At 37.5% G+C, this 72,089-nt stretch overlaps 1 protein-coding gene across 1 annotated transcript; it reads left to right on the plus strand.

Annotated features, from left to right (window-relative positions):
- Positions 1–15,774: 15,774 nt before the first annotated feature.
- Positions 15,775–46,595, plus strand: TRPA1 (transient receptor potential cation channel subfamily A member 1; the record flags this gene model as incomplete). The annotated part of the gene is made up of 27 exons (XM_084205083.1): positions 15,775–15,894; positions 18,306–18,468; positions 19,563–19,738; positions 21,430–21,537; positions 21,949–22,057; positions 22,388–22,533; positions 23,803–23,939; positions 26,190–26,238; positions 29,314–29,413; positions 30,349–30,449; positions 31,735–31,904; positions 31,993–32,157; positions 32,784–32,898; positions 34,098–34,264; positions 35,109–35,202; positions 36,146–36,205; positions 37,155–37,253; positions 38,040–38,110; positions 38,521–38,668; positions 39,255–39,344; positions 39,598–39,767; positions 41,872–42,001; positions 42,128–42,310; positions 43,213–43,281; positions 43,897–44,007; positions 44,466–44,563; positions 46,364–46,595. The coding sequence occupies 27 exons, from the start codon at positions 15,775–15,777 to the stop codon at positions 46,593–46,595; spliced, it is 3,381 nt and encodes a 1,126-aa protein (XP_084061209.1).
- Positions 46,596–72,089: the final 25,494 nt, after the last annotated feature.

Genomic DNA, 72,089 nt, shown 5'->3' on the forward strand with positions numbered 1-72,089 from the left:
TCTGGACATGTGAACAAACATGTGTGATGGGAAGATGGGAACATACATCAGATGAATAAGTCTCTTCACAGGTGCCATGGATTTTAATGAATACTTACATGGATTACATGAATCCTTACACTAATGCTTTCTCATGGAGGCAGTGGTAATTACTCTCAGGCCAGCATGGCACAGTTAAAAGAGTGGGGAATGAAAGAAAATGCTTGTGAAATCTTCTGAAACCACTTATTTTTGGTAAAACAGGCCCTCTGTCTATTTGACAGACTTACGTCCTCAAGGGAGATAATCTTCCTGATCCTAAGAGTTACCAACCAAAATCATTATGTATCCAAGAGTCTCAACATACCCTTGGAAGAAGTGTGAAGAAAGATCAGCCAGCTGGGAACCTCAAACACAGAAAAAAGATATTTATAACTCCCTCAGGGTTAAAGACTTCAGGTCCAGGTGTCTTGGTGGATCTGGGCATATGCCAATGTCACAGACAGAGAAAATATGGACAGTCTTAAAAGGCCTCATGGCTTGGATGCACTAATGACTTGTGTTTGTCTCCCTAGGGAGTCACTGGAAGAGTAGATGACTGAACTCAAATACTGTAAATGGTAGGCAGGTGTCCAAACCAACAGATTCATTTTGCTATCTTGGGTGTTTTTGTGTAAAGTTCTGATGTTTAGAAGAGTTTTAGTTTTAAGATATTAGCTGCACTGTCCAGGACATCCATGGAAAAGTTGGACACCTTTTGCTGGTTTGGGCTGGGGAAAAGTTGGACATAAAGAACTTTCAGTTTCCTCAACCTAAACCAACCATGGGTAAGCAATGCTCTGTGCAAAAATGTATTGTGGTTTTAGCTTGAAAACAAAAATATAACAGATTTATATAGAAAAAATGGTTCAGATAGAAAAGAAGGTGTAGATAGAAGAAAGGGTTTTAGATAGAACAAGCTAGTAAAACCTTGCCTATTTTCCATTGTTATAATGCACACTGGGTAAGGAATTTTCTGTCACTGCTGAGATCTGTAATTAATGACTTTAAAAAATTATATTAAGAAGCTATTATATTTTAAAAAATGTGGTTTTAGACTATAATCTGAAAATACTGCTATGGCAAAGGCCAGTAAAAATCACCAACCCACAAGGACTTGCATTAGCCATATTCTCTCTTTACTCCTAATACCTGTTATATCCTACTTTGACCTGGATTGTAAGGCAGGTGAAGTGAGATCTGTGGGTTTGCACAGTGCATAGGGCCAGGAAGCCATGATTATAACACCTGGATTCTGCCTCTGAACAAAGAGAAATTGCTTGTGGAATCTGCTTGCACTATAATTGAATATTGCCTATAATCGATTGTGCTGTACTTGAATTGTCTGGTTTCAGGTTCCCCTGTGCTCAAGCATCTGCTCTTCAGTAGCCTAATCCAATAAATTCACAATTCAGCATAGAATTACTGCATTTTTTTCTTGTTTTATTTCTCACATATTGTGCTACCATCTTCCCTAATGCACAGAAACAACACTGATGTGAAATTTATCAGTGCAGTCCTTTTAGTAGCCACAGGCCTTGGTCAGCTGTTGGGCTGTCAAGTCATAGCAACGTTTTAGCTGAAATTTTCTGCTGCTTTCCTTTTACAAAATTAAATACTTGTCCATCTGGGTCATATATTTGGCTTGTCTTACTAAGATTTTCTTCTGCCTTTCTGAAGAACATTAAGAATGGCCCTATTTTTCATGGAAGATTACATCACACAGTTTGGAGCGGATTACTTTCAGATATATACAGCTGTATAACATACTACACAACTTGGCCCCATTTAAAAGCAACATATGTAGCTAAATGTAAATTTGTAAATGCATATGTATAAATATTTTTCTTTTGATGATAAATCTCGGGACATTTTAATCTCTGGTCAAAACACATATGTAAATACATTTTTAAAAAATACAATGGTGAATATAGTTCACATTATCTGGTGAGAATTTCAGCCACTAATTGTGACAGATCCAGGCTTGTTTCTCTTCTGAACAAGTAACAGCCACAAAATTCAAGTATTGACTCCATATTGGAAAAAATCAAGATGTTTAAGATGGATTTAAAATGGAAACACTAAGCCCATTAGCTAGGGCAAACAGCACTGAGAGAGAATTTATTAGATCCACCTGGTAGTGGACTTATTTGTAAGGAATTCTAATGGACTGTCATGCTGTATTGGTCTTTCTAAGTGGATATTCCACAACAATCAAGGTTTTACTCTCAAAACTGGCCTGCATAACTGAGGTTATTTTCTTCTATTACTGCTATTACTTTCCAATTACATTGCTCTATTTCCTCTTTTTCCTTCAGTTTGTCGAATCCTGAAGCACAGTCTATAATGATTATGCTGCTTTCACTAAGACATTCCACTGAACTGAGGTTCGTCAGGTTTATTGCCCCAAAGTTGATAATTGTTTTACATCAGCTCAGTGTAAGTGGCTTAAGCAGACTGATGGCTTTGTGCAATTGCATGTCAGGTTTTCTTTTCTGTCATTAGGGAAGTACAGGCAGAAACTGTGTGTATGTACCGAACACTTCATCATCTGGGATTTGCTTCTTGTTGTATTGTTTCCAACAATACAATTTTTAATTTAGACTGAATCAGGAAGTAAATGAAGCCAGTTTACTGTGTTTGTAAGACTACTATTAATATCCCAGCTAATATTTACAGTCCTGACACAACCCACATCATAAAGTTTCTACTAACACTATAAACGTTAAAAGGGACCCAGTGTAAATATTTAAATCACACAGATCCTCATCCAGCTTCAGATAAGGTATATGGAAGTGACAGATGCAGACACTATTTCAAGGCTGATAGCCAGCTTCTGACAGAGGCAAGGCATGACATAAGGCTGATGGAGAAGTTGTAGAGCCCATTTTTCCATCATCTGATAACTTAGTTGTTATGAGCCAGTTGAAAGACATGCAGCATTTTCAGACTTTCAGCTTGCACGTCTGAAACTCTTTTAGACACAAATGTCTTAGTAATCTCTCTAAAATATTCTTATTTTTTCAGCAGCTCTCACTTGTGTTTTCATTTTTATGGCAAGACATTCTCAGCTGGAATGACCGATTATCTTTGTGTAGTTTTAACAATACTTTTAATTAAAAGAATATATTTCAAATGGCTTATGATCTTTAAACAGAATGAGTCACACTAACAGATGTGGTAATGCCTGTAACCAGATGTAAACATACGGGTGTCTTGTGACTTCCTGTGCAACACCATCGACTGGCATGCAGCTGTCATCCCATTTGTTGCTCTGTTTAAGTGATGCAATCACTGTGGGCTCTCCAAACATACGTCTGAAAGTTCAATGCAATGGGCAAAGCTGACAAGTAAAGCATTTCAGAGTGTCTAAGACAGTTACAAAGCTCTTTTTAATGAAGTATTTATGATGCTTTGAGCAGCCTGGTCTAGTGGAAGGTGTCCCTGTCCATGGCAGGGGAGTTGGAACTAGGTGATCTTTAAGGCCCCTTCAAACCCAAACCATTCTGCCACTTACTCATGTGGGGATCCATGGAATGTACCAATAGGAAATAAAGCAAATCAGCTCCTGTCATGGATACAAAAGTACCATAAAAGTCCAGATTGATGGGCTACTTTTAAAAACTGACGAGTATTTATAAACCAATTCATTCACCCTTGGCCCCTCAGCCCTTCTTCCCTCTCTTTTCTTCCTGTCTTCCCTGATATAAGGTTTGAAGTTTTTATTCTTATTTTAGAAATATCTGGTACTATACATATAACCTGAGGTCTCTGTGTACTTAGGACAGAAACTTAACACTCTACTAATTTTCTGTAATTCACATGTCATTCCATGGAGTTTCTGATAAAATGAGAGATTTTACAGTTACTTCATTACCTAAAAATCCAGTGTCATTTCAGTGAAAATTACTGCCAGAATGCACTATAACAGGATCTACTATTTTCCAGCAACTAAGGAGTGACTGTTTGCAAAATCTGCAGATTTACTACATCATTATTAAATAATTACTTAATGTTAATATAGGTTTTTAACTTCATAAATACTCCCATAAAATCTACAGGTTTTGAGAACAGCAAATACAATGGCTAATAATATTGGAAACAGTTAATTGACCTCCTTCTTGGTCCTGAGACAAAGTATAACTGAAGCTTTTCTGAAAGTCTGCTTTCACATCATATTTCATACAAATTAATGCAAACATATATTTTGACATATAAGTTTCTTACATGAAACTTATATGATCAAATTTGGAAAGAAGACAAATAAACTATGCTGATTTCTAATTTTAATTCCTGAATAAAAATACAGAATTTCTCTGAGGGTCAATATAATATGCTCAGGGAATTCATACAAGCTGATTAGACATAAGAGGAAAACAAATTCATAACAGCTCATCCTTTTTTAACAATGAATGTAGACTTTTAGAAAAAAACCCCAAATATTTGTCAAGTACTAAAAGCTACAGAATTGAAGAACGAGTCCTAGTTCCTTTAATCTCTGGAGTTTTGAAATCAAAGATATATTTTCCATTTCCATTTAAGGTATCCTTTCATGTTTTTCCAGGTTGGTGAAACTGCAAAAATACAGTGGACATAAGTTTTTTATACCCTGTATTTGAGAATTCGAGTATTTGAGAATCCTGTGCTAGGAAAGGAGTGGCTCGATGCCATCCTGCTTTCCCAGGGCGGTTGCAGAGCATGCTAATGTTCTTGGTGCTGAATCAGTAACTCCAACACTGGAACAGCCATTGTATTACTGGAACAATTTTGATGTTCTAATGAATGCCAGAAATCCCACTCAAGAAGAAACGAAGAATTTAGAATTTTTTTAAAGATATCTTTCGGTTTGGCAATAATAGATGGGGTGATTCACAATGATCTGTATTGAAGGAGTTCTGTCAAAATGTTAGAAGTCTTTAAAATACATACTAATGCCTTAAATACACTGGATAAAATATTTCACACTGTCATCCCATTGAAGTCACCTGCATTCATAGTTATTAAAATATTCGCTAAGTAAAAAAAAATATACATATCCAAGAAGCAAGGGTGCAACACCATTTGCAATGTGATGTTAACTATTATATTTTAATGAAATTAAGTGATAATTAAATGCTATATTAAAAAATCTGTCTTTTTATGAAAGTCACATATTCATTGAGATGACAGCACAGTTCAAACAATAAGCTTGAACTTAATACGGGTTTTATCTTCATATACATTCTATGTAATTTTAGTAATCATTATCTTGCTTCTTGCTTTGAAATCTAGCGCAGTATCTCCACTCCAGAGAGCAGAAAGGAAATCATTAGGAGAAGAAAAAATTGTAAAATAAATGAGGAAATTAGCTAGGGTGTATTCAACGAGATGTATTTAGACAGCATTTTTGATTAAAAATCTTCCAAATTGTTTACCCATTTACAGTGCTGAGTACCTGGTGTGTTTTGTCACTGAACATGACCTGTGCATAGGTTTTCTCGTCTTCAGTTTATAATTAATTTCATTAAAGTACAACTTGCCTTCAAGAAAGACAGCACTTGAATACTTTTAATTCTTTCTTAACTCCTCTTTTCTCTCCCTTCCTCACAGCACCACCATATCAAGATACCCTCATAATTTCCTTTATCCTTTCATTCATTTTTTTAATGTTCATTTTTTAAATGAACATTCATTTTTTAAAATGAAAATTCTTTTTTCTTTTTATATAGTGAATCTATGAATATCAACTCTGTACGTACTAGATGGCATTTGCTAAATTTTTCCTCTGACTTTGCCACTGCTAATCTGCTTTTGGTGCTGTAATAATATTTTATAGTTTTGTCTGATGCAGTGTATTTGGCTTTTCTGCTTCTCTCTGTATACATTATCCCTTAACTTGTGTCACTTCAGTGACAAGAAAATAAACTTTGCACAGGTACTTCTCCTAATCCATTTGCATCAGTTTTAAAAACTGAATTCTTAAAAGTGGGTAAAAAATATTTAAGCGCCTAATACACATTCATTTGAGCACGGCTTACCTTTAATGTAGCACTTATTGGCTTTTAAATTTGAAAGAATGCTTTTGATATTCATATGACAAACTATATAAAAGATGCTGCAATATTTAGTTCCATGTGTATGCAGCCTAGGTACTCCTGGAGGTTTTCCTTCATCATGCTATACTGTCTCTTCCTTATGAGTGGTATCTAGGAATTAGGGGCCTAAACACCCTTGGTGTATGGATCCCATAGCTCTCAGCCCTCAGACTTGATTTGTAAATCCCTGCCCCCAGGGGTATATGAGAACAGCTGATCATCAGTTTGACCATCAGGAAAAGAGAGAGAGAGACAAGGCAGACACCTTTGAAACACTCCTAGTCTATGTCTGAGTAGTCAAAAGCATGACTACAATCTCAGGACAACAGAAAGGGTGCAACAAGTCCATTAGTCCCATTAAATGTTCTGAAATTGTCCTCATGTACACTTGGAATTCTTGAATGTGCTGTTACTTGCATTGCTGCCTACTTTAATACTCACAGAAGATAAACCATACAAACTGCCAATTTGGAAACTGTAAGAACAAACAGGAGCAGGTCTTGAGAGGCTATTTGAATTTTTGAAAAGAAAATGAATGGTTTGGTTTGCTGAGTCTGATAAATCATGGCTGTAAGGGCTGTATTGTCCTCTTCCAAGTAAATCAGAACATAGAGAGAGATACCACAGTGAGGGAATGATAGCTTAAAACAGGACACAGTGTTGATCAAGAGGAAATTATCATCCCTAGATCATGAATAAATTTAATTTGGGAGTTACAGAAACATCCGTAACTATGAAAGCAGTAAGGTATTACAGAAAAAATAGAGGCAAGAAACTTAAGAGGTTTCAAGGTAGACACTGTTCACCTGGTGAATGATATGGTGGGAACACCTGGGCTGTCAGGTGACTGCATTTAGTGAAAATCCCTTCTTTAAAAATCGTTCATTTTGAAGCTTCCTCAAAGAAAATGTCATGGTGACTTGACTTTTTAATTTTGATAAAATTAGGTTTTCTAGCTGACAACTACTATTCTATATCCACAAAATTCCAACCATGTCCACATTAATAAAACAGAGCACTGTAATATTTAGTTATCTGCTGTAACAACAGCCCATGAACACAACAAATGTCATGTCTCAAGCACTGTACAGCAGCACTGGAAAACAATTCAAACTGCACTGGTAAGTTCACAAAGTCTGTCAAAACCATTCTTTCTTGGTTCCATATTTTTAAAGATAATCATGTGGTGCTGTAAAACTTCAACTAGCACTTAGACTATTTTTGTGCTCATATCTACTATTTACAAATATATAGACTTCATCTCCAAAGAGACAGATAAATAGAATTACACAGTGATGCTAGACAACTTTTGTAGAGAGAAATGTGCACATTTCTCGACTGCTGAGAAGTTAGGAAGCTTCATCTGTCTCCTCAAGTCACTAAGCAACCTGGTCGAAGCCAATACTAGCATGACTGAGTGACAGTGGTTGGTGGCTTTCAGCAGGCTGGGCAAAGATGAGCTGCAGAATGAAGAACCCCAGTCATCCTTAGCCAATGTCAATTTAGAAGACTTTTCTAAGTTTCTTTATCTAAAAATAAATTTAAATAATTTTTTATTTAAATTTAGAATAAGTATTTTATTCTGAAGATTTTATTTCTGTCCAGCTTCTATGTTATTGAAATGATAGAAAACTTGAAAATGTTACTCTCTGAACCACAACTCAATCCTTTGTTTGAGAATCAGCAAGGCTTATGGATTCTGAAAGAATATGAAATCGCACAGAACTTAAATTTGCAATACTGCTTGAAGTATATGAGATGTTCTCCCCAGACTGCACAATTATGTACTCTAGTATATGTGATAAGACAATGTAATTGATAGGTGCTAGTACAAGGAAACTTTGTTCTTTATCAACATGCTGACCACTGTAACTATTCCAGCTTCAGGAAGCTGTGTAATCTCGCTTTCAGTCTAATGCAGATGGGGCCAAGGAGTCCTCTGAGAATTAGTTCAAATGAACCGAGCAACATTGTGGTACTTTGAAAATCAAGTGCAGAAGACAAAGTAAGATTTATATTTCAAAGAGAAAGCATATGCAATTCTTACACTGCTCCATATTGCATTAGGAATTGATCACAGTCCACTACTTTTTATATGGTAATTCTAATTTTTGAAACATTTATTAGTAAAGTGAATTTCATAAGTAGGCAGTTTTCCTCTTCAGTGATGTTTAGATTTTCCATTAAAGGCAATTAGTTCACTGCAAATAGGTAAACAAGCACCCTCCAGTGACTACCTGACAAACTGAAACTACTCTAAGATATTGCATTAGAAAAAAAGCTTCTTGTATGGAAGGTACATTTGCAGCCAGAACTGAAATGAGGTTGGATTAGAGGTATTAAAAATAGAGAGCTTCAAGGATTCCTTGATGAGCACCAATGCTCCTCCCACACTGAGCAATGCATACCTGCCTCTTTTAAATAAGCATCTCCTAACACAAAGTGAGCCACCAGATGACACAACTGGTGGCTTCACCTGCCACAAGAACTTACTGATATAAACATCAGATAAGGATTCAAACAGTCATATCTTTGTGTTCTTTATATATGTGTTGCTTCAGAGAGAAATCATCTGCAAACTTCTTGAATGGTAAGCGTGATATAGTTTTCGCTCAAATTCTGTCACTCAAATTTTTGTTGGGCCTATTTTTCTTTTGCTTTTAGGGACATTTTTTTGTTAAAAATACAACATAGAATTTTTTGGATTCATATAGAAATGTAAATTTGGCATAATTTCGGCTAATTGGAAAAATGTATATACGTATTTTAGTTGATGTTCATAAAATCTATATTTTAAAAGCAGAAAAATTCAAGCGATATACAAATAATATTACATCCTTTCATGTTCAGTATGGACTTTACATTTCTTTTTATTGGCAGAAGTTTTTCACAATGTGTTATTTCTTTCTGGCCACCATTTATTTTCCCCAGTATAGCCATATTAAAAAAACCATTCTAAGTACTGTACCTACCTTAGTGGTAGATATTAACTATACTTCCAAGTGATGCTTGTGAAAAAGGAAATATTACATTAAATATTCTTTAAATAGAATAAAATAGACTATTACTGATGAGACTCTCGCCATAGTTTCATATCTACCTAAATATGAAATAGAAAATATATTTCAAACAAATACCCATATCTACTCCAACTAACAAGCCTACATAACTTAATCTTAGGCAGTGAGACACAATGTCTGACTGATTTTGACTTGGGTACCATCCTTCAGTTAGGACAGGAATGTCCAAGGCTTGTGGAAATCAAGTCAATAGTCAACAAGTCTTAAAGAAGAGCTGTACTTATAGTAGATTCATTGTTTTTTGCCTATTTCTTCTTTCCTGAATTATAGTTGTTTAAACTGACTAATTTAAAACAAGACTATGTATTTTCAAATTTTTTAGATTCAGGTATATGAGCATCATTTTTGCTTCAGTATAGATGTAACCATTTTCAAGTTCATGTTTTCTTTTATTATATAATAATAATATATATACATATATAGCTTATGTGCACCATATAAATTACCTTTTAATAAATTAATTTTTGATTAGTTTTTTTTTCTAACCTGATAGAAATATAGTTTAAAATACCAAAAGTTATCCTCCTGATTTCAGTGCAATTGCACGGATAATTCATGGAGAAGAAATAGAAGTGATACAGAAAACTTGCAAAACACATTGTTGATATTTCAAAGAAGTGAGGACCTGAGGTATAAACTGACAACAAGAATAGAAATTGCATTCTAATTTGAAGAATATGGTTCAGTCTGTGATGATCCATAGAAAGCATTTACTGAAGATTTCCAGTGTTGCCTGTTCCTGCAAAAGAGAGTCAGTTCATTATTCCCAGTTACTTTAACAAGAGAGTCAGGTTAACCATTGGAAAGTCATGATCCACATCTCTCTTTAGGTATCAGAAACCATGGAAGTGCTTTCAGAAAATGTGTGTCCCTAAGAAAGTTAGAGAGTTAAGTAAATCCTCTTTGTTTAAAAAAGAGAAACTAAAGTCAGCAGAAGTTAATAGGAAGACAGACTTTGGATGGATAATATGTACAGAAAGAAAGTAATGTCAGGGGAAGAGAAGAAAGAGGATTAAGCAGACTTGAAATATAGGGAAGCCAAGGGAGAAGAACAGAAAAGATAGATAGTAGGAAGGATACAGAAATGGTCATAAAAATTAGTTTGAAATGCCAGCATGAAGACACTGGAGATCATGTGTGCTGTTGCTTTACTAATGCTTTACTTTTCCATGTTTGAGATTGACACTCTTCATTTCCTATATTTGCAAACTGGTGGCAGGGCAAACATCCATGACTAGTTCCAACACTAGTTCCAACACTAGTTCCCAACAAGGATAAGCATGAAAAGGTTTGAGTGCTCTGGTTCAGCAGTGAAATGTACACTGCGCTCTGAGGAAATATATGACAAAATCGGGGAATTCCAAGATAGTGAGCGTAAAATTTACTGCATCTTTTCATTAGAAAATATTCATGGAAACATCTGACAGAATTATAAATATTGCAGTTTATATAATTGTGATAAGAAATTATTCCTACTTATTTTGTCCTTTTGTTACTGCATATGGTAAAGACAAGAACATCCCAATAGAGAGCTATGAATTACAAATTCTGGCAGGTTTTCCTTCATACAGTCATTTTTAAGAACTCCCACCTTTAAAGACATTTATCAATAACAGCTCAAAATCAGTTACCATCAAAGGCTATATCTTTGGAAGGACAAAAGTAACCTAAGGCTCTTTTCAGAGACAAAGAGAGAGAGTAGAAATTGTATGATTAAGATGCTTTTTTAGAGGACAGATTTGGCTGGATAGGATGTCCATAGGTGAAAAGGATTTCTAAAAGGACAAACTAATGAATGAAAAGCACTATTGCAATGAGGATGCTGTGTTCCCTGACAGGCAGCAAATATACTAAGGAGGAAAGTCCTGTGGATGCATATTAGTGATGCCTTGGTCATGTAAATCCCACAGCTGCTGAGGAAAGACCAAGCAGCACAAAGGAATAGTGTTTCTGAATGTATTACTGGTCATCAAGAAAGTGCTTGAATAAGTTTGAAGGTGAGATTTGAGCGTCTGAAAACTAGGACTGTCCTGCCCCAAACAAACCCTTGTCTAACTCTCACATGTATAAATATCCTGAGGCACCAGTATCTTCAATCTGATCTAGCTGAAGATGTCTCTGCTCGTTGCAGAAGGGTTGGATCCCTTCCAACAAAAAGTAATATTTAGATCTAGATATTTTATCAAGGTTCTCCCTTTTATTCCAGATATGGTACAACTGAAGGTATATCTCCACAATCTCCAGAACTAAAATAAGTTCATTCAAAATAAGCAGTGCAAAGCATATATTCAATGCCTTAGTCTCACTGGACTGAAGGATTAGAAATTTTCTGAAGCCTGATAATTCAGTTTTTCCTAAATTTCATGGTTAGGGAAAGCCCAGGATGGAGGCGATCCCACTGAATGTGACACCACAAACTGAATGTGAAATCACAAAACCAGTGCTGAAGGCAGGAACAAGAAGACGAGTTTTCCAGGGTGGTGGAGAATCAAACATCAGCACTTTGACCCAGTCTCTGGCTGTACATTGGCACAGCTCCAATAGGAGGAGGAGAGAGCATTGCTATCAGAAAGCAAGCTGCCATTTCGTGACCATGATTGTTTTAATTATGAAGTAGAGAGAATGTTTCAATCTCTTTAATTTGAGGGAGAAATACGATGCCTGCCATGTAAGAGGCCCTTCACTTGTTTAAAAGGCAGTTTGCAAGAGATAGATCAGCTCCCAGCTTCACAGGGGATTTCTGTTTGAAATGAGTACTTAAGTCACCCCTCACCTGTACACACTCCACTCTGAAGCATCCAACTCCCCAGGAACAAGGGCTTACATTCACTTTTGCTACCATACCCCTAAACTTCTTCTAGATCCAGCATAATGTTTTATTCTCTAGGAGCTAATCTGAAGCCAATACTTGGTTCAATTAATTGCTGGATACCTTAGAAGTATCCTTTCCAAGAATGTTCTCATGGAGCGACGCCTGCTTATTACAATAGATATTAACCATAAAATCAATGTATACTTCCTTTCAAATCATGGATTTACTCTGCAGGCCTCTACTTAAATTTCTTCTTGTCCAAAATAGTCAGAGTAGGACTCAAAATCTGTAAGATATTATTTCATACCATGTTTTATCATTAGAGAAAAAAAGGCTTTTCAGTGTAATAAAATGAATTATTGCTTTCTATATCCCCTTTTTTTTTTAAAGTTAGGCATGTAACAAACTGTCAAGAACTTAAATCCTTCTGCTGAGCATAGCAGCATATTCCTTACTATACCAAAATCTCAATAACAAAGAATGCAATGAAAAATCCATTAGGCATAAGTGTGAAGTGTTAGTCATGTTGACCTCACTTGTTTGACAATGAACGTAGCATTTTTTTTCTCCATGGTAAGTACAATTATGTTTCTGAAAATTTGCAGGAGACAATGCATTCTTGCTTGTTAAGGCAGTAACTCAGATTAATTTCTGAATGGCTGTAATCAATATCTAAAGTAGCACCATGACTTCATTTGGCTTATTGAATTAAGCTGATTCACTAAATCCTAACAATCATTTTACACGTCATAATTTATAGAATACTGGTGCCAAATAAATCACTCCCAAAGCAAAAAAACATACAGTGCATCCTTTTCATTACTGCCACTTGCTTGAATTTATGGTTCCTGGGTCTGGAAAATTAACAAAATTGCAATACTGTGTTACTCAGGCTCCAGTACTCTAATGGTGCATATTTACTGTATATACAATTTAATTATTAAACAATCATATTTTTAATGAAATGCTGTGGTATGATTACCCTTAGTGAATTTTGCTAGTACTAATGGATCCACTCCTTCCATTAGCAAGATCATGTTTGAAATAAAATGGTATAAATGTATTTTAATCCACTCTAGGGAAAAACAGCTGTAGGAAGGGTTACTCTTCGACTACTTCTGTGAATTAGTTCCTTATGTCAAATCATTATGCAGAAATAAAAGCTGTGGTCAGACCACTTAAAATTCCATTTGAATCCTACTGGGAATGGAAAACCTTTGTACTATTTTTCATACTCTGAACATTCTTCTGAACACTTACTAGAAGACTAAAATGTAGCAGTAATTTTTAAAGAAGGGAGCAGTATTATCAGATTCAAGCAAATTAGTAAAGCTATGGTTGGTTGAGGTTCATGACTTCTACTGTTTCACAGTATTTCTTGGGCTTCAATTTAGGGGATTTTAAGAAGAAATGGATTAGAGTTTTACTAATTTTTCCTGATGTTTCAGTGACACTTCTATTTCCAAGTAATGATTCCTACAGAAAATAGCATTTATTTTCTTTATACAATACCCAGATGTTGAGTTTAATTTCTCATAAAGAGGATTGTGAGCAACAGAAAAATCAAGGCCAGACAGGGAATTCAAAAAGATCTCACCACAGCAAGGTGAACATGCTCACCAACTGGGGATGCTTCCAATCAAGGCACCAGGAAAACAATGGGAAATAGAGAGATCTCCTCCAGTGTCTTAATCCCAGGTCACATAATTAGAATCTCTGCAGACACTAATTCCTGGTTTCCCTGAGTATAGCTGTCTTGCTATAGTATAAATATCCCTGTTCCTTTTGGTCCTAATTAATGGTGACGTAGCAACAAGAACATACCTTAATGCACTGCTGTTTGCAATACCTGTGGCTACAGCAGCTTCTGAGGGGAAGAGAGTTTTTGCCTCATTTTTAAATGTTGCCTGACAGGAATGAGGGTTTATACCACAAGCACTTAAACCCACCCATTTAGTCTTAGAACGATTTCAGTTTATGGTCTTAAGGCTACTTAGTTAAGGATTTGTAATTTCAGCAACTTACAACAAACAATTCTGGAGTTACAGGCTCAAAAAAAACAGGATCAAAATAACAAATGTAGCATTTGTAAGAAAAGTCTGGAGTTATGCACACCAGTGCACACCAGTGAAACTCTCTGAAGGAACCAAAAGGTACAAATGAGATAAGTGGATTTGGGAAAGTTCTTCAAAAAGGTCCCTCCTTGTAGTCTTTTAATGAAAATAAACTGTCATAGGACAGGCAAGAACGATTTTCTGAATTTGGTTAAGCATTCAAAAACATGCAGTAGGAATACAACTTTGTAAAGCAAGGAGGTCCCTTGGTACCCCTTAAAGTTAGTGATGATATAAAGGTGCAAAAAACATTCTGGTGACTTGGAAGGCACTACTGAATTCTCAGAATGACCAAAAATACAGATGACTGTGGCAGACCCCAAAAAATTCATGATTCAGTAATGAAATGTCAGATGAAATTCAATGTTGATAAATCCTAGGTAAGTACTCATAAACCCTAACTAGCTTTCTATGAGTGTGTACCTGAATGCTATTTATTGATACTATCACCAGCTAGAAAAAGGACTGTGGTGGAGAAAATTTCTATGGAAGCTTAGCTCAGTGGCATTCAAAAAAACCCAAATATATTTGTGAACATTTATGAGCGGAATGAAGAAAAAAAGTCAAACAAAAAATGAATGCTACAGCCTGAATATACCTTAACCATGTAAGTCTTCCCATTCCATTTCTAAAGGAATATGGAAAAGATTCAGAGTAGCAGGATGTGGCTATTCAGAGATAAACAGTGGCATCTGTAAGAAGGAAAACCACAAGTTCAAGGCCCCCATCAATGAGCAAAGTGCATCAATGACTTTTGAAATAATGAGCACTAACAGGGATGAAAAAAAAATGGGGGAAGAACGCTCCATTTTTCAAAATAAAAACACTAGGGACCACTAAGTGAAGCCAGTGGTAAAAGAAAACTTTTTTTTTCCCAAATGTGTAATGAAATTATGGCACTTAGTGCTACAGGATGTTGTGGCACAGGCAGTATAAAAAGGATTTTAAAAGGGAATGAGCGAAATAATGGAGACTTGCTTGTTGACAGCTATTAAATAGGCTATACGGGGTGTGACACTTGGTTTTGGCATTCCTTAAACTGCCGCTTGCCATAAACCATGAAAACACAGGCAAAAAAATCACCTCCTGTGGCTCCTACAGCTGTTCCTGACCCTCTGCCCCTTCCACTACCTGACCTTTAGCAGGGCTACTCATCTCGCGTTAAGTAAAATGTTTGTTCCCCGAGTTGCAAGTATTTCCGTAAAGATTGACTCAGTTACGGGCTCTTTAGGATTAACCCTTTGAATGACCTCGTGCTCCTTCTATCTCTACTCTTCCTACAGCCTTCCTACACCTCCCCAGACTGTCTGGTCAAACAAATTCTGCAAGAAAATGTTATGGCTACACGGAGAAGCTAGCAGTAGAAAACTCGACCCGCTTTTTTAGGGGCGGGGGGGCAGAGCAGGTGTAGGCAGCACCACTTCAGGCGATGGCTCCTGGCGGGCACGGGCGCTCCGCTCCCGCGGGGTCCGCCCGGAGCCGCCCGCCCGCCGTGGGAGCCGCCGCCCGGCGGGATGCCCGCCCCGGCGGGATCGCCCCCGCCTGCTTTCCCTGCTTTCCCCGCTTTCCCCGCCTCCCCCGCCGCGGCCCGGGCCCGGCCGTCACTCGCTGTGTCGCCTCGCAGGTCGGCGGAGCGGACGGGGCGGGCGCGGCGCGGAGCCGGGCGGGCGGGCGGCATGAAGCGCTCTCTGCTGCGGCTCTGCCGCTCCCGGGAGAAGGCGGCCGCCTCCAGCGCCTACCAGGGCGTCGTGTGCGAGGCGGATGCCGCCTCCGTCGCCTCGCAGGATGTCTTCAAGGTGCGTGCGGAGGGACGGGGGCCCGGGCTGGGAGAGAGGGATGGAGGTGGAGGGTGAGGTGGGCCGGGGGGCGGAGGGTCTCTGGAGCTCTGCGGGCTCGGCAGCGGTGATGTCCCGGGGACCCGTTCCTCCGGGGGACCCTGTCCCCTCGCTCAGAGCAGCCGGGAGGGAGGATCGGTGCGGGATGGGAGGCGGGCTGGGAGCTGCCCTGGCCGTGGGGTGTGAGGGCGCAGGACACTGATGCTGTGTGGCCCAGGATGAGCGGCTGGGTAGGGGAGAGGGCGCAGGAGGAGGATGCGGGTGGCAGGCTGCTGAGGCAAAACTCACATTTCCCCTGGGCACGGGAGGAGACCCCCTCTTAGAGGAAAGCCGAGGTCACAATGGAAATGAATAGATCACCTTAGCAAAAATGATGTGAAAGAGTTTAGAAGCCCTGGAACTGTTGCAAAGGGAAAGGGAACCATCAGTGCAACCTACACAAGTGATATTGCAGCCAGGGAGGACAGAATATCTTCCCCTTTTTAATAGAGATTAGGATGAAAAGTCATGTATTTGTATTGCTGCTAGGGAGACCTACACCAAACTTTAGTGGAGCCTTTGTAAGTATAAGAATAATTAAGCAAAGGAAGAGTTTGCTTATAGGATGGATGACTTTGGAGATTTTTAACAGCAGCCTAAACGAATTTGACAAAGTTTGTAGATGGGTTCACATACCTCCAGAGGTCATTTCCATTCACAGATGTTTTCTGTGTGCTAGCTGTAGACCTGAGCAGCACCTCTTTAACATAATACGGCTGCTCACTCTGGTGGGTGATCTGTCACTACAGAGCTGTTCAGGCACAGGGCAAAGGAGCTGCTGTTTAAAATAGCTTGCTTTGCTGTTTTTGGCTAACCCAAGTACTGAGAACACCTAATTGACTTCTTTCTTCCTTATTTGGTTAGTGAAACACTGCAGTATTGGCTGATAAATCTTACTTTGGTCGATAGAAATTATCATCATGCCACATTTTGTCTTACACTGAGAAATAAATCCAGTGTTAAAAGTAGAAAAATGTGGTCTTGATCAATGGAAATAATAAAGGTAGAATGTTAGAAGAAATAGAAAATACTGGGCTCTCTAATAAGGTTTTCTTAGACAGGTTTTTGGTGTGTTTAAAATGTATAGATACTGCATGTGTAATTGAGCTGTTATTTTTGTGACAGTGGATTCATCTTAAATATCTTTTCCACAATTATATCACATGTTTCCAATTTCCTTTTTCTGATTGCACTATTGAAGCTGATACCAGACCCCTATTTGGCCTCAGTCTTATAAATGTTTAAACACATTTGCAACATTATTGACATGAGTAACCTCACTGAGGTCAGTGGGGCTATTACGCTGAATGAAGCTAAACACGTGTTCAAGCACATGAATGGGCTGCCCTGTAATGTACATTTGCTTAAGGATGGCAAAAATTGTTGAGTCTTTGACACTCAGGGAATCCTGGAGAGTAAAGTTTTCTTTTTCAGGTGTGAAGAGAGCAGTGATTTTAGGGAATTCCCTTTTTTTATTCTTTGCTTGCTTACACACCATTTGAAGGTTTGCATTACTTTAGATAAACATTTTTCTCGTTTTTTTCCCCACCCAATGTAGTTGAATTGTTTTACTTTTTTTATTCTCTCTTAATTTTTAGTATCTGTTCTTAAATTTCTCCCCATTCTACTGCAATCATATTATTCTATCACTTTACATAGAAATATGGGATTTTAATAGCTTTAACAAAAATATTTGGAGAATATCATAAAATAATAAACAGCAGAGTTTCCATAGTGGGCTTTGGTTGTAAAGCATAGTACCTGGAATGTATCAAGCTGTCAGTGGGCTCACTGGGAAGATACGGAGTTGTTTCAGGCTGAGATAATAGTCTGATGTTCTAAGCATGCTGCTGAAATTAAAAAATATATTGGTTTCTCTGACACAAAGAACATCACACAAAGAAAATCACAAAAGATTTAAAGAAAGGAATTTATCAAGACTATTAATTTTCCCCTCTGCTGATTTCATTTTACATGGCCACTGCAAAAAAGAGAATAAAAACGTAAGTGATGAATTTGCTTGTTTGCGGTTTTCCATGGTAAAGGAAGGATCTTGATCTCACTACAGATGAGAGAACAGTGTATTCAAGATGATTTTCAGTTTTGTTCATTTTGCTCTGTTTCTCATCTAGATCTTATATTGCACTCAGTTAAACCAGTAACCAGTTTCACTGTTGGCTCAATCTGATCAGGATTTGTGAACTTCTGTATGAGCCCAAACAACTGGGCAGGAATTATTGACTGGCAGCATGCCCACAAAATCACATTACAGCATTGCTAACTTCCTACCTTTTAGGAGAATGAGAAAATGGGAATGTTTTTACCCAAAACAGGTTATTTCAGATGGAAGTGCCTGTAGGCTCCGGAGCTTCATTAAGAAGAATCGTTCTGGGCTTACCAAAGTGGATGAATTAAATGCCACCCCACTGCATCACGCTGCCGAAGGAGGACAAATAGAACTCATGCAGTTGATCATGGATGATTCTTCTTATGAAGGTAACATGCATTTCATGAACTACTTTATTTAGCACAATAAAAAAGTTCAGTAACCAAGATGTTAATTACCCAGCTGAAATAGGACTGATAAGTGTTATCTCCATTTATAGATTCAAATATATTTCCAACTATCTGCCGCAGTTTGCACTGTCTCAGGTGTGTTTTGGGTTGCTTTTGTTATGTAGGACTCTATGTAACAAAGCAACCCAAAGGATTCTATGTTTTCTCTCTGATGCAGTGAATCAATATGTCTTGCTTTGTTTGACACTCAGATATATAGACTTCAGATGTAGAAAAGTAAACTGCAATGATTGAACTGAGGACTTGACTTTCTGTCTTCCTTATTCATGCTATGTGTCTCTTATATAATAAGCATTGTGAATGACATGAGATTCCACTGATAGTCTCTATGCTACTGAGTAAACCTACAATGGCCCTGAAAAGCTTGGGGGTTTTTCACCTATTGATAGCCAATCTAATTTTAGATTATTCTGGCTGAAATTCATATTTTTTTTTATTTTTAGTCTCTATTTTTTGTCCTAATTTTTTAGGATATTGTAGAAGTTTATCTTCAGTTTTCAAGCTCAAAATGTGGGTTTAGGACAGACCATTTTTATAAGTGGTGTGAATAGATTTTCTTTTGTGTTCTGAAATAAAACAGAGTAGATATGGTCTCTTACAGTTTGCAAGAACTTATTTGTTACCTCTTATTTTGGTTATTTGGATTCATTTATTCTGTACAGCATCTAGAGAAATTGCTGTGAAGTCAAATAAAACAGGAAAAAGAATCAAGTAGAGAGGGAAATCGAGTAACTCTTGGGTGAGGAGAAACATGTATAATAGTGGGCAAGAAAGAGACAGGTGTTTCACCACTCCATTCCTCTCACCAATACTGTATATTCAATATTTAATCAATTTAACACAGTGCACTGCATCTCATGAAATCTTTTCCTTTCTTTTTCCAAAGAAATGCAGTAGCACAGACCTAAACCTGACACTGAAGACATCTTTTTTTTTTTTTGTTTCAGTGCAATCAGAACATTTGATGGTTTTGCTTTGTTTTGTTTTGTTTTGCTTTCTCTCCTTTGATCTAGTATTAAATGTGATGGATTCTTCTGGAAATACCCCGCTGCATTGGGCCACAAAGAAAAACCAGGTGGAAAGCGTTCGCTTGCTTCTCAGCAGAGGAGCCAATCCAAACATTCTCAACTCCAATATGATGGCACCTCTGCACATGGCTGTTCAGTCCCTGCACAATGAAATTGTGAAGGTAGGTCTGAAGTCTGCCTAAATGCACACCCTTGATGAGTAGTTCAGACAGCAAGCATGTGCAGAGCACCAAGGCTTTGTTGATAGATGCCATGTGCTTTCTTTAGCAAGCAGGGTATGTAACATGATGCCTACAAAAATGCTGGTGTCCTCTTAGCACTGCCAGTGAAAAGTGACTTACTGATTTATAGAAATACTGAAGTTCGTGCTATGATAAGTAGTGCTTGTGTTGCACAGAAAATGCTTTTTGGTTTTTCAGACACAAGGCATGTTTATTTCAAATTATAATATTCTGTTTCTTTTTTTTTTTACAACTGTATAGCGTGTCTTAGAAGTATAAACATTCTTGAAACTAGTGTATTTTAAAATAAACTGATTAAAACTAGTCAGAAAGTACAGTCTTTAGAACCAACATTCTATTAATCAATTGAATGGTAGCAGAACTAAATCTGCAATTAAAAATCACAAAAATATATTGAAATTACTAAAATATGAGGAAATTACTAAGGTGTTCATGCTGAACCTTGAAAAACAGTGATAGCTATGAGATTTTAAGCAGCACAATTTTTTAACCATTTGTCTAAGTGCAGTGAGATTATTTTTCATTTCATATGCAGCATAGGGTTAGAATTTTTAAATTTTTTAAGTTCTTTAATTTTTTAAATGAATACAACCTTAAAATTGCAACACTTCCTTTTTTCTTTAAATTTGTCTCTTTTTCTAGTTCATCCATGCAAAAGAAACACGTTATCTGTATTCAAGACAAATAAAGACTTCTTTGGAAATGTTTCAGTGTCCTCAAATCTTTTACAAAATCTGTATTTATTATGAATCAAGAACAATGAAATCAAGGACGTTTTTAAAATGGGGTTTTTATCAGCTTCACTGCTTTGGTTCTTGACTAAATCTGTGCTCTCATTTTTTTCTCCACTCTGTTGTTTATTCAAACTAATTCTCCCTTAGTTTTTATTGCCAAATTGCCTGAGAGTGATTAAATGTACCAGTTCCTCTAGTGCAGAAAAAATAAATAATTGAAATTACTGAAAGACAATTAAATAAATATGTAGCTAGGGGAATAAATAAGCCAGTATGATCATTATAATGTCCAGATCCTTTGCTTTTCAAAAAGTGCAGGAAGCAGCCATAGAGATAATTGATCATACTGATAGTTCAGTGTCAGCTGTTAGCATAGAGACTGGAGCAGGATTTCAGGACAGCAACATCCCAGTTTTCATCAAGACCCATCTCCCCTCATTTTACTGTTCAATTGAGCAGATTTCTAATCGGGCAGATTCTGAAATATTGGCACTTGCCAAGGAAATTTCTGTTGGAAACTTCAGTTAAAAATCCTTACCTGCAATGTGCTACAGAAAATACTTTCTCCCATTATTAAAACATTGTTAAATCAGACTTTAAAATACTTTGCACCTGTGTGCAGAGTTTAACTTTGTTACCTGGCTGCCCGCTGGAAAGAATTGTACTTCATATCTGTTCATATCTGCATTTTTCACCAGTGTATTTTCGTGTTCTCCTGCAATTTTCTCTCTCATGTGCCAATGCATTGTGGGCCTTTGGCATGCCAAACAAGGAGGCTGGAAGGGTTCTATGGGCTGTAAACAACAAAAAAAATGGAATAGGCATTTATTGTTGTGTTTGACTTATGATTGACTGAATGTTTTCTTAAACATTTAGGTTTTAGTCCAACATAGCAGTACAGATGTTAACTTGGAAGGTGAAGCAGGTAACACACCTATAATCGTAGCGTGTTACAAGGACAATCCTGAAGCACTGATACTCCTGGTAGGTATAATTATCCATCATCTTTTGAGATGATCCTCTCTACCTTCATGCAGAGTTATTCTGTTCCTGAGTTTGGTCTTTATACTGTGCAGAAAGGTTAATCATGGACCTAGTGTTCGACTGGCTTTGCATGGTTTACTAGGAAACTTTAATCTTTAAAGAGGGTATATTATATCTACAGCTATCTGCCTGGCTAGCTCAAGGGAAAAAACTGATTTTGAAGGTCATGAGAACACAAAGTAGCATATGCATTGTATGGCTATAACATGCAAAAGATACTTGTATAAAAAAGTTCATAATACATATGTAACATTGAAAAAAGGAGACAGCTACCCAAGAGACTATAATAGTATATTCATTTGTCTGATTTTTCTGTATGTCACTAAGCTGTATTGAGACATTATTTTACAGATTGAAAATGGAGGAAAAATATGTAAACCAAACAAAACAGGATGTATGCCCATCCATGCAGCAGCATTTTCAGGTGCAAAAACATGTCTGGAAATTCTTTTGAAAAAAGGTAAATACAATGTTCCCAAGTAGCAAGTAGCAATTTGCTGCTCTCAAATAACTGTGAAAACAAGCAATTATAACTGTGTTTGAACTTAAAATATGTTATTGCAGTATTCCTATGGATGATTTATGCTGACAATTTTTGTATGATTGTGGCAGCAAACTAGCTGCTTTCCTAAATGTATGTTCATCCATTGTTAAATGACAGATGTGACAGGTTCATATTTTGAGAGGGGAGAATATTATTGCACACTTAACATGCTTGTTTTGAAAGCCTTTATATCTTCTGTTATCTCATTCTCACTTTAAAAAAAATCCATTTATTTTCATCTCTCAGGTGAAGAATTGGGTCACTCTGCTAAAACCCACATCAATTTTACCAATAATGGAAAGTGCAGTCCACTTCATTTGGCAGTTCAGAGTGGTGACCTTGAAATGATTAAAATGTGTATTGAATTTGGAGCTCAAATTGATCTAAAACAGGTAAAACCCAGACTGGAGTGAAATGTATTTTTGATAAAACCTAGTTACCTCTAAATCTCTGAGTGGTATGAAAAAAAGATGAGCAGATAATCATTGTTCATTCTCTCTTCCAACGCAAAACAGAGGGAGCAACAAATGAAAGCAAGTCTTTGGTTCAAATCAGGCAGAATGTGAAGTTTCTTTACCCAAGTACATTGGGTCATCCCTTCCCAGAAGTGGAATCTTAAATCTGACACTTTCTGATCATTCTTCTCTATCATCAGCCTTGCCTTGGCCTTTACATTATATGCTTTGTAAGCAAACACAAATTTGTGATACTGCTGCTGCTTCCATTCCATTACTGCTGGTGTAAGGGTCTGTGTCCAGATGCATTCATGAATAAACATTTTTAAAAATATCTATTGCTAATCAAAATGTTTGCAAGGATGAAATCAACTCATGAGAGCAAAACTAAATACAGTTTTGCCTTCTTTTGCTGGTTTGATTCTTTGAACACACAGAATTTTCGAATGAGATGGTTTATGCTGCTAATTTTGTGATAGGCAAAACTATTTTGAGAATGCTCATGGCATTGTGGAAAAGCCCATTCCAATGCATTCAGCAAAATGGTTCTGCTCTAAAAATGAAATTTATATCAAAGCTGGTTATTCCCATCTTACTAAACAAAAATCCCATTTTGGCAAATGTTGTTTTATTCATCTGTATATTGCTTAATTATTTCATGAATCTCATTTATAATAGTTTTATAGCAAATTGGACAATGTTATTTTTTACCTGCAGAAAAGTTGATTTAAGAATTACTTCTAAGGAGGATTCAATTTTAGGAAGTAAATGAAGTTTTAAAATATTGCCTTGTCTGTATAATATAGGCCCATTTGTTTGCTTATTCATTTGGATTGGCCTAGATATGGTTTTCTGTATCTTTCATTTGCTTCATCTCCTGTATTAAAGGTGCTGCATCTGTCTGGTCTTTAATTAAACTACAAAAGGTTGTTAAGAGTATAATTATCTCAAATCTTAAGGACTTCATATTGAGTGATAATAAGCTTTGTAGCAGTCCTTTAAAACCATCTCTTTAATCTTTTTTGGTATTGTCAATCTCTTTAGAATTCTACTACAATTAAAGATTAAAGCTTTATTGCTTGCATGGAAATTTTGGGATTTGTGAATTACAAATCCTGGGCTGGTTCACTAGTGTGTTTAATAGATTGGAAGTTAGGTTTCTGAGGTTTAAATATTTGGTTTTTTTTCTTTTTTCCCCTTTTATAGAATGAAAAATGCACAGCACTTCATTTTGCTGCCACTCAAGGAGCAACAGAGATTGTAAAGCTAATGATGTCATCCTATGCTGGGGAGGAATCCATTATTGATGCTGTAGATGGGAATAAGGAAACATTGCTTCACAGGTAGGAAACTGCTCTGCCAGATTTTGCTATGAATTGTGAAGCATAATATTCCTAGTTATTCCCTGTGTTTGGAGCACCCTTCCACATAATTTGGAACTTCTCCATGGTATGGGAGATGGTTGTAGTGCAGTATAAATAGGAAAAAATTTGGTCAGAATGTTAAAAATCTTGGTGATGATACCAAAATGAAAAGAGATCTTGTTATCTTGGAACCATGTCAAGGAATGGTCACTGCAGTTTGCATTGAAAATTTATTCTAGTAAAGTTGTAAGGGAACAAGTTTGTGGAATTGTTAACATCTTCTGACAATGTGGAAGAAATGGTCTTATATAATTACATGATGTTCTCTAAAAAATGAGTGAAAAATCATATGAACTATTTAAAAGAATATTTTCCTTTATTTTCAAAAAACCCATATACCTGATCAGGTAAAAGAAAATGTTTGTACACTTCTCTTTGACTTCGAAGTTGCAGAGGTGGCGTTTGTGTATGTCATAATCCTTAAAACTTCTAGTCTTTCATACTCCATTGAAACCCAGAGCACTAGACTGTGGAGGTTTCCTAAATCCTTTGTATCCCAAAGGTGCTTAGTTAAACAAGCTAGCTCCCAACTCTATGGAATATATTTCCCTATCTATACATTTTTTGCAAGAAAGATATATTTTGCTGCATTTAACTGTAATTATTTGACAGTGCTATTCTACAAGTTATACAGTATGAAATAAGTGGTCAAAGCAGTGGAGATTATTTTTGTTTGGACACAGTATAAAGTGGAATGATTCAAAGATAATTGAAGACATTGAAAGAGTTTGTTGTAAAATTAGGGTAATGTTTGGGTACACTTGGAAATGTTACCATGGAAGAGCACGATTATAGACAAAGTGATGACAGAATGCCAAATCAAATTGTGCAGACATGTACTATTTAAGAGATAACTGGCTGCCTTATCTCTGAAAATGATTGTCCTCAAAAAGAGCTTGGCAAAAAGGACAACACTATTTTAGTCCCTGAGTCTGTGAAACAGTAAAAATTATATTATCAAGAATCACCAGGAAGGTAGAAAGTCACCCAAATATCTCAGAATATAAAAAAAAAGCTGAGTAGGAACATTAACTTGTTGAGAAACAAAGCAGCAATGAAGTATAGGTAACACTTGATGCTTTTGCATCCCAACTGTCATGTTTCCAACTAAATATTTCATATAATTTGCTTTCTCTTCAGTCACCTTGGAATTTATTTTAGCATTTGTGGAGCATTCAGGACTAGTGTGTGGCTGGAAAGGTCCACTATAGATAATTGAGGCATCTCTACATGTTTGGAACCATGACTTGATTTTTAAAATATGTCTTTTGAGCAATCAGTTCTAACTATAGCACACCCAATGTTTTATTACCTCTTATAATGCTAAGGCAACTGTTATCATCTGAGACAGAGTACAGCCTTGGAACTGTCCTTCTGTGTTGCTTATTGAGTCAGAATATTTTGCAGAGGTCTGACTTGTGGAAATGTTTTGTGTGTGTTTATTTACTGTGCTGTACTTTCATGCTTTTACCGGTTTTTTCCTGTAATACATAATTCAATGTCTTACTGTAGAATAAAACCTGAGAAGATTCCAAATGTATAGATAGCTTTAAAATATTTTTGGTAGATGGTATAAACTTTTTATCAGTATATTTAACTACTGCTACTGACTATGCTCCAAGTGCCCAATTTATACCAATTAGTTTGTTCATATTTTTTCAAGTAGACTTGCCTGCCACAGTCAGAGTGCACATTTAGACATTGCCATTTTAACCTCACACTGGCATTATTGCACAAAATACAACCAGATTATTTTTTAATAATGAAATTAATTTGATGCTCCAGGCATGCTTGGAAAAAACTGCCTATGAAATTTATGGAATTCTGTATTGACCTTGTGTGGCCCACTGAATGATCTGACATGTGAAATTACTGTTTCTCCTAAAACTCGGTGGTAAAGTACCTGTTTACCTACCAACAAGGTCTTTGTTTCCTGCAGTGAGTTTTGAATGTAATAACTGAACTGAACTTAGTTTGAAAAGATAACTCCATGCAAAAATATAAAACCAATTTATTAAGGTGAATTATGTAACAAGGGTATACCTCTGTGTCTTTATTTTAAAATTTATTTACTTGAAAATATTAGAAAATGGAGAAGAATGCTATTCTTTGGCTTGAAACATCTTTGTCCTTTCTAATATTACTGTATTTTTGCATTTTTCTCCACAGAACAGCGCTGTTTGATCATTATGAACTGGCGGAGTATTTGATTTCAATGGTAAATATTTAATCAAGCAACATGTTTAGAGAGATTATTACTATCTATTGCTGCAGGTCTGCATAAAGAAAATCATAAAGTAGAATGTGTTCTCAGGTAAAGGCTAATTAGGTAGATATATACATTTCAAAATGTATAATTGAGAGTTACAGTACAACAGTAGTTGTTGATGCATAATATCATCCCACAGTTACAGAGGATGAAATCTTACATTTTTATTTCAATTTTACTTACTCAGAAAAATTTCATAAATATCTTATCTATGGTGAAGTGGTCTGGTCATTCTACACTCTTCAGACATGAAATATTAAAAAAAAGGCTAACATGCATAGAATTTCATCTGACTTTTCTCAAGACATAAATATTTTCTTTAAATAATGTACATATAATTACAATGGGATAACATAGCCATATATCAAAGTTTGTGTATGATCTACAAAAATTTTTTATTCTGTGCAGTTTGGTTGTATTTCTTCAGTGAATAATTATGAAGAATAAAGAAAAGAAATATAATCAGGCATGCTACTGGCTATGTTCCCAATTTGTCCATAGCTACTGGCTATGTTCCCAATTATGTCCATTATGTCCATTTGGGCCAATTAAACTAAGGCTCATAATCATTTTGTGTCCCACTCAGCTGAGGACATTTTCAGAAATCATCAGATTTCTTTTTTGTTTTATATGTGTTTAGGATTTTTGCTTCATTTCATGGCAATTAAACTAAAGGAAATTATCTTCTACATGTAGTTTTGCATTTCTCAGAAATTTTGTTACAGAGATTTGATTTAGTTAGAACTAGATGTTGGGCTTACTTTTGATTTAAATACAAAATGGTGAGTGTGACTACTCAAACTTGTCTGACAAAATCAACTGTCAATAAAACCTATTACCTGAGAAATGCAGGTACAAGTTTTTTGCATGTGGAGGCTTGTGTGTGCAAAACATTATATCATAAATATCTTTAATACTGCATTTGCTAAAAATAAACTTTCATTCTTTGAGTGCAATTTGGCTAGTTTGGCCTCTTCCATAGAAGGTTTGCTGAGGGTTTCTTTGGCTTTCCATATAAAGTATGTCAGGTTTGATGCTTTAGGGCTGTTTTGGTTTGCCCTGCCTAGGAGTGGATCCAAATGTGTCAGTTGGAGTTGGTGGAGTGTTGCATGTACAACCTGTGCTGCCTCCAACCTTGGACTCCTGGCAAGATCATGGGGTTCTGCCTCTGCTGTGGTGTACATGAGGGTGAAAAAGAAAAGGTGCAGCAATGTTAGTGCCTGAAAGGACTAGCAAATTCTAGTTCATAAAGGTTTTCCAGTTTTAGTAAAGAACAGCATCTATTTATTTTACACATTAAATATTCCCATTTTTTTCAAATAAGCAGTAATTTTACATATTTTCTTCCCGTTTTTTGGACTTTATCCAAAAAACGGGATTTTTTCTTCTTCCATCTTTTCTAAAAGGAAAATGAAAGATTAAATAGGTATAAATAATAATTGATATTTACAAAACTGGCACATTTGTTTTTATATTAATATCTGTTTAATTGATTTATGTTCATGCATTTGGAGCAACAGAAATGGAAAATTAAAGGAAGTTCAGAAACTATTTTACAAACTCTTAATTCAGCTGTATCATAAATGAAGTAAATATATGTGGCAATATATGTTACTTCTTACTGTGATAAGTATTTATGACTGCTGCAAAATTCAATTTACTGAAAGCTAAACAATTATGATAGCTGGTGGGAAGGTGATTAAATATTACATAAGTAGCTAGGAATTGCTGCCCTTTATTCATTGAAATAAATGAGACACTTGAATAAAAAAGGTTTGTTTCTTAATGAAAAGAATAATTCTTATGTTGTCCAACCTTGTAGAGAGGTAAATGGGGAAAGGGTCTTGCATGTATTACTCCCAAATATTTAATGAACATACATTGGAAGCTCCCTGTTCTCTGTGGTAATTGCACATTTATTATGTGCTTCTTATTACCACGTTACAGGTGTTACCATCCTGGAAAGTAAATATTATTCAGGATTGTGATTAATTCTCTGTCAAATTAAGACTGGACCCAAAGATGATTCAAGTTAATGGAAAAACTGCCATCGATTTTTTTTTTCAATCATCTTTGGATATTATCTGAAAAAAAAATAGATATTTTTTATGTACTTTGTTCAACTCATCAAGTTTGACTTGCAACTCGGTATCTAGAAAAAATGATATCTAAACTGCCATAAAATATACATACATCTCATTGGTTGATTTGTGTGTATCTTCCTGCTCCCTTGGTGGGATTTTTTAGATAAATATGTTTATGCTTATAGTAGTACTTTGCTGATATGACCATAGTGATACTGTGACTATAGTGACCATACTGCCCTGGCAATATGTGTCAGTGCAAAAGTAGAAAACACAGAACAAAATATGCCCCTGTTGATACAGCTGCTTTGGCATCAAAATGGACTTGGTTCAAATCACTTGTGCTGAAGGATAGAAAACTAATACAGATTGAGCTATGCAGATTGAACTATACTAATTTCTGGGTGCATTATTTCTTGAATTGTGTTCATACAGTGTAGAGGTTTAGAAAGATCTTTTTCTGGTAATTGTTTGATAGGTAAGACCACATCATTGAAATGGCCACCATTTTTGCATTTTTCCATAGCATCAATCCTGGTATTTTCAAGTTAGAATTTTCAATTTGGAATTTTACATTGAGAATACATGGAAAGGTTCCCTAACAAAAGATCATAAGCTGTAAGTTCAGTGTACCTAGAAGTAGGCCACTATTATTTTGGCATCTGAATTTTTATATATAGATGACTGGACTGTGGCTGATGGTTAGAAAACCTGGTAGTTTTATGGAGAGATGTAATGTGTTTGTTTATTTTATTTATTTATTTATTTATTTATTTATTTATTTATTTATTTATTTATTTATGTAATGTGAAATTACTTATCTGGACCATCTGGAATTACTAAGAATGCCCATATTTCTTGCTATGCTTATAAAGGGCAGTACCATTTTAAAGTTTCATTTATTCATTATTCACCATAAACTTGGAATTCTTTTTCTCAGGGGGCTAATATTGATAGTGTTGACATAGAAGGTCGATCCCCGCTTCTGCTGGCCACTTCCTGTGCATCATGGAAAATTGTGAATTTACTGCTTTCAAAAGGTAAAAAGGAATATACACACACACACACACACACACATATATATATATATATATATATATATATATATATACTTCCTTCCTGCATCCAGCTTCCCTCTCAATTTGAATTCCCTTCTTCAGCATCCAGCCCAGGAGCAGCTGAGCTGAACAGCTGCACACAGCTGGTATCCCCTGAGATAAAGGAAGAGTTGGTGTGATGATTTCACCCCTTTCACTACAGCGTGAGCAGGCTGTAGAACAGGCTGTGTGTGCCATGTGTCACGCTTCTCAAGGAGGAGTTGGCACTGGCACTCCCTCCCTGCACTCCTCAGCAGCTCACAAAGTAAACAGAATTGCAGAATAAATACACCACTTAAACAGAGCTCGGTTTCATGGCAGCAATCAATCTTTAAATGTTAAAGCCCACCATTTAATCCTTAGCTGGGGTTTTATAAAACCACAGTCACCTTGAAAATGTTTGAACTCTTGGTGCAACTTAATGATTATTACTGTATTTCCTCTTGTTAATAGTATAACTGATTTCCTTTAAAAGCCTTATGGTCAGTTTTGAAACTGCAAAAAGGTTACAGCTTTAAAGATTAGAAGAGGTGACTGTCTGCATCTTTAAATTTCCTCTTGATTTGTGGGTGATCAGAATCTTGGAATGTAAAGGCCCCATATAAAACTTAGTGCTGCTTAGATGAAATACAAAATGCATACACACAAGAAAATGCTGAAAGCTGAGTTTCATTAGGGGTGATTTTTTTTGGGAAACAAAATTATATGCTTGGAGGTTCACTTGAAAGAATATTTTATAGATTTATAAGAATTATTTTATAACATTTTATAGATTAATAAATTTGTTAGACATTTGTTCCTTTGTCTTAAACATCATTATGTAGTGCCAAGAACCAGCAGTTTTGAAGTTGCTGGTGTTTATTTCCATATTTATTTAGGAGCAAATGTGTCATTAAAAGATCATCTTGGTCGGAATTTCTTGCATTTGACCGTGTTGCAGCCTGGAGGATTACAGCATCTGAATGAGAAATATTTGCAGGTACAGTAAGCTTCAGTTTATGTCTTTCTTTACTTTTTATAGGAAAATGTAAAGAAAAAAGCAACTACCATTTTATTTTGGCATGTTTGTAGAATTTTTTGATAATTGTTCAATAGTCCAGTGTCACAAAAAACGGTTTGAAGAGGTACATATCACATATCTCTCATGAAAACATTTCAAAGCCAATAATACAGTTTTCTTATTGCCAGGCAAAGGAATAACATAATCCCATAAATTATTTTGCTGTTGGGGGATTGAATAGCTCAAGAGGTAGGCAATAAAATATAGAACTTTTCACTTCTGTTTTCCCAGCTTGCATGCAGTAAAACCAGGAGACATGCTCATAATCACTCAAGATCTAGAACTTTATAAATAGTTTGCAGCATATTCTGCAGGAGCTTTCTGTGGACGGGACCATAATGAAGTCTTGGATTTGGTTTTTAAAAATATTTTGAACATTAATTTGTGTTTGGCTATGTTGAAATGAAGGACTTATATTAATAGACCCCAAGCTTGCCTGAAAAAATTAAATTTGCTGGCCTTCAGAGCTCCAGAAATAGCCTTTTAAATGTGAATCAAATATAACTCATCTTACAGCGTGTGCTGAAATCTGTGAACACCTTTGAGTGTAATTCAGGATGGATTCAACCTCCCTTTTCAGCAGATGTTGTGAATCAGTTTCAAAACAGTGATGATAAGCCTCAGCATTGACTTTCTGATTATTGATCATATTAATAATTCAGAGAAATAAGTGGATAGGATGGTGGGAGTAGTTTTTTAGTTGCTTTAAGAAAGGTTGCAGTATAGTGTTAGACAAGGAAAATGGGGAAATGAAGATGAAAAAGAAACAGGGGAAATAAATTAACGCTGTAAAACAGTGAACTGCTGGGTTTTGACAGTCAGAGGTTTTGCTACTGAATATAGACTATAGGACTGCCTTTAGGTTTGGTACAAGCCTTCTGCTGCCAGCAATGAGCATTGCATTGGAATGGCAGCAAAAAAGAATTTCCTTTCTTGTGCTGTGGATGGGTTGCAGTGAGGATGTAGGATGGTAAACTCCTGCGCTCTTTTGAAGAGTAGTTGTTTGAAAAAATGGTGACCCACAAATCAGCACATAAAAAAGGTGCTCTTTGTTCCTAAATTTTATTTTAAGTTTATTTATTATTTTTAGATACTGTTTTAGAGTATTAATGCTGTTGTTGCAAACTATTAAAAACGATGGTGCAGAAGAGATAGAGGTGTAATTCTGTGCTTTTGTTCTTGGGTATCTCTTGGGGGATAACAGATGGAACATATTAAAAACCTTGTAGTGGATGAAGATAATGAAGGATGCACTCCGTTGCATTATGCATGCAGACAAGGTGTGGCCCTCTCTGTCAATAATTTACTCAGCCTCAACGTTTCCATCTACTCCAAGAGCAGGGACAAGAAGTCGCCCTTACACTTTGCTGCCAGGTCAGTAGCACGGTGCAGGCCATGGGATCCATGCCTTGGCTTTCATCCCTCTATCTCTGACACTAATTTCTCTGTGCTCCTTGCAAAGCTATGGGCGCATCAATACTTGTCAGCGACTTATCAGAGACATGAAAGACACAAGACTTTTGAATGAAGGTGACAAGAAGGGAATGACTCCCCTTCACTTGGCAGCCCAGAATGGTCATGAGAAGGTAGTGCAGTTTCTTCTGAAGAGAGGGGCTCTCTTCCTCTGGTAAGTATACAGATTTTCATTCATTAAGCCAATAAAAACCCCTTTTCTCCTATGTTATGTTCATCTGCTGGGAAGTTAACTTTATATAAGTATAAATACAGTATATTAAAATAATTATTATATTAATATATGCAAATACAAACATATAGTGTAAGAGTATGGTCATAAAATACTTGTAAAACAGAATACATAGCTGTAAAACCAAGGCTTCTAATGCTAGGTTTCTCTAAATCCAACTGAGAGAAGATTATTGAACATTTTCATGGGAAAAAAAATTGGTTTGGAAATATTACAATCATTTCAACTTCACTGACAGGCTTGAGAAGGGTTTCTTAGTTCACAGGCATTCTGCCTTGCACTGTAGGTTCTGCCTTCAGGTCAAAGATCATCAGATCTCACAAACAGATGAAAAGGGAAAGATCTAAGTACTATTACTGAGTTGAACCTTCTGCTTCTGAATGGTGCATTGATCATCACATAATATTTGACAGAATGTATGGACATCTCTGCAGCAGTCATGGCAAAGAAAAGAGGTCCGAGTCAAAGGAGCAGGCATTTACATTCACTTAAAATTTATAAAAAGCTTTTTTACTTATAATTGCTAATTTTATACCATTGCATGTAAGTGATTATAAAGGCTGGACAGCCCTGCACCATGCTGCCTTCGGAGGATACACTCGCACAATGCAGATAATTTTGGATACTAATGTGAAGTGTACTGACAGAGTGGATGAAGAAGGGGTATGTGTTAACATTATTTGTTCCTGTTCTGCTATTACTTCTAGATGAAATGTCAGGGCTAGGCTGTTAGTTTTTCACTGTGCATTACATGTGTAATATTTTACTTTCTGAGGCATCTCAGTGAGAAAAGATTTCTTGGATAAATATATGATTGCTGAAATTTTTACCCAATTCTTTTAAGTGGGAGATAAAAAAGATTCAAATATTCTAATAGAAAACATGAAACACTGAATGTATTAGACATGTTCCTCTTACCTCCTATACAATGCAAGAATATTTTAGCAATGTAGTACAAACATTGGCAATGCAAATTTAAAGAACTTACACAGATGTGAAAAAATCTGGTATCAACTATAGCTCATTAACATGTTTGAAATCCACTCCACACTGATGTCCAACAAAAACAGCACCTGTCTTGCTCTGGAGTTTGGACAAATGCAGTGTGTGCAGGTTAAGACAGAATCCCTTTCAAGGACTGAAGGCCTCTTGAAGACCTGTCCCATCAGAAATATAGGTAATCAATTTAAAGAACTGTTTCATTCCCAACACAGAAGCTGCTGCTAATTTCTCTGAGAACTGGCGTTGAAGACATTTAAAGCACTAGATTAGAAACAAATCTTGACTATAAATTTATGAGAAACCTTAATTTCAATTCATGAGAAGTCCTTAATTTCAATCAGGAAAACCAGTGTGTATTCAGAAGACTCTCAAATGTCAGTTATAATGTACCTTGATTCCTAAACCCCTGATTCCTTTACTTTTATGAAAACACCAAAGAAAAAATAAATATTCCACTTACAAAATTGCACCCTCAGATTTTTTTGAAGATTTTTTTTTATGAGGACATCTGTATATAATTGAATGCTTCTCCTCTTGATTATCACATGCAGGTGTTCAGTCTGTAGATGCCATCATTTTTACCTCTTTGTGACTTGCAGTTCATTAATTACAAAACTAAAAGATATTAATGAATTGGCTCTTCTTACCTATGAGTTTCCCCTTCAGATTTTGCCCTAGTGTAGCTGCAGACATAAAGAACACGTCTGTAATCTCTGTCAGAATCTGACAATATTCTAATGTTCTGTGTTGCCAGTGAAAGCATTTGAGACTTGCAGCTGAGAAAATCATGTGGCTTTTCAATGTGGAAAGCACTGAATTGTACTTTTATTAAATTACTCGTGTACTGCTTGTCTGCACAGAACACAGCTCTGCACTTGGCTGCACGAGAAGGACATGCAAAAGCAGTGAGGTTACTTCTTGACTATGGTGCAAAAATTCTCTTCAACAAAGCAGTAGCTTCTTTTTTCCATGAAGCAATACACAACAGGAGGAAAGACGTGGTGTCTGCAGTCATTTTGCACAAGAGGTAAAGTATAGAGGAAATGCTTCTTGAATTTGTTCGCCCATGTGTTTTGTTTTGGTTTTCTTAAATGAGATTAAGTTCTGAAAATCTGTTGTGTAATAAGTAAAACTGAGTACTTATTTTAAAATTCCAGAGGTTATGTTCTGTTCTAATGAGCACAAATAAAAAATGGCATAATTTTAATGGACATCAGACATATGGCAAGTTGTTTTTCATATTACACTGAGTATTTGGATTCTGTGTGTAAAAAACACGTAGAAGCCGTCAGAAATCATTTTGACCTTTCACATAATGCTTTAATGCCTATAAAATTTTAATCAAAATGTGAATACAACCAAAATAATTAAAGAGATTTAATTTAAAATCATGCTTTTAAGTGTTGCAAGTATTTTAAAATGTAGCATTTAGAATATTTTAGGTTAAGGCATAGTGAAGCCTCACTTTTGGAATAAAGCAATGCATCATTGCCTAATGATGACATCTTTTGGTAAGAGTTACAGGAACACTGACAGGATTTTACTGTATTTATTATTATTTGCGTAATTTTGTAACCAAAGATTCCAAAATTCGTTCCAGTTTCATATTTTTTTCAGGAGGCTTTAGCATAGTTGAAACATTTCTGTTTAATAGATAACAGAATTTAACATGAATCATTCTTACAGAAGTGTCCAGAATATTACTCAGCTACTCCCCAAGCAGCTTAGTTTCCAGTTAATAGTGCATAAAATTAGCACATTATATGTTATGCTTTTCAATATTTTAAATGAAACTCAAATAATCTAAAAGTAGTTAATTTAAAGCAGATTTAATTAATTAATTTTCTATTATCTGAATTAATTTTTTGTAGATGGGAAGAAGCTGTTGTGACTTTCTCTCATTCTTCCAGTGCCAATAAGTGTCCTTTGCTGGAAATGGTTGAGTATCTTCCTGATTCATTTAAAGTAAGTTTTCTGCACATGTTAAAGAAACTACTTCACAAAATAACCTTTGTTGTGCTGCATTCATTTTTCTGTTTGCTGCGCTCTCTAATATGTATTATTATAAAAATAGAAATAAGTTCACAAAATTATTTAATAGTATTTTTGTAATAGTCTCAGTTTGTCCAGTTTAAGTTCTTCAGTATTAGAAAAGTTCCTAGCTTCCTGAGATCAATGGAGTTATGAAAGTAACATTAAAATGATGTATGAATGTAATGAGAGTCATAAGTGAATTGGGCTCAAAATCATCTGAAATAGTTTCACTCTCTTAGTTAACTGCAAAATGGCACAACAGAAATGTTTTTTAAATTAAAATAGCAAATGGTACTAATGTACATAACTGAAGGGGTACTGGGGACAGGCAAAGGTGATACAGAGACTCTATCATCAGAAGGCATGAAAAGGCACTTTATTATTACAAATCTGTAGTTCTTATAGAGACAATGGTGGACCTGAGACCTAATTGGCTTTTAGGAATCTTCTCTCACACTACTGGTGAACTATGAACAGCACACTCTGGAGAACTATGTCTATTAACAGTGGTTACAGAAAGAGAGATAATAGTTGTTTGAATTCTTTCCCCTAAGTTTCCCACAGCTTCTAAAATCTTGGGAGAACTCTGTGTCTGTTCAGAGGATCTGTAATTACTACACATGTATTCGTAAACTATTCACACCTGATACTGGTAAACTGGCATATAGCCTTGTAAACTGCATTTATTTTTAACTCCTACATGAAAACTCTAGAATTTTATGTCTCCAAAACAAACATCAGAAAAGCTGACTGAGTCATAACTTCTGTTAGCTGATCCTTGTATTTGACAGCCATTTTCTTCTGGTCTAAACATTTCCTTTCTGTTGAACGTTGCCTATTTTACCTTAATTCACTTTTCTGTTCCTCTGCAAAGCTGGTGTTGGACAACTGCATAATTGAGTCTTCAGAGGAAAAGACAAGTCGAGACTTCTATGTAAGTAGATGAAAAAGTCTGGGAAAGTACAAAACAAGTATACTTTAATGTACTTGTCAAGCTCATATATATATATATATATATATATATATATATGGTACTGTTGTAGATGAATCTCAGATCTTAACACAGCACACAGGAGACATCTTATTTTATTATTTGGACTGTAAATTGTTTGAAGTTCAGTTTCTATAGTCTTCATGCTTACATATTTTAATAAGTGTGACATTCAACTTCTACAATCCATAAACTGTATCTTTGCTGTGTTAATTTTTGCAATCAAGCTGAGTATCAGAGGTTATGGGTATTTCAAAATACCAGTGAGAGAAGACATGTAATAGCTATTTATGCATATTTAAAGTATGCTTATAATAAGTAGTGCAATTGTCATCAATGATTTAGAGTTCAACATGTTTCTTTCTTTTGTAAATACTTGTCCAAAATCTTAAGCAGTAGATTGCTTTTAATGCTAGGGAGACATGAATGTTCTTCAGTTATGTTACCTTTGAAACCATATTGAAAACCACCTTTTCAATGATTATATTCGACCGTGTCCACATCATTAACAGAAAACTTGTAAATTTTTTGCTATTGTGCATTTTCTTTATATTGTATTATCAAAGCCATATAACTTTTAAAGACAAGCTTTTCTTTAAAGTTGGCAGTGAAAAAAATCACGGTTATGAAAATTATCTTTCTTAATTGTAATATTTTAGCAAGAAATGTGCACTTCTTATTTTACAATTCAAAATGGCTGTTCATTTAGACACCTTGCAGTCACAGATGTGTATCTTGATGGCATGCATTCAGCTAACAATGAATATGCATCTTGATTCTGAGTACCTTGACACAATATGCTCTCTGAAAGATAGACTTTTTTGTATTAAGAATATCATCTAAGACTGAGAAAATCATTTGCATTATATTTAACTTCTGGTGTATTTTACAGATTGAATACAACTTCAGATATCTTCAGTGTCCCTTGACGCTTAACAAGAAAGTAAAGGATGGTGAAGATATTTTCTATGAACCACTCACCACTTTAAATGTAAGTTTTACTCTGACATCATTGCCTGCTGTCTTGGTTTAGATAAAATGAAGAGGCTTGAATTTTTCATCCTAATATTTCTTCTCCAAAGCCCATAACTCTGTATATTGAAAGTATATTGAAATTAAGTTCTAGGTAATAAGTAAAATTTCTTTAAGGTTTAGATAAAACTATGAATGCTCAAGATATTGTGCTGTATGTGCAGGTAGTACATCTAAGAAAACCTCACTCCAGTCATTGTACTGACTGTACACTGGAATGTAAGGCACTGAGAAACCTGACAATCTGATTTGTTTCATATGGTAATTGCAAAATATTTATAATGCCTGAATGAAATTTGCTAGTTTTTTGCGTTGTCAATCTGTTCCCTCATTCTTTGTCAGAAAATGTTTATGTAACAAACTTTCTGGCTTAATATGTTTGCTTTTTGGGATTCTGGCAGCAATTAGTTGTTGTACTGTCTAATAATAAATAAATAAAAAGTTTTCTCATTAAATGTAAAACTTTGGTCTCACAGGTATAGTTGAAAATTGTCTGTATAATTTCTGAAGCTTGATCTAGATTAACAGAGCCCCAGCAGAGAAGCTGAATGCCTTAGCAGGCAGACAGGGCAAGATAGTGATGGGTTTGGGCCAGAGTGCTTAATCAAACGAACTTTGCAATATCTTACACATATTTTACTTTTCATTAGGCTATAATCAGGTAAAAAAGGTGGCCTAGCCGGTTTTGTAAGCACTTTGCTTGCCTAGGTGAATTGTTTGACCCTTCTGTATTTGTGTTTTGCAGGCCATGGTGCGCCACAATCGTATGGAGCTACTCAGCCATCCTGTGTGTAAAGAATATTTGCTTATGAAATGGTTGGTCTATTTTAGTGCATATAAAATATAATACTGCATGTCAAGATAAAGACTTTTTGCCTGAAAGTTGTTTATTAAAATGGGCATGTTCATGGAGTTGATTGAGCAAATGTCTTTTCCATAAAGTACAATTTAATATTTAGTAGAGATTTTTTGATATTTACAACAAAGGCAGCTACTATCTTTGTTTCCTCTTTGTTATAAAATATATAATAAGGTTGCCAAATAAAAGGGAAAGGAACATTATTTCAGAGTGGTAAATACACTTTTGTCCACGTAAGTCATGAACACACTCATCACAAAGGGACATTTTAAGAAACATCTATTTCCTTGCCTTGAAGACATTATTGACTGTTACATGCTCTTCTAAGTTTGAAAAGTGTTGTAACTTTAATATTTTCACTTTCAAGGATGGCCTATGGGTTTCGAGCACATTTAATGAATTTAGGCATATATTCTCTTGGTCTCATCCCACTGACTCTTCTGGTCACTCACATACAACCAGGAAGACCTTTGAATGGAACAGAGCTCTATGAAGCAAGACCATTAGAATATGAGGTACTTGTATTAGTAGTTACAATTTGTTTAAGATTTTTACAGTAAAAAGGTATGATTACTTAAATAATGTCTAGGTTAATTTATGATCTAGCAACTCTATGGAATAAAATTGAAGTATATATTTCTAAACATTCAGCAGCAACCTCTGCTGTTAGATAATTTTCAGTTCTCATTTCTTATTTTTTTCTGAGAAATTTATATTTGGTACATGGTTACTTCAGTTTTTTCCCTGAAGTGAATAATGTTTGTTTAATATTGAAGAAAAAAGAGTCACATGAGAGAAAAAGAATAAAACTGAAACAGGAACTCAGAAAGGATATGCCAGTAGAAATATGAAATAAAATAAACTCAAGGGATATCAAAGGTTCATGAAGATTTCCTGATATATGAAAAAATAATGAAAATTACATATACAGCCCAACCCAGAACATGGATTTCACAATAAATATTAATTAAACAGAATATAGATAGTAATAAGTATATGATACAGGTAACAGGCAATATAATGTATATATAATAGGTAGAGATCAAATGAACATTTCTTTAATAATTTCTAATTTCTTTTGTGCTCTGATTTTTGTTTCAGGACTCATACTTCACAAGGGTGTGTATGTGTTTAGTTTTAATTATGAGTTTACTGGGCATCTGCAAAGAAATATTTCAGCTGATTCAGCAGGTTAGTACAGAGAGAAATAACATTAATAACATTAATAACATTAATCAGACAGTATACTTGCATGGCAGTTTGTATGGTATTGGAATTAATCTGACTTTTTCCTGATTAGAAGTCAAATGTCAATTTATACTTTTTAATATGTATGTCTAATGATTAAAACTGATTTTAAATAGTCAATTTACATAGTGTATTGAACTCAGTGTTTTAATGATGGATGACTTGTAAATATTAACCTTTCTCTCTTAAATCCTAGAAATTGAAATATTTGTTGGATTACTCCAATCTACTGGACTGGACCATTTATACTACAAGCATAATTTTTGTGTCTTCTTTATTTATTAATACACCAGCTCATTTGCAGTGGGAATGTGGAGCAATTGCTGTGTACTTGTCTTGGATGAACTTCTTGCTTTATCTTCAAAGGTAAAAATTTTTACAGGCTTTACAATAAAATATTTTAATATTTTCAGATATTTTACATATCCTAAATTGTGACTGATCAAGTTTGAGAGTCCCATTTTGTATTTTTATTTTTTTCAAACTATACAAGTTTCCAGATTAGGATCATAGGATTTTTTTATCTCTGATGAGCTGTAAAGTAATTTTCAGTGTTCTTCATGTAGAGCATCGCAACATATGTTATAGCAACTAGAGAAATAACAATATTTATTTTAATGTTAATTAAGCACAGCCATGCTGAATTTTATCTTTTTAAAAATCATCTTTCACTACACTGTATGGACTTTGATTTTAAAAGAACCCAGAAGGATATGAATTAAAGGAAGTCAGGTATTATGAGTAATACCTGGAAGAAGGTAAATTCCTTTATCACTTCCCATATTAAATTGCCATGTCTGCCTTTATGCTGTAGTGTCCTGTAAAAGAATTACAATTGATGGAATTGTAAATTTCTTCAGTTGACATCATGTCTGTTTATTGCCCTTAATTATCTTAAATCTTGTCACTGGTACAATAGTGTCCCAGAGTTATGAACTGCAGGAGAGCTGGGTGGAGGAAAAAATAGTGTGAGTGTAGTGCTTAGGACTAATAAATTAAACACATTTGTGTCTGAGCTGGACTGCATGTGGTAACACTGCATCCATGTTCTTCCAATTCTTATTGTATATATGCACTATCACCCCCATGAAGTCTTGCAGACAGACAAACACAACATTTGCTGGTTGATTTCAGGGTTGTTTTACTGTAGTAGGGATGTTTAAGGACACAGTTTGTAAACAGAGTTAATGTCAAAGAGAGCACCTTTATGGTCTTGCCTCTGCTGCAAACCTTGTGCCCACCTCCCCCACCCCCGTGTCTGATCTCAGGTGACCAATGAATGGGTGTGTCCTGTCTGCTCCGGGCAAAAGGGGGGCTGAACCTCGACAGGAAAAAGTAAACAGATGATTACACAGCCTTTCTTCTGCTGTTGGATAAAATGCCTTCCTGGCCTGACTATTATTTCAAATGTGCTGCAGTAGAACTCTACACATGATTTTTCTAACTCATTCAGGCTCTTTTCCCAAAGCAACTTTTGATTCCATTGAGTTCAGCTGAATTTTGCCTAATAAATGCCTAATAAGTAAGAGAAGATTGAGTTTGCTTTATTTCCAGCTTGACCTTTTCAGTCTTGCACATGATGTTTCAGAGTGAAAGACACCCACAGGGATTTTCACAGTGCTACTGTGATCTTAAAAAATCTCTTGGTCCATGGATTTGAGAGAGGACATAAATTCACAAGTTCAGGTTTGGAAGAGAAAGTAATTTAATCTGCTTTATGGTAATTCCTGTTTTGATATTTAGTTTTTGTGTCAACCAAGAATAGGAGAGGCTTGCCAACAGCAGATTGCCAACAGTTGTTGGAAACACAGGTGTCTTAAAATTATGCTATTCTCCTTCTCTTCCTGAACAGTGTGTTTCTTTTTGTTTGTTTTCCATTCTTTGTATCATACTAAAACTACATTATGTCATTTGTTTCACATCTTGTAAAAAAGTGAAATCTTTTAAATCAGATGTGTGGCTGCCACGTGGATAATGGTGCCAGTTGTTCTTTGTTCTGGTTGCTACTTTGCTTAGAGAAGCAGAAAAAGTTGAATAGTTTGCTAATGTTTTTATTCTGAATGCAGCAGTGGTACAATACTGTGCTGCCTATGCCTATGGAGGGAATAAATGTGATCCATGAAATATACAATCTTGAAAATTGTTCTTGTGCATTAAAGTATAAGATTATGCAGGTTAGAGTTGCTGGGTGTTGGATCACTTGCACTCTTTTGGATGTGAAAGTAGAAACGGGTTTGTTACCATCACAGAATGTCTCAGAGAGGCAGTGTCTCTTTCCACAGAAGAAAATCAGAGTTACTTACTGCCTTACAGAAATAACTGAAATGGACTCAAACTTCAATATTTAATGCTTTAGGGGTAGACTTGGCTGTGCCACATTAATGGTTGGAGTTGATTATCTTAGAAGTCTTTTCCAAACGAAATGATTCTATGACTGATTCTATATCTTTTTTGTTTACTTATTGCCTAGATTTGAGAACTATGGAATCTATGTTGTGATGTTCTGGGAAATTTTGAGGACTTTGATTCGGATTGCTGTGGTTTTCTTTTTCCTGATACTGGCCTTTGGGCTGAGTTTCTTTGTCCTTTTGGGTTCACAGGTTAGTTCAATACTCTAGTTAAGTTTTTATCATTATAAATGTTATCTTTGACTAAAGCATCTCAAGACTTCATTTACAAATTCCATCAGTTGGGTTTTTTCTTTATTTTGATGTTTCTTTTTGCAGCAAACCTACAGCACACCTCTGCTTTCCGTAATGAAGACATTTGCAATGATGCTGGGGGACATAAATTACCATGATGCATTCCTGGATCCTTTACTAAGCAGTGAATTGCCATATCCATTCCTGAGTTACACAGTTCTCATTATATTTACCTTGCTTATTCCAATCCTTCTTATGAACTTGCTAGTAAGTATAAGCTATCTATTAATATACAAAAGTGGTTAAACATGAGTATGTAGAGTTCTAGTGTAAAGAGTTACTTCAATAAGTGACAACCACTCATTATTTAACAGATATTTTCAGTAACATATTAAAATGTCCCTGTTCTCTGCACTTGTTTTCCATCCAGTGTACTGCTCTGAGTGTTTTCCTACACCCCACTCCTTCAGGAGTATTTTGTATCTATTTAGGTGATAGAATTTGAATTAGAGCTGCAGTGTATTGTTCTGAGGTTTTGATAAGGAAAATTGAGGAACAATGATTTTTGTTCAATCCCTTGTTGTATCATAGCTTAACACTAATTTAAATTAAAAAAATAAAGCCCAAAAAGCCCAAACTCAAATCTTCACTGCACACAAAACAGCAATCAGAAGTAGTGATAGAACTAACTAACAAACCTGACCTGAAAGTTAAGAATCAGAAAACACAACAATGGTGAATGGGGGGGAAAATATGTAATATATATTTTCAGCCATGTTCCATTGAATATAATTTTTATTTAGGAAATCACATTTTCACTTGAGCTGAGCAATAAAAGTCAAACGCCTCATGTTTTTTAAACTTCATTAATCCTACTTAATCAAGAGATCAACCAGTTTATTAACATTACAGCAGTAAGGAAGAATGCAAAAGAAGGGATGTTATTCTTTGCAAAAGTAGCATTTCAGTGCCTTACCAACAGACTGTTGTCAGTAAAAGCACTCTCTACATTTATTGATGCATATTTTCCAAATATATAAAAAATGTTTCCAAATTCAAGTGAAAAAATAATTTAACTCTCTAGAATATTTTTTTTATTTAAGTGTGAATGAGAAATACAATTGAAATAACAGACTATAAAAAAATAGATGATTAACTATTTCTTCTAGATTGGTTTGGCTGTTGGTGATATTGCTGAAGTACAAAAATATGCTGCACTCAAAAGGATCGCAATGCAGGTGAGTAACAGAGCATGAAAGCATCAAATGTTGGAAGTACATAGCATTGCTACAACGCCTTTTAGATAATTAGTTGATTCCCAACTACCTTAGGATATCTGTAAAGCAGATTTGGCAAATTTGAACATGGCATCTTATTGTGAATCTCATTTTCACTCATATGAGTCATTGCCAAGGAAGTGTACAAGTAAATGCATTTTTAAGGAATTTTTCGACCATCAGTTCAAGCAATTCTGAGTTTTTCCAAAGCCAGAATCTCAGAATCAGTCACTGCAAAGCCTGAAATGGCAGTTTTCTTTTAGTAGAGAACTTATGCAGTGGAAAAAAGGTAGACAAAAATCAAAAGAGTACTAAATTCATTCTGCTGTACTAAATTCTTATTAGTAAAAAAGAGTGCACATCTATGTGGAGAAATTAATTCTGCTAAGATACTCAATACTGGTTATGACAATGTAGTTTTAGTGTCTGGGCTGGACTATTCAGATGTTATATCACTGTTTGCAATGTGGGGTAGTACTAGTGCATTGAATATAATGGCATGATGGTTATTTTCACATATAATGTGTATTTATCTTAAGACTACATATCTCATTCTGAATGCAAAACCCCATTTAGGTTAATCTTCATACCAACTTGGAGAAGAAGCTGCCATTTTGGTTCTTAAGTCGGGTGGACCAGGAATCAATCACTGTATATCCCAACAGGCCGAGATACTGTGGATTTATGGTAAGGTGGTGAACGTTAGATAGAAGGATTCTTACCAAAAAGGGATATGATTGACTTTGTGCACACATTCTAAGGACATTGTGTTACTAACTGACATCAAGGGAATTGTGATTAGACCTTGACTAAGGTCGGTGAAAATGATAAATCAGTTTGAGTGCAGCTGTATTCCGATAAAATTAGTGTTTGAGTACTCAGTGCACTGTAATTTTATTAAGACAAGCTACAAAAGATGTTCACATAAAAAGTACAATTACTCCCTTTTGGCTTTTTTTATTTTATTTGAGCTGTTGTTGATAGAATGAATTTTCTTATAAAACAAACGTTTTATTGTATAAGCAAATAACACCATAACAGAAAATCTTTAAAATGTTAACACTGTGTGAAGACTTACTGTTCACATATTTAATCTGTTGTCAGACTATAGGACCTATTTAAGTTTGGTTCCCTGTTTTGTTTAGAGCGTGTTCCAGTATTGCTTTGGGTGTGAGGACTCTACCACATATGCACAGAGCCCTGATACAACACTAGAATTGGAGGTTCTGAAGCAGAAATACAGGTATTTTTGTGGTATTTTACAGTTGTAAAAATAAGTAGAACCAATATTACAAATATACTCCTATTTTTAAAGGTATTTTAAAGCTCCATACTGTATCTAAAAAGTAAAATTCCATGTCCCCAGCCCAAGCCAGCACAGCTTGTTGCTCATTAAAGTAATCTGAAGTAAAGGGGAAGATGGATTTTCATTTTAGAGAGTTGCAAATGGAGGTTTTCAAGGGTTATTCAGAACTCCCAAGTGATATAATTCCAGTTGGTTTGCAAATATACACAATCTGTTACTGACTTTCCACTGGGTAAATCAGATTCAGATTGTTTCCCCCAAAATTGATTGGTGTTGATTCTCTCTTGAACAAAGCATGTTTTCCAAAGCCTTGGAAGGAATTCTTTGCACTTTCTTGATTTACTTGTAATACCAACATATCCATAAGAATGGTTTCAAAAAAGCTTACTATGAATATACAACTAGAAAAATATATTCTCACTCAGTCTCACTTTCCCCTGCACTTGTTTTCTCTCCATTTTTTTCCTTTCCCTTTTTTTTTTAAATCTACCAAATTTTTGTCTGTCTGCACAGATTCAGATTGAGTATTTTTTTTTTGCATGAAAAACTCATCAAGAGTTGAAGCATGGTGAGACTACAACCTACAGATATAGGCAAATCATGGACTTTCTTCAGATACATACTACATCATTATCATATAAAACAGCATAAAACAGACTCTTCCTTGGTGGGGATTTTTTTTCCTGCAGAGAAGGAAGAAAACTATCATTTTATAAAATTATTTGCAATAGAATAACTTGTGACCATATCATTAGGGAAAGTCATTTTTACTACTCTGAAAATATTGACTAAAAACTCTTACTGCATTGCCAATGTGTTTTTATCAGAGGTCAAAACAGAGTTCAGCTACTACTGGAGCTAGTGTCAGTGTTGGGTGTGTGTATTTTTGCATTTTGGTTTGGGGCAGGGTTTTCTCTCACTTTGCATTTTAATTCTTGTGATTTTCAGATATGTTAAGATGAATTACCATTTCTTGTTTAAAAAAAAAAAAAACAAAAAAGCCCAAAGGAACGAAAAGCCTAACTACGTCTAAAGCCCCTCAACTGTTCTTCACAAAGAACCTTTTCAGTCCCACCAGATTTCTTGTTGTAATTTTGTGAGTCTAGACATTCAGAAAAGTAGATTCTTAAATGCCTCTTTGGTAGTTTAATAAAGACAGTTTCTAGTCACAATTTGCCTTTATTTCCCTTTTTCCTTAAAGACAACAGATACTGTGTTCCGTATGTTTGATGCTAACTTAACTACTTAATTGCATCAATTGCACTTTGGATAGCACTTTGAAAAAAATCAGTGAGTGCCTCATCAGTATTTTTCATATGCTGTAAAAATAGGTGTGAATTCCACTAAATGTTTTTGGTTTCTTTATTGCCACTGTGACTCTGGCCTTTTTCTTGTCAGACAAGGAAATAGGTTAATAGGAAAAACTTTGGATAGAGCAGTCAACAACTTTATTTTAAGAGTGAAGTTGCTTCTATCTTAACTATGTATTAAGTTACTTTTCAAAAGAACCGCAGATTTGTTCTTTAATCCTATTTCCTGTAACATGGAGAAGTACTTCAGCTTAAAGAATTAAATGAATTCTAAATAATAGTCTTTGTTAGCAGAAGGGTTTAGTTAAGTACTGTCAGAAGGGTGAAGAACTGTCAATTTTTGCATCTCTAATTTTAATTACTTAAATGTCCTTTGAAATCAACTGACAAAGCCTGATGTGTGTGTGTTTGTTTGTTTGCTTTTTAGGCTCAAAGATATATCAACATTGTTGGAAAAGCAACATGACCTCATTAAACTGATTATCCAAAAAATGGAGATAGTATCAGAGGCTGAGGATGAAGACAGCAATGATTTATTTCAACACAAGTTTAGGAAAAGGCAGTTAGAGCACAAGAATAGTAAATGGGATACAGTGTTAAAAGCTGTTAAAACAAATGTGCCTAACCCAAGCACAGAAAAGAACAATAGCTTCTTCTAGGCTTGGCTATGATATCATGTTGTATTATCATTTTGTTCCACTTTAGGATCACTCCTGTTATTGTCTTTGCATAACATTAATGTGATACATCATGTACTCGAGTATAAAAAAAGGCCAGATCCAAAACCAGGATGCAGGTGCTCAAAACAGTATTTAAAGAGACTGGAGATGTCTACATCCAAAACTGTGATCCTAAAAGTGACTGGCTAATCAGGAAAGTGCCTAACTCCACAGAGGCCAGCCTTGCTGTCCTGGCTTCTGTCTCGATCTGTTCCTGGGTTTGGCCCTAGTACACTTAGGTCTGAATGTAATTACATTATTTTCTGTTACAAATATTTTTAGAATTTCTAAATTTTTAGAAATTAGATTCTAGTCATTTACTATTCAGATGTTTGGAGACAGCCAATGGGCTTTGTGTAGCTTAAAGAAGAACTACAAAACTAATCTGACAGAGTGTGTTGGAAGTTTTGCTGAGTAGGGACTGCAGGATCAGGCCTGAAAGGTAGGAAATGAAGGATCATGAAATTGCAATGTAAGGTAAGAGCTACTTTCTTTTCTGGATAAGTGGAAGCAGTTCACAGTGGGATCATTTGTACTAGCATGCACGTAGCAGTGATAGAATGACATGTTTAATGTTAGTCATTTACAACTTGCTGTCCTTATGCTGCTAATGTGATTTTGGCCTTCTTGATAACCTAAAACTGATCTTGCTATTTTTCTCTGCACTTTGGTTTTATTATTCATTTACTGAATATTCAGTGCATTATGTAATATATGGTAATATATTAAATTTAGAAAACATTAATTAAAATGTGTTTAAGTACCTGAATATATTTGTTTCAAAAACAGTGCTAATAAACTAATTCTGACTATGCATGGTGGTAAGGCCCTGTGGTCTGCTTTTGAATTCAGACATTTTCTTTAAGAACTTAGTATACATTAATTCTTGTCATAAAGCCAATTATGATACCTGTTTATTTAAAAAATACTCTCTAGGAGGTAAGTCACACTGTACAGAACTTGTCCAGTCTTCAGCAAACACTGGAAGAGGCACCATAAATTAATGTGACTTGTGACTTAAAATTGCCACAGATGTTCAGTAGGCAAAATTCTTTCTCACCCAACTGCTCTATCCCAGTTTTGAGACTTTAAATCCTTGCCAGGTAAAACAGATAAAGAAGGAGGCTGCTGGAGGAGCAGCTCTGCTCCAGGGCAAGCCTGGTGTGACACAGTGAAACAGGAAGAGAACGTATAAGCAGAGTCAGAGCAGAAAAAGTAAAAATATAACTGCAGTCTCTGAAATTGTTGTGGCTCCTAAAGTCAGATCTATTCCTATGAATGAACTGTTCAGGTTTTCTGCACTGCTGTGCATCTGCAGCTCCCTCTGTCAGTAAAAAGAATGGCCTGGTTCTCAGGATAGGGCCAAACTTGAAAAATGTAATAATAGTAATTTTAAATTCCTGGCAGTCTGTGCCATTAACACTAGATGGCAGTGAGTGATAGCATTTTTGGGTAAATAAATGGGACCTAAATGCAGTGTTTTGAGTGAAGAAAGAGTAGTATGGTTACAGCAGGAGCAGAGCAGTCAGCACTCATAGTTTTAAAGTCTAAGCCTTTCAAGCCTCTTTTAAACAGAGCTCTGAGACTTTTATATACAGCTGCTTCTCAGCTTTTCTGAGTCTTCACAACTTGAGAAAAGTTTTCCTTTCCAATTTTATATAGCAAGACAGAAATAAGTTATTTTATAATTGGAAAACATTACAACATTGAATTAATGACTTAGCTTTCTATGGAAGCCATCAGACTAATATTATTTAATTGTCATGTGGTAGAACTAGCTAATAGAGCCTAAGTACAAGAGATATAGAGTTTAAGGAGAAGTACAAGTACAACTGGAATATAAATCATGATTAAAAATTTTTGTAGACTGAGCTGAAGATACTGGGCCATTTGAGCAATCTCTAGAAGCAATCCTGTAAGAATCACTATGGTTGGAAAACACCTCTAAGGTAAAGACCATTGAGTACAGCCATTAACTTAACACTACACTATTTCTCTAAGCACCATATCTGCATGTTTTTTTAACTCTTCCATGGACAGTGATTTCATTTTCCTGCAGTTTGTTGCAATGCTTGACCACCTTTTCAGTGAAGGAATTTTTCCTAATACCCAAGGTGAACCTCAGCTGGTTCAGCTTGAGCCAATTCCTCTTGTCCAGTTGCTTGCTGCATGGGAAAAGAGAGCAACCTCCACCTGTCTCCATGTGTTACATGTTAGGTACAGCTAAATATATGTTAACCAAAAGTGCTACAATGCAAACTTTTGAATTCACACATTGATTGCTATTTAGTGGAAATGTACCCTCTGGGTGTGAATATAGAATCTGCAAGGTGTGATGGGTGTGTATCTGTGTTCAATACTCACCTACTTCCCTTCAGTCTGTATGGCAGTAACACCTTTTCAGTTGGGGTACTGGCAGTTCTGCAGCCACTCATAGTCACCATTTGTCTCTTTCAGGGCTGTTCAGCAAATATTGCTGATAGTGAGGGTAAATATTCCATTTCATTTCCTGCTGCTCATCTGTGCTATCACTGTTTTCTCCTCAAGATGAATGGCAGCATGGTTCAGGCACCATCTCCTCCCACCAGAGCCAGATCATTCCCATAAGCTCCTGTTGGGAAGACTGATTTGTACCTCATCTGTGTGACACACAGGAGGGTCACAATTTGGGACAAGGAATGACATTTCTGTGTGATTTGGTAGTCTGAAACAAGATGACAATCCTTTGCTGAAACCAAAGATCCAGTTGTCTGCCTTTCTAGCATCAGACTAGACAGGATGGACTAGCAAAATACTTTGCCTGCTTAAATTAAAATTAGCTAGAGCAATAAAATATATCCTTAGCAGAAAACCTGAAGTGTCCAGATTTCAGTGGATTAGAGTGAGACTCTTTTCAGTATATAAGAGATAACTTGCTTCAAGCTGTCTGGTGTGCATATTGGTGTTCTCCATGATATGCTGCTGGAACAAAGACAAAGCCACTCTATAAGTAAGTCTCCATAATTTTATGACTCACTTTTTTTACTTCTAAGAAATGCCTTGCATTCTCCTTGCTCTGTTGTATAAAACCATTTTGTTTCCTGCAACACACTGAAAATGTGGCTTTGTGAAACATTTCACAACCAAATGCTGTCTGAAAAATTGTCTTGTAGAGGATTGGTGGGAGAGAACATCCTCACTCCCCCAAATCAGCCAGGAATGATTTCAAACCCTTGAGGGCTATACATACTAAGAAAGAAGAGGAATCTATATGAACAAAGAGGTGGTCCTTCTCACTGGTTGGATTTTTTGCTTTATAAGATGAAATGCCCATAAGCAGAGCATGTAGTAAGAGGAAGAAAAAATGAGAAAATATCCTTAATCTGTAGAGGAGGACCCAAGAGAGGAAGCCAGAGGCAGATTTTCCATTAGGTTAATGTCCTTTCACCCTGCCCTGTAGGTGTAAGGAATCACTTAGGCTACAACATGGTATGCATCAGTTGTAACCTGTCCTACAGACTGGCTTCACCTTGTCTGTCTGACAAGGGGCTCACTGTGGGCAAGAATTAGGCCCATGTAATGAGCAGACAAGGTATAGGAGTGTAGCAAACCTCACCCTGGAGTTACAGTCAGCAGGAGAGTTTTTTGAGCTTTCTCTTTTAAATGATTGAGAAAAAACAACGAATGACACAGGAGCTGAGAAAATCTCTAATACCAAAAGTAAGAGCACTGCTTTAAAGGCAGCATTTTCTGAGCAGTAAAAAGACTCTGGTTGGTTCCTGAGTGTAAATCCATACTGACACTGCAGGAGAGACTTGTGTGAGCTAGGACAGGGGTTGGTCCATGAACAGGCCACTCAAGCAGTTTGAACCTCTTAGGTAAAGATATTGCATCCTCATACAAGTGCACCAAGACAATTTCACAGTAATCATGAGAGAAGATGCTTCAGATGCTTGAATGCATCAGTGTTGTAGAGATTAACTCTATCCCAGCTACTCAGGACACTGACAAGATCTCAGCAATGGTAAGATTTGGGTTAGAAGTCAAGACAGAAAGTAATGAAAGTGATGAGAAATGATGCTTTTTATGTTGCTTCATAGCTGGTAATCACAGCTTAAAAAGCAGAGCAAAGTTTAAAGCTATTCATTTCAGAAATTGTTAGTCCTGTTGTTAATATTTATTTATCTAGAGACGTGACTGCAGTCTAAAAATTGAACCAGCAGCAGGAAGCAGGGCTGTGAAAAACAGAAGGTTCAAACAGGCCAGCAACTTGGAGTAAAAACAGAAGGAAAAGGAACTGGGACTAACATTGGCATTAGTGTGATCACAGTAAAAAGGACAGAAAGCCCCAAGGCCCATCTGAGTACAACAGTGCTGCTCCCAGCAATGTCAAATTCAGCTGCATTCAGCCATGGGATCAAGGATGGGGGAGTTAAGAACATTTAAACATTTAAGAGAAGAAAGTGTGCTTCTCAACTCAGTCCTGATGCCAATCCCTGGAGCTGGCACTGTCCATGGGAATGATTCAGCAAGGCAGCATGGAAGTGATGCTGTGAGAGATAGCCATAATGTACCTCAGAGTGGCTTCTCATCTCCTCAGCTGACTCACTTCCTGCAGGTTCAGATTTTAACTTTTCTTGGCACATCTGCCTGGTTTGTGAGATAATTACAGTTGTGTTAAATGGCTGAAAGTCCTCATGGTTCAGTGCTGCCCCTGGCAATGTGACTTCCCCCCCAGGCAGAGCAGTCCATGGAGTTGTGTGGAACAGACTGGAGTCTGGCACTCCAAGGACCACCTGAGAGAGACACCTACCCTTTTTGGATTTTAGTTGTGGTGGTGCCAGCATGCAACAAAAGGAAAGGTGACAGCTTGGATCTCAGATGGCTCTAGTGAGTCTGTAAGGTGCTCTGAATGTGCTGACCTCATTTCGTTTTGAGGAGATGTTGGATTAGTGTTTCAAATCTGTGTCTGGTCTAAGTTTGGGCCCTGACTATTTCTGCCTCAAGAAATCTGGCTGATAGCCTCGTGAAATGTTTTGTGGACAAGTTTCAGACACAAAGGAAAAGTTAAGGAGTATGCATCATTTCAGCCTTTAACCTTTACCCAAAAAACTTTGATACTTAATGGAGCTGGACTGATTTAATTTCATTTTATTTGGATTTTATTCCCTTGCTAGTTAAAGTCTTTCTTCAGTATGTAAAAAAAAAAACAAAAAAACTCTATTTCATGTTTCTTCATAAATTTATAAAACTAGCCAAAAGATTTCTCTATTCTCTTCATTCCTTCATCTGACTCAAATAAATGATATTTTGCTTTGAAAAGTTCTCTAATATTTTGTAACATAAGCAAATGAGTACTGGGGATAAAAAAAATACCCGCTACAATTATGTCAGATAAAGCAGAGCCAGATGACCACAGTCAGAAGAGTGCACATTTACCCTCCCACCCACAAGTGGAAGGATGGAGGGGCAAAAGTGAGGCTGACACAACCACAAAAAACATTTGGACTAATGAAAGAAAGTGTTTCCTGCATAAACTTCTAACAGGAATGCGAGGCAGAAACACACATTTCTAAACACTGTAAAAGGAGCTTAGAAAGCAAAGGTGGCTGCTGAAATCCACCTCTGCTGCCCCAAGACACAACATCCGCTGTGGCCTGGAGCTGGGAAGTCTCCCATGACCTGGGAGATTATCCTAATTGCTGCTTCCAGACAGCTGAGGTGGATCTGTGATGCCTCCTTTGCCCCAGATCAGTTGTGTGGTAGCTGTTGTCACACAGAGGGGTCACACACACAGGTGGCACAGAGGATGCTGTGGCTGAGTCCCTCTTCCTGGCCATGGCACACCCTGAGGGGCACAATCTCACTTTCTCCAGAAAGCATGAGCAAGTGAACATGCACTGTTCAAACAGCTGATTCCTTAATTGGGAAATCTATAGATATGAACAGAGAGGCTGAGAAAAACCAGTGTGGAATAGTGAGTGTCAGGTGAGGAGGAGGAGTTGCAAATAAGGAGCCTGTCTGACCCAACCAGGGGAGGCAGGCAATTCTGGCAGATCTTAAAGGAGGGGAGAAAATGTGTAGAAATGTGTTGACACTGGCTCAGAGGTCACCTGGGACCTCTGGGTTTGGGACAGCAAAGTCATCAGTGCTATTAAAGGTTCTTAAATTTCACTGGTGAAAGAAAAGGCAAGGCATGCTGAGGGAATTAAGGGTGGAGCCAAGAGTCCACAAGGGCTGTGAGTCACAAGGGAGGTTTTTCTGTTTTCCAGAAGAGATAAAAAGCATCCTCTGCTTATCTGAATAACAACAACACCCATGCACCCATTATTCCCGAGGAACTCATAAAACATGTATTAATGACTCTAGAGTGAAACAATGGAATCCTAGTTCCAGCATGCACATATTCTGATGTAAAAGACTACTTTTTAATGTCTAAAATTACTTACAAAATAGCCTTTAAATAAAGACTGAATAATTGGTAAAGAGCTTACTGTTGAATTTTGAAACAAAGCAGTAATACATATCTAGACCTGTGGACTTTTTCCTCCTAGACTTGAAGAACAGTAAAAACCTCTAATAAAAGAGGCTGAAGAAAATTAAAATGAGCACCACAGAATGACAGAATGGCTGGTGTAGGAAGGTGCCTCTGGAGATCATCCAGAACCTGCTAAAACAGGTTCACCTGGAGCAGGCTGCACGCCATCTCACCCAGACAGCTTTTGAATATCTCCAGAGAAGGAGACCCCACAACCTCTGGATAGCCTGTTCCAGTGCTCTGTCACCCCCAGAACAACAAAGGTTTTCCTCAAACTGAGACAGAACTTCCTACATTTTAGTTTGGGCCTGCTGCCCCTTTAGTTTGGGCCTGGGCATCACAGAAGAGTCTGGCCATTAAGATAAATATTTGTATGCATAGGTAAGATCCCCTCTCAGTCTTCTTTCTCCAGGCTAAACAGGATCAGCTCCCTCAGCCTGTCTTCCTGAGAGAGTTGTTCCAGCCCCCAATCATCTCTGTAACTCTGCCAAACCTGCTCTGGTAGTTCCTTGTCTTGTACTGGTGAGCCCAGAGCTGGGCACAGGACCCCCAGGTGCAGGCTGAACACCCCACCAATGTGATGGGAACTGAGCGCTCACCCAGCACAGGAAACCTGCTCTGAGCCCTGCTCCATGCCTTCCATCTGTTCACCTGTAAGCCAACAGAGTGGAATCTGCTGCTTTACTCAAATGGAACTGAGAGCTTTAGGGTAGTTCACTTCAGATACCCCATTTTTTATTTGTAAGAGGTGGTTTTTGCAGTGACTTTACTGCCACGTTTACCCTTCGCATTGCCTAGGAATTGAGGAAATGCTTGAAGGTCCTTCTGATTGCAGGTGGCAATCCTGGTCCCTGCCAGGGGACACACTGGTACTTAGTTAAGGTATGGCATTCCCAGCCTGAAAAACTTTAGAAATGCTGGAGAAGTTCATGCAAACCTTCCAGCAAATTATGCCAGATTTCAGAGCGTGTGCAGGATGTGTGGATACATCCAGGGGAGAACTACCACTGACATTATGCCCTGTGCTGCACAATCCCTGACCAAGACCATTCCAATATGGAGAAGCAGCAAACTTGTACTTCTGCCAAAGTGTGTGTGGAGTATGTGGTCCCTTGCTGCTCAAAATGCCTCCAGCTGCTGCTCCCTGCCACTACCTCCATGTAGCACAGACTTGGCTCTTGGCTTCCATCAGCAAATCGGGTCAGCCAGTGCAAGCAGGAACTCCCAGGGCTGTGAAACACAATCACAGGCACCCCCAGACCTCCCATCTCCATTTGTGGGGTGCACTTAACAACCAGCAGCCAGGAAAGCCAAACAACAGGTGCTGCACCGTGAGTTATGTATTCCAGGACAAAAATAACCTCCCAAAGCTGGGGTGGCCCTGGTGGCCACCCTGAGCAATTAGAATCTTCTACTCTTCTGTAGAAACCGAGCTTCTGCCGTTTGGCTCGCACTGGTTCAGTGGCCAGCACTCTTTCTGCAATGCAACCTCAGAATGTTTATATGTATTACTGTGGTAATGTTGCAAAAATAAGATGTTTTTCAAGATCACCTTCTATACCAGAACCAGCAAGGCAAGGCATTGACTGGCAAGACGTGTAGCAGGTGTCACAAGTACTGGAATGTGTGTGCTCTTTCCCAAATTGAGGCCATAAGGTGTTTTCTGAGAGGCTTTCAGGCTTGCAGAGCCTTGTGGATGCCCTTTCTGCAATGCCACAGCTTGCCAGCGTCTGTAACACAGCTTGCATCTGTGGAAGGGGAGGGATGGTGTAGCTGCCTCAAACCCACCAGTGACTCTTCATTCACCCATTTATATTTTGCTGTTAGCTAACTAATAGCTGCTCAGAAATAATGACCATGGCAGAAAGTCCCACGGACCATTGAAAACAAAGTTCCATTTTTACTTCAGAGAGTTTGAAATCAGCTTCCAGAGGGGGCTCAACCTGAAGATGATTCAAACAAAAGCAAGTCCCAATAGAGAAGGAGAGAAAAACAGAAAACACTAGCCTGTTCTTCATAATTCCTGAATTAATTCAGTTGTCATTTCAGACTAAGATATGCTTTGGTTTCTTCCTCTGCTATCCTGACCCTGAACAAGGCTCCAGGTTGTTCAAAGTTTCCCTTGGCCCTGCACAACGCAGTGACACCCATCACAGAGCCTTGCTCTGCTCACAGGGAGCTTCAGACAATGATGTTCATCCACAGAAGGTTAAAGCAGGCTCGTGGAATCCGATTCACCCTCTGTGCAGGTGCAGCAGGGCTGGGTAAGCCATCAGCTGGTTGTGGACTGAGCTGGTGACAGGGCTGTCAGCCCATTGCACGCTGGAGAGCCCTTGGTAACTGTAGAAACAGTTAATTAATAAATTGTCTTCTCTTTTGTAAATTTATCCTGATCACAGGTTTGCCTGATGGGGTTGTGCATAACCTGGCAAACGTTAGCTGTCTGTAGCCAGATCCCCCCCACACACCAGTTTGGTGTGGCAATCTCTGAGAGCAGTTAAAACCAGTTTAATTATTTCTCTGTTGCTGTGGCTGACAACCATAGCCATTTTTTATTTCCTAGCCATGTCAGAATTTGTGTTTGCTATTTTTTGCCTTTTTTCCATTAAAAAACTTTGGTTTCTTTATATAAAGATTTCACCAAATGCAATAAAAGTTCCCCTTATGATAACCCACATAAGACAATACCACCAACCCTGGGATGCTCTTCTTCCTGCCTCAATATTCAGTAGAAATGTAAATTGGATATCTGATAGAGAAGGCAGTAGGATTAGATTCTTACTTGCTGTGCAAATTAAGAATTAAATCTGGGTTTCAGTCAATCAGGATACACAGATTGTACAGTTGGCTCTAACAAGTGAAAATCCAGCAGCCTGAAAGATGCCTCTCTGTACAGCCTGAGGAAGGTGACATTGCTCAGTTTGTACTCCCCCCCACAAAAAATGAGTGAAGATCCAAAGACAGGGCACAAGGCCAGCTCCCTGGAGTGCTGTCTTAAGCCTTTGCTGCTCCAGCCAATGTTTTAGCATGATTGTATCAGGCAAACCAGATAAAGAAAACTCTTTTGTTCTTCTTGCCAGCTCTCAGTTAACCTCTGAGCCCTGTGGATTAGCAATATAGTGAGGATGTGCGCCTTGTACATTTTTTGCTGACTTCCAAGTTGCTCTGTAATTCTTCTTTCTGGGAAAGTGAGCAGTGAGGACTGACTTAAGGGGAATTGCAGTTTGATGGATGTGGGAGGTTTACATGTTTGGAAAGAAATGTCCTCATTTTCTTCTGATTACTCTTTGTACACATGCCCAGAGATGTGGCTGCGGGCCCACTAAGAGCTAATGAATGAATACATTTGAGGCTTTGGGTGTTTTTAGGGCAAATTTAACCTACTCAAACCCTCACTACAGAGTTGTAGCACCAAGAGATTTGCTAGACACATTTTTTGTAGCAAAAGCAGCATGGAAGAGCTGGAGTTTTCCCTCTTCATTGCCATCTCCAAGTCCTGTCCCTGACATTCATATTAGATTCAGAGGAGAGTCAGCATTAGCAAACCAGCTGCCAGGAGCCATCAGGGGCTCTGCCTGGCATCCTTCCCTTCCTGCCTCCTGGGCCTTTCCAGCTGCCCTCTGAGCAATGCTCACTCACTGCAGGACATCAGCCCTGCTGTCCCCTCTCCCCTGCCCTGAAGGACACTGTCCTGAGGTGTGACACCCTGCCCCCTTCTGTCTTCATCAGAGAGCCCAGGGAGCAATTAAAATGCTGTTATAAATCATAGTTATTAGCCAAGTGACTCATCTTACAGCACTGAGAAGGAATCTCCAGTCTCATGAGTGCTGGGTGTCTCTTACAGAGAGGGCTGGGGTGTTGATGAGTCTGTATGGTATCCTTATCTTGCATTTCCAACAGCAAAATCCAACCTGTGTTTTAGTCATGCTGTTTATATATCTAATCAAAGTGGGTCAGGAAACGTGGAAGACAGCACCAGGGCTGCCTGAGAAACATAATATTTGTCAGAGAGCATTAACTCAGCCTCCCTCTTTCAGGGAATGATAGATGAAGTGTGCCTGAAACTCTGTTTAGATTATGTGAAGTAATGCACTGGTGGTTACATTCATCCTAAGCAAATCATTTTCACTCACTTGAGCTGCCTTACAGAATTTTCCAATAACACTTTAAGCAGCCTTAAACAAAATGAAGTCCTCACAGGTCACTCACATGGCAGCTCCTCCTGGAGCCCACTTGCACACAGACAGGTTCAGAGGGCTCTGCACCTAAAACAGGAGCGGGTCCCAGGCTAAAGCCTTCATCAGTACTGGGACCAAGTTTGCCAGGGCTGGTGTCCTTGTCCACGGCACAGAATTTTATCTGGTTCAAGCATCAGAAGGACTGACATTAAAGAAACCACAGCAGCCCTTTATGAAAGGATAGGGTGACCTCCACGAAGGCTCTGAAAACTTCTGACCTGTGCTCACCCGCATCAGGGCAGTCACCCTCTCCCTGCTGGGAGCTCTTCCTCCCCTGAGTGGCACCATCCTCAGGGAATAGTGTGGGGGTATTTCCTGAGCCCCTCTGTTCAGGGACCATGCCTTCAGGCAGCCCTGCCAGTCCTCTTGGGAAAGGGGAACAAGCCAAGGAGATAGTGCAGGGAGCCCATTCCAGGGCACACACCATTCACACAGCCAGCCTCCAGACCCATTCCTGCTTCTCCACAAGTGAAAGGGCTGCTCTAAAACTCAGCACATCTCTTACTGAAGCCCTGGAAATCTTACTAGAGATAATTATGGCTTGCTTAATTTAATGATTACAGAGGGATACATGTCATTTGCACCCAGTGCCAGTTCTAAGAAGAAGTGAATATACGTGTTCAAGTTTAATATTTTTCAGGGAGGAGTGCTATAATTTTCAGGGGAGGAATGCAATTAGATGAAGCCTAACAATGTTTCTTCTAGCCTGCATATTTTTAAAGAGTTTTGTCTTCATCTTTTTTTAAAAGGAGCCTTTGTTGATATCAGCTCCTGCTTTGATACGTGCTGTGGCCCCTGCAATTAAGAATTCTGGGGATTAACTAAAAAGTCCCATTTAAGACTTTTCAGAAAATACTTTGAACGAGAGGGGGAAACCACTTAAGTCAGCTGCTTCTGTGCATGTCTTTTTGTGCTATGAAATATGACTTCAAAGAAAACCCTTCTCTTTCCATTTCAAGGTCTTTTTGTAAGGCAAGGAAGATAGGCAACCAGCGCTGGAATGCTGCCACTGGGAGATTTATTGGAAGTCTTGAAGGGCTCAGTAGACTGGGAAGGTAATTTTTGTATCCTACTGCACTCAAGACTGATTTAATTTTGTGTCAGTTCTGGAACTGCAACCAGAATATGAGCTGTGAGTTTATAAATTGCTCCTCCGAGAGCCTGACCTTGCAGGGGAGGAGAATCTAGAAGGAGTTAGAAGATAAAGAGATCTTGCACAGCCAATCAAACACATTTCACTGGGTCAGTGGACCTCTTGCTTGTGCCTCATTTCACCCTCGAGCACTCTGGCTTTGACAGGATGCCAATCTCCTTGACAGCAGACATGCTGCAAGGGTTCCACCGTCCATCAGGGTGTGCCTGACATGTGGATCAGATTTTTTTTAACAGAGGACACTCCTACTGCAACAAAAAAGCAATCATTATGTAGGAGTATTATTACAATACTCCTATATAACAATCATTATTAGGAGTATTTTTTATCTTATTATTGTACTATGTATAAACCTTTAACTGAAGTGGAAATTCAAAGAAAGTATTTAAGGGCTGCAAATTTCTTTCAAATAGGAGGAAAAAAATGTTAATTGGTTGATTAGATTTGGGAATATTCTAAAGAAGAATGTCAGAAGTTCCATCACATGAGTGATTTAAAAATATATTAGACAAAGATTTTGGGAATGCATTTCAAAAAGCAGTGTTCTTTTGGCCAAAATTAAAGAGAAAATTACCTAATAGCACTGTAGGGTTTTTTGTTGTTCAGTTCCAGCTAAAAATATCTATGATTCAGGTTCTGAAAAGTGTAAAATCTAGGAAGTCCCATTGGAAGCTCTGTTTCATTTCCAAAGAAAATTTTTTCAGAATAAAGAGTGCTCTTTTGACATTAAATCATTGCTCTTCATAATATATGATGCACAGGGTGACTGCCTTTGAAAGTAACTTCAATAACCTGGGATTAATAGAAATCTTACACTATAGTTGCCACAAGTTTTGATTTCTCTACAACTGATATTCTCCAAAACAACACAGTCCTGTTGTAGAGGGTATTAGCTCCATGACATGGCAGAGCTCCCCTGTGGTGGATGTCTGACACAGGACAGGACCATCAGCTGGCAGCCCCTGAGCTGTGGCTGGCTCACTGGTCACATGCTGCTGAATCCTATCATGGTTTCCATTCTATGTTTTTGCCAAAAGAAAGTTAAATTATGCTATAAATGTTTCCTGAATATCACCTTACCGTGTAAGCACTCATTGGTGCACCAGGAGTGCCGTGCAATCAGTAATGGAGAGCCAAGTGATCTATAAACTATGCTGGCGAGATAGAAAAAACCAAAATCCCCCCGCTCCATATCAAATCAACAAAGCCTTTCTGTATTATGTACAGTTCATTTATAAATGTCACGTGTGCTTAGCAGTGGTGGAGCTGTTAGGGAAATTCATTTTCTGCCTTTATATTTGCTGCCTTGTCCATTTCAGCAGTCACTTCACAGTTTTATCTTTTGAAGGAGTTATCTTAAGACCAGGTGGGAGGGACACCATGTATTACCTTCTGATTCCCCCATATCTTGTTCATTTACCACTGTGAACCAGAGGCAAAGAACGATTGGCAAAAAGTTTTCCAGGGAGAAATGTCTCCAGCATTGAGATGTGTCACCAAAATGGGAAATTCCCTAGAGAAGTGACAGAAAATGCATTACACTCCTTACAGTCCACATCTTTATGGGGTCACCAGACTCTGTACATTGTGACTATTGAAATGTGCTAGTCTGCCATACTCTCCTTCCTCTTTCCACTCTCCATTTTTTAAGTTTTTGTCATCTCTCATTGTTCAATCACTTTTAAGATTTTTGGGTGCAGTGAGGGATGGGTTATTCTTGTCGCTGATCTATTGCAGCACTAGTGCAAGAGTCTGTTGCTGTCCAGAGCACTGTGAAAGGTTCTCAGTGTGCAAATCCCATGTGAGACATTCTACCTGATATCATCTTGGGATCCTTTGAATTCATTTACTTTATTCCCACTGGCACTGGGGAGTCCAGGTCATGCAATGTGCTGTAGAAAATGTCTGACACGGTGGTTAGTTAATTTCAGCTGTAACTAGCAGTGGAAATAGGAAATGGAAATTACACATTTTTTGCCTCAAATGGGGCTGAGTGCCATGCTTCTCACAGTCATGGTGTGATCATACCCTCTGCACTTGATTGTGGTGACATTTTCTATTTCATATTCAGAAGAGTGTGGAAGAGAGTAGAACTCAAAAAACTATTTCATCCCCTCTAAATTGGAAGCTGATCTTTCAAGTGGGACTAATTGAACCCCTAGCTGAAAAACACACTCAAAAAAGCAAATACTGCAAACAAGAATCCTTTTGTTATGTGCAGGCCTGTGTTTGCTAAACATACCTATTCTACCTGACAACTGCAGAGGAGCCACTGAAAACTCTGTAGGGACTAAGTTAAAGGAGATGACACAAAGCCTAAATCTTTATTGTTACAGTTAAGTTATCCATGCCATTTTTCTTGGCTGGAGACAAGCTCTCTTCCTGACCAAGCTAAACAGAATGGGTCACATCTCCACAGAGGACTGAGATCCATCCCCATTTAGAATCCAGACTTCTGTTTCCATGACAAGTATTTAATTCTAGGTGCTGACTTTGCAGGCGTCTTCTTATTTGAGAGCGTTACGTGGTCATGTTATGAACCAAGAAAATATAATTACAAAAGAAATATCAGAGAAAGAAACATGACATCACCTGATGCGAATTTAGCATTTCCACCCATACTCCATCCCCTTTTGCATCATCTCTAAGAGATCAAGAGATGCAAGCAGCTCCAAAAGGCCATGTCTGTCCAGGCAGAGGTTATCTCCATTAGGACCCTTCAGGAGACAGCTCTAAGTCACCTTCAGAGAACACCAGGGGCCCAAACTATAAGTACACATGATTCTGGTGAGATGGAGCTGCATCTCTAAGGCTACAAGTGTTGATTGTCCTTCCTGAGAACACCCCCACACCCCCAGAAAAAATAAAAAAAAAAAAAAAAACCAACACTGCCCTATTGATTTGAAAGAAAGGTGAGGGGCAGAGAGGAAAAACAGTACTGTCAAGCTCAGTCTCCCCTCAATGGGGTTTATCAATACGTGAAAAAATTGCCAACAGGATTTAAAAGCTGTTGCATTGCAACAACTGCTTTAAGGATATTTTTGGGGATGCTCAGTGTTCAGCTACTTCCTTTTGGTGAGATTACTAATGACATGTTCTAAATGAAAGTGTCAGGCACAAATTTAGCTTGGAAAAATGTTGTCTTTGCTTGGTGTGTAGAGCTCTGAACCATTGCAGAAAATTGTCTACAGTTGGCAGCCAAATGAAATCTCCAGGCTGTGTCTGCACTGGCTGTCTGTGCATGACACTGATGTCTCCTTTCTGCCTGGCCATAATCAGGCTTATTCCACAAAAGTGAAATATTTTTCCACTGTCTACCTACAGTGTCTGCTCCTAGCACATTGTCAAAGTAGGAGCTGCTGCATACTCAGCTGTGCAAATATGCGTCTCTTTTGAAAAGGCTGCTGCAATTGCAATATTAGCTGGATTGTCGACATGAAAGCTGAATTAACACTTTCATTAATATTTATACCTGTCATGCTCAAGAGAATGTTCAGAGCTAACATTTTTGTATGCAGCAAAATCAAAAATCATGATGTTAAACTGAGATATAGATTGATGTTAAGTAAGCGTCGTCTCCCATCATGGTTTTTTGCCTGAATGGAAGCTCAGCAAACAGAAAACCTTCATAGAAGTGGCTCTGGTGGGTATCATTAGACATTGGCTGGCACTGATTTTACTCACCTTGCATATGTGCACTTTATTTTCAGATGTGTTTTTTGGAGGGATATCCCTCTTGGGATATTGAGTGTTTACCATAGGTAGCAGCATTGAGAAATGCTCTATGCACTGGCAGCTCACCAAGGCTTATGCAAAGATAAACATATTGAAATAAAACTACTTCTGTGGCCACAGATTGGAAGATCTTTTCCATTTTTATTCTTTACTTTTCACAGTATGATTCATGTGCTGTGTCTCGTGTGAACAATTCGCAATATGGAGTTATGCACGCAAAGAAGAAACCTGTCTTACAGGTTTCTTTTGTTCTTCTTTATAGAAGAACAAAACAACTTGTCATTTTGTTGTTACAATTCCCAAGTCACCAGCCACTTAATGTTTCTCTTTTGCCTCCTCCAATCTAATTTCTCAGGTGTAACCTAGGATGTTTGACAAAAAGTATGTTCTGGAAAAAAAAGAAAAAAATTACCCATGCTATAAAGTCCTTGAAAAAATCTTTGTTATGGCTCTGTGGCATTACTACTTCAGTTTTCACATGTATATTTTTCTTCCCAAAATGAGCAAAAATGTTACATGATATTCTGGGTGGTTTTCCCTCTTGGCAGTTACAAGGAACTTTCACAAGTGGTTCTGATAAGTATTAAGTATTTTTGTTAAAATGAATCATGTCAACTAGCTAAAGAATGAAAAAGCAAACTTAAATAAATATTTTGGGCAAAGAAAGGGAAATATTTTGAAAATCCTGCTTGTATTTTCCTGGTATCTGATCTTTTATTATTTGTATGTGAGCAAGCTGAAAATCTTTTAGTTGTTCCTAGCTGAATTCTATTTTGCTTTACCACTCTTCCCAGCTGTTTATTGAAAACTATAAATGATCCTTGGATATTTTGCTAAACTGTTATTCAGTCAGAGGATGAAAAGTCTGAGGAATGCCATGGGATTATTGTAACAGTATAATTAGCTGCAGACAGCCCTCTTCTCAACAGCTTTGAAAAGCTCTTCTATCCATCTCACTTACCCACATAATTAATTAAACACAGCTGCAGACTAGAACAACTGTTGCAAACAAAAAAGAAGTGTTTTCCCTTTGCTTTTCCTGCTCCCTTCTAGGCAGTAGGAGAAGAGGAAGCCATGTAGGAGCAGTTAGGACAATTAGGGACCGTGTGCTTTGCTCCATCGCCTGAAATCCTGTCATGGAGGAGAGAGGTGCAAAAGCATCTGTGGAGCACAGCTGCTGCTGTGGCCAATTCATGCCTGAAGCAGGGGCAAATCTTTTAAAATCACATGGCTGTGTCCTGGAAATGACCCAAGGAGGAAAAGCCCTGAGCATCCTTGCCAAAACTCCCGTGTCATGTCTTTTTTTACACAGCGTTAGAAATAAAGTACATGAGTGAGAAAAATGGAATAACTGAAGCTGTCTGAGTTTGGAAGGGAACTGGCAGAAAGCTGGAGCAGGTGATTTTAATACTTTCAAATGTTCCTGGAAGCCAGCAATGCTAAAAAAAAGTAATACTGGAAATAGTGCTGTCTTCTCAACTGTTATATGTAGCAAGCTTGAAGGTGCAGGGGTCTTACAAGGAAAGCTTTTGGGATAACTAAAATAATCCATGGAAGAATGTGACTATGGAAAGGTGCATTTTCTGTCCAAGAAGTGATCTATGAGGACAAATGACTGAATATTGTATATTCAGTTACATAAGAGTATATAACTCTTATTGTACATAAGAGTTATGCAATAAAGGTATCATGAAATGGGAACAGTAAAGCTGAGCTAACAGGCAAGCTGAGCAATACTGGGCAGCCCTTTTATTCTTTCTTTTTAATGGCATCTACCTGCCAAACATAGCAAAGACTGCAAAGAGAGCTTAACTGTACCACCAACAGTAGCCAGTGTTACCTGGTTCCTGCAACGAGAAGAAGCTGTGATTGTAAAGACTTGATGAGTGAATGATATTGCATCTTTGTGTTTTTTTCATGCATTAGGTGCTTTCCTAACAGAAAATTTAGAGAAGGACAAGAAGCAAGGGTTAGTTTTTCCAATGGATGCCCATGTGGTGTCACAGCCTTTCCTGTTTCACAATTATAAATGGCCTACTACTGCACAAAGTATTTTATGACCTGTTTGATTGCTTTTCCACAAAATGCCAACACTGTCAAGAGCTAAGGAAGCCCTGTATCCAGGGTTTAGCTTTTTATTTTTATTTGCAGTGTATTCAATGGCAGTGATTCTAGTCTAAAATGAAAAAGGGATTTGTCCTGGAAGAGGAAACCATTTATCCTGACAGGCACAGGTTTTGCAATGTGTGGAATTTCATCATCCATGTACCATCCAGCTTTCATCACACTCTCCATGATGGTGGAAGTCCTGCCTGCTTGCCCTGAATGAGTCAGGGACTATAATGAGATTTCCAGAGGCATGGTTAGAACCTACAGCTCTTTCCAGACACTTCTGAAGATATTTTAAGGGCGTTCTAGACACAAATATACTTGTAATGAGTTCCTGTGCAGACGTGAGGACGAGAGACGCAATTTAAAAATCAGTATTTGAAATTACATGTGTAGACTCTAAATAAGTACTTGAGAGGCTTTTGCAAATTTTTTTTTTGTGAATCACTGAATGGGTTGGGTTGGAAGAGACCTTGATGATACAACCTTCCTGCTATGGGCATGGTCACATTTCATTAAACCAGGTTGCTCAAAGCCCCACACAGCCTGGCCTTGGCCACTTCCAGGAATGGAAGATCCACAACTTGTTTCCTACATGAGGTGTATAGAAGAGTTGCCTCTTTTCTCCTAACTGGCAAACAGGACTTTGAGAAACCACAGTGTTTTTCACTGGTGAACTAAAGATACTGTGAAGGAGATATTTGAGATGTAATGCTGGAAGCAAAGTGTAGGACTGGCTGCCCATATATTGCATGTTACTAGTGGCACTGAGTAGCATTGTCTCACAGGAGAGGTTCAGAAAACACAAAACTAACTAATAAAGAGGTTAAAATGCAAAAACAGGCCAAAACCCAAGTGGCAGCCCTTAGTGTGCTTCTTCAGGAAAGGGGGAATTCTCCAAATAGTACATTACCAATAGGTAGCTGGTATTCAAATTACACAGTTCTGGATTTCCCGCAGGCAGCAGGAGGGAAGAATGCCCACTGCAGGAAACCATCACCCTTCCCAAGGTCCTGCAGTGGTGTAGCTTGCAGGACCCCAAAGCTCTGCTCTTTCCAGTCCTTGATCTCTGAAAAAAAAATGGCAGTAGAATAATTTCCAGACTCCTCAGAGCACACATCCTGAATTTTTTTCAGACCTCTCTTTAGCCAGTGTTGATGGTTTATGCTATTCCTCCTTGCTCTAAGTTAAAAAGCAGGCTATATCTGATTTTCAGTGATTTCCACTGTTACAATGTCATTTATGGGCTCTCTATACATTTAATGTGCACAGTGACTTCCTTACAGGATGTGGTAATAGAGACTCGGCTATCTTCTTACAGTCTTTCTCCCCAGGTTAGTTAATAAAGTCATGCCCTGGAGGCTGAGGATGGAGCTCTGCTTCTCTCTGTCCAGCATCCCTCATGTTCCTCCTTCACTGGTATTTAACTGCACCATGTTTTAAAGGAAGGGCCCTATTCCATTTCTATCCTCAAAGTCTGCACCTTTGATTACTAGCCAGCATTTCTTTTCCAGTGTCCCCCACGTGCTGCTTGGCAGTGCCTCTGGCAGGGACCCTTCTTGCACCTTTGCAATGCACCAGCAGCTGAGGGCATGCCTCATCGTGATCCTCACCACGTGGATGGAAAATTTCATTCCCACTTCAGGCTGGGTACCTTGGTCTCCTGCCCCCACGTTTTATCTTGAATCGGGTTGAGTACAATGACAGGGAATCATCACAGTGTGCACACAGTGCACAGCCATGGCACAACTCCTCAGGAAAACTTCTCTGTCATCTCTTCCTGCTTTGGTCTCTGCTGCCAGGAAGAGAGCAAATGGAAGGTAAATTATCTGTGTGTCACACATTTACAGGTAAAGTGGTGATGAATGTGTCACTGCCAGTGCTTTTCCACTTCCTCCCATAGAAATCAGGTGACCTGATCTGAAACTCCAAAGAGAGGAACCCCAAGGAATGAAATCCAAGTATTGACTTGGCAAATGGATATGCCAGCATCAGTGTAAGGTCCTCTTGGTGCTGATGTTACTCTGTTTTCCTGAGTAGGCTTTTGGAGATCTCTGATTCTGCAGCAGTGACAGTGGGCACATTCTGGCCTTGAGCATCCTGCTGAGGCTGGCAGATAGAACAGAGGTTACAGCAGGTTTTCTAAGCTGAAGGCTGTCTCAGGTCATCCACCTTGCCCACACAGGCTGTAAAATGTGAGTTGTGAACAGCTCTCAATATAGCTTGATCCTAAAGTCAAAGAAAGGAAAGGGCTTAAACCTGGAATGCACACTGCATGATGGCTGCTTTCATTATGAACACATTCATAATTTAGTGAATTCAGAAAACATTACCCATTAATCAGCTGCAGGAGATTCAGCTCAAATATGCCTCTAAACTACTTTTATTTGGCTTAATTCAAATATCTTGAAAAAATAAATAAAGCTAAGTATAAATGCATCTCAATTTCCAGCTCTTTACTTACTCTTTATGCCAGTTTTTATTTGCAATGAAGGGGAAGAGATGAAATATTGGGGTGCATCCTCTCTGCCTTAGTCATCACATTCTGAAGGAATCCATTTTCTACTGTATATCTGCTTAGTTGCAAGGATTTCTTAGATTTTGATCTTGCTCTCTACCAGACTATGGAGAGGCATATTAAAAATAGGGAGCACATACAGTCTTTAGAAAGTTTTGATACAAATTTTTCAGCTTGTGTTGCATTGTTTTAAGCATTCCCCCTAACAAGTTTTTCCTGTATTGATGTACTTAAGATTCTATTTGCTCTTCAAGAGCATCTTGAGATCTCAAGAGTTTGCATTAGCTATGATACATTGTTTGGCAGACAGACTATGGCACAAACTTTTAGCAAGATAGAAAAAGGATAGGTAAGAAATTAATAAAGAAGATGTACTATCCCAGAATTTTGCTGTGTGAAACAGAAACACAGGGAAGTCAGACACCTGTCCAAAACCACCCAGGAAGTGTGGCAGAATCAGAAATTAAATCCAGGTCTTCCCCATTCAGATCTAGACATGTGTGAGCAGGCTGACTACCAGAGCACATACCATAGAATAGGACATTTTATTCAGGACAACCTCTGCCAACAGTGAACATTGCACGAGTCCCGGCTGACACTTCTGGGAGGTGTGCTCACATGAAAGTGAAGTTTGGATCCTTTCTCCACATATTCTAAATTAATTAATTGAGCAGGTTGTATTTCAATCATGAGCTTGCTGCTGTTCACAAAACAGCTTAGGCTGTCCCCTCGTAGTTTATGATGTCAACAGCCCCCTTGATTGAAATACAGCCTTGAAATCCACCTCTTTCTTCCAGACTCCAGTATATATTATTCTTGTAGTTTTTAAAGACAGCTGTGTGAATTAATGAACTGATCTGAGAATCGAGGTTGGCCAAGAGCACCATTTAAAAGTCATGTAGATGACCTCATAAAAACTGCAAAGAATGCTTACAGCTTGCTTGTAAAACAAATCTATTCCTTAATAACTCAAAATGCCCACATAATTCAGTACACATTTTGACCCGAGTGAGTGCTTCATAAGAGAAGATGAAAATTTCCCATGAAAAAGACATTTAACCGGTACAGGCAACTATAAACTTTAATTGATATTTCACAGTATGTACAAGTTTGCTCTCCAGGGAGTGTAGAATATCATTTTTGCACCTGCACTCTAACTGCAGTCTTATAGTATTTCAGCCATTAAGCATTTTTCATTAAAGCACTTCATATAGAATTAGTATAATCTGATTTTAACAAAAGCATTCTATATATAGGTTTTTCACACCATATTAATGCATAACTGTTAGAACTGGAGAAGCAGCATTGTGCAGGCAAACCCCAGGTTTCTATACATGGTCATTAGTTAGGGTGGTCTCTGTACTTGGGTACTATTTGTAAAACATATTTATGATAATGTATTTGACTGGATCTGAGAAGAAAAGGATTTTGAATAAATTAAGGGGGGTTTCTACTTTTTTTTTTTTCTTGGTGCTAGATTTCCCCAAAGAAATTGCAGAATCTAGGGAAATAGCAGTTTATGGTATAGCACAATGGTATCACATTCTTTACAGCTTCCATCCTGGGCAGTCATAAAACCTAACAGTAGAAAGGGTGTTTGCATATTGGGCAGCAGAGGGAATATTTTTGGATAGCTATAACCTAGCAAATCTGCAGAAATATTTGTCTTATGGCTTGCATTTTATAGCTGTTATCTAGCTGGCAATAAGAGGTGAACAGCTGTGCAGTTTTAAGATGTATGATTTTAAAACAATGAACTGGAGGCTTGCTAAATGGCTCAAATTAGACGTGGGTAGTAGCAAACATCACAGGACTTTTCACCTTGTGCTGGAGACAGAGACTAAAGTTGAAAGGGCTCTACAAACTCAGTGAAAGCAGCACCTCTTTAGTCATTTTTAAGAGACTCTGGAGAATATTTGCAGGTTTGCATGAAAATACTTTCTGGGATTTTGTGAATCTTTTACATGCTGTTCCCTTCAAAAGCACTTCCCCCTCCAGAAGAGCTAAACTTCACAGGCATTACTCACCATACAGTTGACAACAATTTTAATGTTTGAGGAAACATCTTAATTGAAAAATGGAGAAAATAAGGCACAAGGACATGCATCTTGGTTTCACAAATGCCAGTAAATTGCAGAGTTTCCATCACACAGAGTGTATGATTTGCACAGGGCTGCAGGGAATCGTGGTTTGCCTATGCCTGTGATGAAAATATGAGACACGTTTGTGTTTATTGGAGGTACAGGGAAATATAGTTGCTTTGTATAAAAATAACTCTCTCCATACCCCAGAGAAGAGGTGTATGAAAGTGTGACTGATTGACTCGTGATAACCAGCTTTGGACCACACACAGGAAATGCTTTAGTCAAGGCTTTTTTTCCCATAAGACAAACATAACATACAGTTTAGGATTTGCAACAGTCCAGCAAATGGTAGGCAAACACTGTAACAAAAATTTTTGGGAGGATGGTGTAGTACAATTTCCTATATGAACATTTCTGCCATCACTTTCTTCGAAGAAAATCACTTTGCTTATGATGGGGAGCTGGTCACATCTATGCTTGCAGAATTAATTATACACAGATAATCTGCGTGTTCTTCCTTGCATTGTCTTGAAGAAGAAGGTTTTGACTTTCACAACCACATTGACAATGAATGAGATCGAATTTTGGTCTGGTTTTAGCATCAGATAAACTGCTTAGAATTTATAACTTTCAGGTGATGTCCCAAAACACTTTGATACAAAGACCTTGTGCCACACCTTAAAAAGTACAGAAACAGCCCCTGGGGTTACAAAACTGAGAGTTCATTGTGATCTTGTCAATATTTTGTCCTTGGCCTTGTCCTATGCATGTGAATATTGAGCAGCCTCCTCCTTCACTGTGAGTCCTGGTGCATGAGCCAATGCTTTATGGTATTTATACTTACTCTCACAAGATATTTATCCTTCAGGAACATTTATACTGGGTGACTTCTCGCATTACATTTTTAATAATGACTGTCTTTTTTAGCAGTCCTTATCAGTGTGTTAAAACAGTGATTTTGCTAGGAACATTAAAGATCTCTTCAGCATGAGAGACAGGTAGAGCTCAGGAGACTTCTCCTCTTAGCAACCACCAGGCAAGGCTATGCTTCAAAGCAATCCCAGTACTGAACAGCACCAGAACAATTCCATATTGATCACTTCACTGTCCAGCACTTGCTGGGTTTCTCTCCTTGTGTTGGAGGACTAACAGAAATGAATCATTCCAGTGAGATTTTTTCCTCTTATCCTGGACTATTATTTCCCTCTGTGGGACAAGGTGAAGTTACATATCCAAAACTGTTCTGAGGCTCAGCCAAACAAATCTCTGGGTCTGAAAGGTCATGGCTGGTGGGGGAGGAGAACACAATCTTGGGCAAACATGATTTTTCAGAGCCTGCTGAGGACCCAAGGCAATGCAGCTGATGGGCTGCAGGCAGCACAAGGTGTGAGGGCAGCACTCAGCTCCCTGAGACCCACTCCTCAGTCTGAGCTGAAATGGTGACGTGGCTGATTGCAGTTGGGAAGAGGGGATTGCTGAGTGCCTAAGACTGGGTGTTGAGTGACACTTATCCCGTAATATATTGGAAGATAACACACCTCTCAGAGCAAGGTGGGGGGGAAAGACAGTAACAGGACCAAGCTGGGGCCAAAGGCACTTCTGACAATGGTCCAGTGAAAGTGGTTTTTTTTTGTTTTGTTTTGGTTTTTTTTTTGTTTCAATCCAATGAATCTTACACAAAGGAGCAGTAATTTTTTTCTGGTTGAGGGTCTGAGGCAGTGTTTGAAGAGGCTGGAAGGAACTTGGAAAGCAGCACAGCTGGAGGCCCTCACTGCTTCCCTCCCTTTGGTGGCAGAAGTTCTGCCCTTCAGATGTGTGACCAGACTCACTCTGGTTTGTGGGTGGGGGTTTATGAGGTTCTAGTATCTGGGAGCCCAGGCAAACAATCCTTTTATAAATATCACTTGTAAGGAGAGGAAATTGCTTTCACTGCTCACAGAATTTTCAAACAACAAAAAATACAAATGTTGTCTAGAAGATAAACCACGTCATGTGAATTCAACTGGCAGTACAGACTGTGGGAGCCTTTGAGAGATATTAAATTTAGGGAAATTTGTTTTATTTTGTCTTCTCTTTTAACCCATCAGCTACAGATAAAACCAGTTCCCTAGATCATCCCAGAGAAGATAAAGTATGCAAGAAAAAATCAGAAGCTTACTGGCTCAGCTTCTGGGCGCTGCTTGAAGAGTATGTTTTGTGGACAAACTCAAATACAGGACAAAACAACACAGTAGCCATAGCAGCAAAAAGTGATAGAGGATATTTGGCTGTATCATTTGCTTCAGCAAATCCCTCTGCTGCCTGTGTTATTACAATGACTTCTATCTCCTTTCCCTAAGCAGATGATAATAGATGGAAATTATGGATTGTCTCTCATAGCAGGTAAAGCACAGAGAGGTTCTGACTTCTGCTGGGACATCTCGGCACTACTGCCATGAAAATTCTCATTGTATGTCAGTAAAATTTTATAAAGGGGCTGTTGTAGAAAATCTTAAGTCACTGAAGTTGAAGGATGATGATTAAACATCCTTGACTCCAATGTAGTCAGGATTTTAAAATTAAAATTTAATTTTTAATTGGGTAAAAGATTTCAATATTTTATTTATTTCTAACATGGTTTTAATCTTAAATCGTTTTCCAAAACAGATACATGGTGTATGCAAGTCTGACTCTGTCTTGTTGCTGGCATTTATGTCAGAAACCACTTTATTATGCTTTTCATGCTTTTGTGAAGACAGAGACCAGCATAGTATTATCTTACTGTGTTCACAGACTGTCTTGAACTTCAGTTGCTGATGTTCTTTGGAGCAGCAATAGTATATGGCTAAGTAAGGTGATCTATTAATAGTAAAAGGAAAACAAAAAGTTAAGGAGAAAATAACGTGTTCATAACAAACTTTTTATTTGGAACACCTTTTTAATTGCATTTCTCATGCATCTAGAGCAACTTTATTATTATTCTTGAAACTGAGTTGATTATGCACTTATTCCCATATTTCAAATGTTAATTTTTCTTAATTATGTGTGAAATGAGTTTATCTATGGAGTAATCAATCAGTTCTGTCCATTTGTACAGTTCA

The sequence above is a fragment of the Fringilla coelebs genome (genome assembly GCF_963513975.1).
Source record: "Fringilla coelebs genome assembly, chromosome: 1".
NCBI lineage: Eukaryota > Metazoa > Chordata > Aves > Passeriformes > Fringillidae > Fringilla > Fringilla coelebs.